The sequence below is a fragment of the Macaca nemestrina genome, chromosome 18 (genome assembly GCF_043159975.1).
Source record: "Macaca nemestrina isolate mMacNem1 chromosome 18, mMacNem.hap1, whole genome shotgun sequence".
Lineage (NCBI taxonomy): Eukaryota > Metazoa > Chordata > Mammalia > Primates > Cercopithecidae > Macaca > Macaca nemestrina.
Window position 1 is genome coordinate 47,577,383 of NC_092142.1, and position 72,089 is coordinate 47,649,471.

A 72,089-nucleotide genomic window follows, 5' to 3' on the forward strand; every position below is an offset into this window, starting at 1 on the left:
ACCATCACATCCCCATTCCCGGGTCTGTCTTAACTGCTAGACTGTGGGGTTCTCTGGGGCAGGGACTGTCTTTTATCTTTCTTTCCAGCACTCAGAAATGAACATACAGCAGGTACTCAATACATTCATTTTGATTTGAAACAAACAAACAAAATAAACAAACACCCCAAATTGCTTTCAAAAATAGTATTCCTTTTATTGCTACTGCAATTCTCTGGGGTAGGCATACTCATTCCCCAACTCTTTAATAAGAGGAAACAGAGGTTTAAGGAAGTATGCCCATGATCACAAACCAGATAAGTGGCAGAGTTCTAGGCTCTGTGCTTTTTGCACTATATAGCACAATGTCCTTTGATTTGATAAAAATGTCAGAGGAGGTGGTCTGGGGTCTGGGGTATTCTGAATCAATATCTTACAGAAACTGTTATTCAAAATCTAGCCCAACTATGCTCAGCAACAATGAGAATTTTATTAAGACCTATCATTTACCTATCAAAATCAATCAGCTATTTTCTGAACAGCTGCTAAATGCCTGTCCTTGACTGGAGACAGGTGATTGATGTATTTCTTTATCCATCTATTCCTCCATTTCTCAGTTCCTCCATCTTCTCCTCCCTCTCTCTCTCCAGCCAATACTTACTGAACATCTATCTACTATGCACCAGGCCCCAGGGGAAGTGCTAGGGCCACAGTGATGGCTAAGACCTAGTCCTGTTCTCAAGATGCTCATAGTCAGGGTGGTGGTGGGGGGAAGCAGGTGTGTCATCCACTAGTGAGAAGGGATCAACTGCAGTACCCATCTCTAGAGGCAGGGAAGGCAGTGAGCATCATCACGCCTGTGATCCCAGCAGGGACTTGGGATACAGTAGGAATGCCTGTGGGCAAAGTGAGAATGACCTCTGGGATTCTCAGGCATGCCACAGGCAGGAGAAAGAGAATGAAGGATGATGTGCTATCCTTTGTCCTTTATTTGAGTCTGAGAAAGGCCACATATCTTTGTCAAAGGCAGCATTGCCCTCTGACAGCCTCATCTTTTTACCATTTTTATTGTCATCATCATGATCATGATCATGATCATCATCATCATCATCAATTATTATATGAATATTTATCACCAGATATTCAGAATCATACGGTTGTAGCAGGATATTTGGAGCTTCCCTTTCTTTCCATTTTTCTTCCCTTCTCAGCTCCTAACCCCAAAGCCACATGGAGACAGTTGCCTAATTACTCTCAATTGAGTTCTCTTTTCGGTCTTTCTTTTTCATGGACAACTCCACCTGCAAAGCCTGCTGGGTGGAAGGTAGCTTTCATCCACATCAGCCTTACAAGAACCTCTGAACCTTCTCACACACTGTTCTATGTGCTTGGCACACTCTTCTTTTTACATGGCTCTTCCTCATCCTTTTATGTCCTAACTCAGATGTCACCTCTTTGGAAAGACTATTCCTCTACCCCTCCCAATCAGCAATAGCTCCTTTCCCATTTGCTTCTCACTGTCTCTTATTGTCTGGTTTATTTAATTGTAGAAGGCCTCCCCCACTAGAATACAAGCTCTATGAGGGCAGTGACCTTGTCTGTCTTCTTCAATGTGCTAAGAACAGTGCCTTGCATGTATGGAGTATTCCATTCAATAGTTATTGAAGGACTGCAAGAATGGTTGAAGCCACATATCCTGTCTCTGCATGGCACAGCACCTCTGACCCCCTGTCCCTGCTAGAACAGTCTTACGACAAGTGACTCATTACTTCCCACTCCTCATTCAGGTGGTTCTGATTCAGGACCCTTCATGGACAGCAGAACTTTGAGTAGAGGTTTCCCAGCCATGCTGAGTCATCCATCCTGAACTCTTTGGCACCTTCCTGTGGGTTGGGTGGTGATGTACCCTTGCTGTCTCCTGCCCACATTCCCAACTAGACTGTGAGCTTCTCAAGGCCTTGACATGCTATTTCATATCTCTGACAGCACTAGGTGTTCAGAAAATACCTGTGGGTGATCCAATTGTGGTTGTTTTAAAACATGTAACTGTCCAGATTTGGATAGAGTCAAGCAGCTCCCTGATCATCCCCTATCTACAAGTGACAAACTCCTAATAGTATAGATCAAATAGGAATTAGATCTTCGGAGTCAGTCAGTTTGTATATAAGTTCCAGCTCTGCTACTGTGACTTCAGAGCAAGTCACTTAACCTATCTGAGACTCAATTTCCTCACCTGTAAAATGAGCATAATAATAGTACCCATTTTCAAGAGCTCATAAATGGAGGACGGTGTCCTGGACATGTCTGGAGAGCCAGACGGGTGGGGAAGAATTTCTTTCAAGCTGTTGCTGCATTACAAACGCTTATTGAATATGGTGGACTCTCAGGAGCAGGAATAATCTTGCTGCTGGTGGGTGGCAGAGAATGGTGACAGGGATAGGAACAATATGAATATGATAAAAATCACAGTAAGGACTGTAGAGGGTTGCTCTGCCTCACAGGGTCATACAGAATTGGGAGTCTCAATCACAGTCTTGGAACTCCAGGGAAAGGGTAAACTGTGCTAAGCTGCCTGCTCTGTTTAAGAGAGCTGATCTCTGTAATAATCTTAGAAACATTTCCACCAAGAATAATTAAAATAAAAACACATATGTAGACTCATAGTCACATAATTTGGCATGTAAACAGTGAAACTTCTAAATCTGGCAGATCATGAAATTTTTGAGGGGCAAGATTGATGAAGGTTCATCATGGGATCCCTGTTGCCTGCAAGGCACCAGACACAGCATAAGCACTTAGGAGATGTGCTTGGTTGAATAAATGAATCTGGAGGCTGGGGGTGGTGACTCACACCTCTAATACCAACACTTTGGGAGACCAAGGCAGGAGGATCGCTTGAGACCAGTCTGGGCAACATAGTGAGACCCAATCTCTGTAAAATAAAAAAATTAGCCAAGCATGGTAGCATGTGCCTATAGTCCTAACTACTTGGGAGACTGAGGCAGAAGGATTGCTTGAGTCCAGGAGTTCAAGGCTGCAGTGAGCTATGATTGTGCCACTGCACACCAGCCTGGAAGACAGTGAAAACTTGTCTGTGAACAAAATAAAATAAATAATATAAAACAAATGTGGAACTTGATATTTGAGAAGTATGTAATTCTTATGTTCCTATCTTCTCATATTTGAGAAGTATGTACTTCCTGTGTAATTCCTATGGTAGCAGTCACTCATGGTGGGAGGATTCAACTTTGTAGAAAGATTGTCTGAGGCATGGGCCAGGTAGGAGATGGGCTGGGTATCAGAGCAGGGTGCATAGCTAGAAGTGTGCTTTTACTCATACACAGAGGCTAGGGGGAAGCAAGGTGGTTGGGAGAAGCTGCTTTAGAAATCTGGAATTGGGAAAGACCTGCAGAAATCAGTGGTACCAGCTCTTCCTCCTAGCACACGGAAATCTGACACTGCTTATTTATTTATTTATTTATTTATTTATTTATGTATTTATTTATTTTTTTGTGACAGAGTCTTGCTCTGTTGCCAGGCTGGAGTGCAGTGGTGCGATCTGGGCTCACTGAACCTCTGTCTCCCTGGTTCAAGTGATTCGCCTGCCTCAGCCTCCCGAGTAGCTGGGACTACAGGCACGTGTCAGCATGCCCAGCTAATTTTTTATTTTTAGTGGAGATGGGGTTTCACCATGTTGGCCAGGATGGTCTCGATCTCTTGACCTCGTGATCTGCCTCCCAAAGTGCTGGGATTACAGGCTTGAGCCACTGCACCCGGCCATTTTTTAAAAAAATATTTTTATTTTTATTATGGATATATATATTAGTAGTATATATTTAAGGGGGTATGTGTGATTCTTGATACAAACATACAATGTATAATAAATCATAACAGTTGGGATATTCATCATCTCAAGCATTTATTTTTTTGTGTTAGGAACATCCCAATTCCACTCTTTTAGTTATTTTGAAATTTACAGTAAGTTATTGTTTACTATAGCCACCCTATTGTGCTACAGAACACTCTTCTAACTGTATTTTTGTTTAAGAGGACACTATAAAATGGAAAGATATCCTATGTTCATGGATTGAAGAATCAGTATTGTTAAAATGTCCATACTACCTAAAGTGATCTATAGATTTCCCAGTTCTTTTCAAAAGTCTCCAAGGATGGGGACCACCATCTTTTCACTGGTGACTCTTATGTCTGACCACTGTCTCTCTTGATGTATTGGAAGCAAACATCTCATTTTTGGGCCCCTAGGAAAATGTAAAGGAGAGCTCAGCATCCTCTAATTCTTCACTGACCTCATTTACTGCAATGTCTTTAAAGCATTTTAACCAGAGCTGACTAAGACACCAATGTACGCCTTACAGATGAAGAAGGTTCAACAGGACAGGCAAATCACAGTATTCTGAAAGCTCCATCACCAACTATTAATGTTCTGACCCAGCTGGGGTTGTCAGCTCTAGGTGGCCAGGATGAAATAATCAAATGTTCCAAGGGTGAGTGGAATGTGGCCACGAGGTGCTCAACACAGCCAGCCACACTGAGTTTGGAAGGTGAGCTTTTATTTTGACGTTTGGGAGGCCACAAGGTAGCTAGGGATTAGGAAAAAGCCTCCAGCACTGGGTATGCAGTATGAATAGTAAGGTCCTCTGGGAAAACTAGGTGAGTGACTGGATTAAACTCAGAATAGTGATTAAAGGAGGGCTCTAATACAAATAGCAATAATTGCAGTCATTAAGTTTTAATGACAAAAATAGCTTTTTGAAAAAAGCACTTGTAATATGCAAGGTATTCTGCTAAGCCCTTTATACATATTATGTCAGTCAATATTCTCACCAAACTATGAGTTGAACATGATTATTATGCCTATTTTAGAGATAAAGAAACTGATTTATATGGCAGTTTAATAACTTGCCAGACCCTGTGTTAAAGACTTACTACCAGTGGTTATTAACTCTCAGTGATTTTGTCTTCCAGGGGAGATTTGACAATATCTGCAGACATTTTTGGTTCTCACATGGTGTGTGGGGGTGTTCTATTGGCATCTAATAGGTGGAGGCCCAGAATTCTGCTAAATATTCTACAGTGGATAGGACAGTCTGTTACCTGTGACCCCAACAAAAAAATCAGCTCAAAATGTCAATAATGCCCAGTTCGAGAAACCTTGCTTTATACAAGCTGTCTAATTTAATTCATTGTTTTAAATTATTATACGTTAAGTTCTAGGGTACATGTGCATAACGTGCAGGTTTCTTACATATGTATACTTGTGCCATGTTGGCATGCTGCACCCATCAACTTGTCAGCACCCATCAACTCGTCATTTACATCAGGTATAACTCCCAATGCAATCCCTCCCCCCTTCCCCCTCCCCATGATAGGCCCCGGTGTGTGATGTTCCCCTTCCCGAGTCCAAGTGATCTCATTGTTCAGTTCCCACCTATGAGTGAGAACATGCGGTGTTTGGTTTTCTGTTCTTGCAATAGTTTGCTCAGAATGATGGTTTCCAGCTGCATCCATGTCCCTACAAAGGACACAAACTCATCCTTTTTTATGGCTGCATAGTATTCCATGGTGTATATGTGCCACATTTTCTTAATCCAGTCTGTCACTGATGGACATTTGGGTTGATTCCAAGTCTTTGCTATTGTGAATAGTGCCGCAATAAACATATGTGTGCATGTGTCTTTATAGCAGCATGATTTATAATCCTTTGGGTATATACCCAGTAATGGGATGGCTGGGTCATATGGTACTTCTAGTTCTAGATCCTTGAGGAATCGCCATACTGTTTTCCATAATGGTTGAACTAGTTTACAATCCTACCAACAGTGTAAAAGTGTTCCTATTTCTCCACATCCTCTCCAGCATCTGTTGTTTCCTGACTTTTTAATGATTGCCATTCTAACTGGTGTGAGATGGTATCTCATTGTGGTTTTGATTTGCATTTCTCTGATGGGCAGTGATGATGAGCATTTTTTCATGTGTCTGTTGGCTATATGGATGTCTTCTTTTGAGAACTGTCTGTTCATATCCTTTGCCCACTTTTTGATGGGGTTGTTTGTTTTTTTCTTGTAAATTTGTTTGAGTTCTTTGTAAGTTCTGGATATTAGCCCTTTGTCAGATGAGTAGATTGCAAAAATTTTCTTCCATTCTGTAGGTTGCCTGTTCACTCTGATGGTAGTTTCTTTTGCTGTGCAGAAGCTCTTTAGTTTAATGAGATCCCATTTGTCTATTTTGGCTTTTGTTGCCGTTGCTTTTGGTGTTTTAGACATGAAGTCCTTGCCCATGCCTATGTCCTGAATGGTATTACCTAGGTTTTCTTCTAGGGTTTTTATGGTTTTAGGTCTAACATTTAAGTCTCTAATCCATCTTGAATTAATTTTTGTATAAGGAGTAAGGAAAGGATCCAGTTTCAGCTTTCTACTTATGGCTAGCCAATTTTCCCAGCACCATTTATTAAATAGGGAATCCTTTCCCCATTGCTTGTTTTTCTCAGGTTTGTCAAAGATCAGGTGGCTGTAGATGTGTGGTATTATTTCTGAGGACTCTGTTCTGTTCCATTGATCTATATCTCTGTTTTGGTACCAGTACCATGCTGTTTTGGTACCAGTACCATGCTGTTTTGGTTACTGTAGCCTTATGGTATAGTTTGAAGTCAGGTAGCGTGATGCCTCCAGCTTTGTTCTTTTGACTTAGGATTGTCTTGGCAATGCAGGCTCTTTTTTGGTTCCATATGAACTTTAAAGCAGTTTTTTCCAATTCTGTGAAGAAACTCATTGGTAGCTTGATGGGGATGGCATTGAATCTATAAATAACCTTGGGCAGTATGGCCATTTTCACAGTATTGATTCTTCCTATCCATGAGCATGGTATGTTCTTCCATTTGTTTGTGTCCTCTTTTATTTCACTGAGCAGTGGTTTGTAGTTCTCCTTGAAGAGGTCCTTTACATCCCTTGTAAGTTGGATTCCTAGGTATTTCATTCTCTTTGAAGCAATTGTGAATGGAAGTTCATTCATGATTTGGCTCTCTGTTTGTCTGTTACTGGTGTATAAGAATGCTTGTGATTTTTGCACATTTATTTTGTATGCTGAGACTTTGCTGAAGTTTCTTATCAGCTTAAGGAGATTTTGGGCTGAGACAATGGGGTTTTCTAAATATACAATCATGTCATCTGCAAACAGGGACAATTTGACTTCTTCTTTTCCTAACTTAATACCCTTTATTTCTTTCTCTTGCCTGATTACGCTAGCCAGAACTTCCAACACTATGTTGAATAGGAGTGGTGAGACAGGGCATCCCTGTCTAGTGCTACTTTTCAAAGGGAATTTTTCCAGTTTTTGCCCATTCAGTATGATATTGGCTGTGGGTTTGTCATAAATAGCTCTTATTATTTTGAGATACGTTCCATCAATACCGAATTTCTTGAGCGTTTTTAGCATGAAGGGCTGTTGAATTTTGTCAAAGGCCTTTTCTGCATCTATTGAGATAATCATGTGGTTTTTGTCTTTGGTTCTGTTTATATGCTGGATTACGTTTATTGATTTGCGTATGTTGAACCAGCCTTGCATCCCAGGGATGAAGCCCACTTGATCATGGTGGATAAGCTTTTTGATGTGCTGCTGGATTCGGATTGCCAGTATTTTATTGAGGATTTTTGCATCAATGTTCATCAGGGATATTGGTCTAAAATTCTCTTTTTTTGTTGTGTCTCTGCCAGGCTTTGGTATCAGGATGATGTTGGCCTCATAAAATGAGTTAGGGAGGATTCCCTCTTTTTCTATTGATTGGAATAGTTTCAGAAGGAATGGCACCAGCTCCTCCTTATACCTCTGGTAGAATTCAGCTGTGAATCCATCTGGTCCTGGAATTTCTTTCATTGGTAGGCTATTAATTATTGCCTCAATTTCAGAGCCTGCTATTGGTCTATTCAGGAATTCAGCTTCTTCCTGGTTTAGTCTTGGGAGAGTGTAAGTGTCCAGGAAATTACCCATTTCTTCTAGATTTTCTAGTTTATTTGCATAGAGGTGTTTATAGTATTCTCTGATGGTAGTTTGTATTTCTGTAGGGTCGGTGGTGATATCCCCTTTAACATTTTTTATTGCGTCTATTTTATTCTTCTCTCTTTTCTTCTTTATTAGTCTCCCTAGCGGTCTATCAGTTTTGTTGATCTTTTCAAAAAACCAACTCCTGGATTCATTGATTTTTTGGAGGGTTTTTTGTGTCTCTATCTCCTTCAGTTCTGCTCTGGTCTTAGTTATTTCTTGCCTTCTGCTAGCTTTTGAATGTGTTTGCTCTTGCTTCTCTAGTTCTTTTAATTGTGATGTTAGAGTGCCAATTTTAGATCTTTCCAACTTTCTCTTGTGGGCGTTTAGTGCCATAAATTTTCCTCTACACACTGCTTTAAATGTGTCCCAGAGATTCTGGTATGTTGTATCTTTGTTCTCATTGGTTTCAATGAACATCTTTATTTCTGCCTTCATTTCGTTATGTATCCAGTAGTCATTCAGGAGCAGGTTGTTCAGTTTCCATGTAGTTGAGCGGTTTTGATTGAGTTTTTTAGTTCTGAGTTCTAGTTTGATCGCACTGTGGTCTGAGAGACAGTTTGTTCTAATTTCTGTTCTTGTACCTTTGCTGAGGAGTGCTTTACTTCCAATTATGTGGTCAATTTTGGAATAAGTGTGATATGGTGCTGAGTAGAATGTATATTCTGTTGATTTGGGGTGGAGAGTTCTGTAGATGTCTATTAGGTCTGCTTGCTGCAGAGATGAGTTAATTCCTGGATATCCTTGTTAATTTTCTGTCTCGTTGATCTGTCTAATGTTGACAGTGGGATGTTGAAGCCTCCCATTATTATTAAATGGGAGTCTAAGTCTCTTTGTAAGTCTCTAAGGACTTGCTTTATGAATCTGGGTGCTCCTGTATTGGATGCATATATATTTAGGATAGTTAGCTCTTCCTGTTGAATTGATCCCTTTACCATTATGTAATGGCCTTCTTTGTCTCTTTTGATCTTTGATGGTTTAAAGTCTGTTTTATCAGAGACTAGGATTGCAACCCCTGCTTTTTTTTGTTCTCCATTTTCTTGGTAGATCTTCCTCCATCCCTTTATTTTGAGTCTATGTATGTCTCTGCATGTGAGATGGGTCTCCTGAATACAGCAAACTGATGGGTCTTGACTCTTTATCCAGTTTGCCAGTCTGTGTCTTTTAATTGGACCATTTAGTCCATTTACATTTAAGGTTAATATTGTTATGTTATGTTAATATGAACTTGATCCTGCCATTATGATATTAACTGGTTATTTTGCTCGTTAGCTGATGCAGTTTCTTCCTAGCATCGATGGTCTTTACATTTTGGCATGTTTTTGCCATGGCTGGTACTGGTTGTTCCTTTCCATGTTTAGTGCTTCCTTCAGGGTCTCTTGTAAGGCAGGCCTGGTGGTGACAAAATCTCTAAGCATTTGCTTATCTGTAAAGGATTTTATTTCTCCTTCACTTATGAAACTTAGTTTGGCTGGATATGAAATTTTGGGTTTAAAATTCTTTTCTTTAAGAATGTTGAATATTGGCCCCCACTCTCTTCTGGCTTGGAGACTTTCTGCTGAGAGATTTGCTGTTAGTCTGATGGGCTTCCCTTTGTGGGTAACCCGACCTTTCTCTCTGGCTGCCCTCAAGATTTTTTCCTTCATTTCAACTTTGATGAATCTGACAATTATGTGTCTTGGAGTTGCTCTTCTCGAGGAGTATCTTTGTGGCATTCTCTGTATTTCCGGAATTTGAATGTTGGCCTGCCCTACTAGGTTGGGGAAGTTCTCCTGGATGATATCCTGAAGAGTGTTTTCCAACTTGTTTCCATTTTCCCCCTCACTTTCAGGCACCCCAATCAGATGTAGATTTGGTCTTTTTACATAATCCCATACTTCTTGCAGGCTTTGTTCATTTCTTTTTCTTCTTTTTTCTTTAGGTTTCTCTTCTTGCTTCATTTCATTCATTTGATCCTCAATCGCTGATACTCTTTCTTCCAGTTGATCGAGTTGGTTACTGAAGCTTGTGCATTTGTCACGTATTTCTCGTGTCATGGTTTTCATCTCTGTCAATTCGTTTATGGCCTTCTCTGCATTAATTATTCTAGTTATCAATTCTTCCACTCTTTTTTCAAGATTTTTAGTTTCTTTGCGCTGGGTACGTAATTCTTCCTTTAGCTCTGAGAAGTTTGATGGACTGGAGGCTTCTTCTCTCATCTTGTCAAAGTCATTCTCCGTCCAGCTTTGATCTGTTGCTGGCGATGAGCTGCGTTCCTTTGCAGGGGGTGATGCGCTCTTATTTTTTGAATTTCCAGCTTTTCTGCCCTGCTTTTTCCCCATCTTTGTGGTTTTATCTGTCTCTGGTCTTTGATGATGGTGACGTACTGATGGGGTTTTGGTGCGGGTATCCTTCCTGTTTGTTAGTTTTCCTTCTAACAGTCAGGAACCTCAGCTGTAGGTCTGTTGGAGGTTGCTTGAAGTCTACTCCAGACCCTGTTTGCCTGGGTATCAGCAGCAGAGGCTGCAGAAGATAGAATATTGCTGAACAGTGAGTGTACCTGTCTGATTCTTGTTTTGGAAGCTTCCTCTCAGGGGTGTACTCCACCGCGTAAGGTGTGGGGTGTCGGTCTGCCCCTAGTGGGGATGTCTCCCAGTTATGCTACTCAGGGGTCAGGGACCCACTTGAGCAGGCAGTCTGTCCGTTCTCAGATCTCAACCTCCGTGTTGGGAGATCTACTGCTCTCTTCAAAGCTGTCAGACAGAGTTGTTTGCATCTCAGAGGTTTCTGCTGCTTTTTGTTGTTGTTGTTGTTGTTGTTGTTTAGCTGTGCCTTGTCCCCAGAGGTGGAGTCTACAGAGACAGGCAGGACTCCTTGAGCTTCTGTGAGCTCCACCCAGTTCGAGCTTCCCAGCCGCTTTGTTTATCTACTTAAGCCTCAGCAATGGCAGGCGCCCCTGCCCCAGCCTCGCTGCTGCCTTGCCACGAGATCGCAGACTGCTGTGCTAGCAATGAGGGAGGCTCTGTGGGTGTGGGACCCTCCCGGCCAGGTGTGGGATATAATCTCTTGGTGTGCCCGTTTGCTAAGATCCTTGATAGAGCACAGTATTGGGTTGGGAGTTACCCAATTTTCCAGGTGTTGTGTGTCTCAGTTCCCCTGGCTAGGTAAAGGGATTCCCTTCCCCCTTGTGCTTCCCAGGTGAGGCGATGCCTCACCCTGCTTCAGCTCTCGCTGCTCAGGCTGCAGCAGCTGACCAGCACCGATTGTCCCGCACTCCCTAGTTAGATGAACCCAGTACCTCAGTTGAAAATGCAGAAATCACCTGTCTTCTGTGTCACTCACGCTGGGAGTTGGAGACTGGAGCTGTTCCTATTTGGCCATCTTGCTCCGCCCTTCCCTAATTCATTTTTAAAAATTAATTTTAATTTTAAGTTTCTGGGTATATGTGCAGGATGTGCAGGTTTGTTACATAGGTAAACGTGTGCCATGGTGGTTTGCTGCACCTATCCACCCATCACCTACGTATTAAGCCCAGCATGCATTAGCAATTTTTCCTAATGTTCTCCCTCCCCTCACTTCACCCCCCAACAAGCCCCAGTGTATGTTATTGCCCTCTCTGTGACCATGTATTCTCATTGTTCAGTTCCCACTTATAAATGAGAACATGTGGTGTTTGGTTTTTTGTTCCTGCATTAGTTTGCTGAGGATGATGGTTTCCAGCTTCATCCATGTCACTGCAAATTACATGATCTCCTCCTTGTTATGGCTGCATAGTATTCCATGGTGTATATGTACCATATTTTCTTTATCCAGTCTATAATTGATGGGCATTTGGGTTGATTCCATGTCTTTGCTATTGTGAATATTGCTGCAATGAATATATGTGTGCATGTATCTTTGTAATAGGATGATTTACATTCATTTGGGTATATACGCAGTAATGGGATAGTTGGGTCAATATATATCATTTAATTCTTAGAACAACCTTGATGAGTACATTGAGATTCACAGGGGTGAAGTCACCTACCCAAGGCCACACAGTTAGTGGCAGGGCTGTGATTTGAAGCTATGTACATCTAATTCCCAAGCCAGTGCTTAGTTTCCATGAGAAAATCATGGGAAATTGGATGCTAAAGCACTGTTATGAAGATGTGGACATTACCGGGGGTAAGCCACAATTTGGGGCATATCATGGGAGAGCAATGGTGAGCTTGGGGAATTGTGTTTTTGCTTGACATCAAGTGGAGGGCATGTCAGCACTAAGCATGTTCTGATGGGAGAAGGACATCACATAATGAACTTGGAATGTATGTTGGCTATACATTTTTTCAATCATTGATTCAGCATTTTTTGGGCACCAACTCTGTGCTTGGTGCTGTGATATAATGGGCAAAGGAGCCAGGCCAACTTCCTGCCCCTATGGAACATGTATTCAAGTGGGAGAGATGGACAATATGCCAACCAACAAATACAGAATAAATATATAGCATGATTATCACCTTGAAGAAAATGAGTAGGGTGTTGTAATATGGGTAATGGGTTGGTGGATATTTTATATAGGGAGTCAGGAAGGTCTTCCTGAGGTGGGACCGTGTAAGCCATATGAAGGCTGGGAGGAAGCTGGGAAAAACGATATCAGGCAGCAGGAACGAGAAGGACAGAGATTTGTGGTAGGAATAGACCCAATGTGTTCTAGCAACAGACAGAAGGATAATATACAGGGCTATTCAAAGTGCCAGTCTATGAGAAGGTAAGGAGCTTGCACCAGAGTGTACATTAATGCACAGTTTCCTTCATTGAGAAAGTTTAATGTCCTAGTCCATTTGTATTGCTATAAAAGCATGTTTACTTGCCCCATAGTTATTCAGGCTGTACAAGAAGCCTGGCACCAACATCTACTTCTGGTGAGAGCTTCAGGCTGCTTCCAATCATGGCAGAAGGGGAAGGGGAGGAGCTGGTGTGTGCAGGTATCATACGGTGAAGGAGGAGGTAAGGTGGGTGGAGGGAGGTGCCAATTTCTTTTAAACAACCAGCTCTTGAGGGAGGTCTCATGGAAACTAGGGCAGCACAAAGTCGTTCATGAGGGATCTGCCCCCATGACCCAAACACTTCCCATTAGGCCCCACCTCCAACACTGGGGATCATATTTCAACATTAGATTTGTAGGGGTCAAACAAACCATATTCAAACTTATAGCACCTGACTGTGAGAAAATGTCAGTGGAACTAAGCAGTGTGCTTAGTGATGTTGTCAATTGACATTCTTGCCCAAGTGCCTCATCTCATCGTAGACTGGTTAATTTTGTGGATGGTAGGTGGTCCAGGGCCACCCACTGAGTAATACTGAAGGGGCAGGGGCTGTTGGTGTTCTACTCATAACTCCCCAGTCTATATGGGTAGTCAGGGTTTACTGTGTCTTTCTGCCTCAGAGTGTTCTGCAGCCCCAGGTGAGTACTCTGCCAGAGCTCTGGGAAGCTGTGTCCCCAAAATGACCCTCAACGATGTGGGCTGGGACAGGGTGGATAAACTCCCCAGCTTCCCCACCTTGTGCTGGCACAGTTTTTAGGCAGGTTCACATAGAGGCTCCCCAGCAGAACTGAGCCCCAGTTGTCTGAAGAGGTAACCCACTTATTAATGCGCCCTGCCCCAGCTTTCCTCTGTTCTCTGTTGCACTTTTCCCACTCCCTCATGATGCTTTCTGGGATCGCCTCCCAAATTATCTACTTGAAACCCAATCCTTGTCTCCAGGTTTGCTTCTGGGCGAACCACACTAGAGAGTATGACTGGAATGTAACGAACAGAGGGCACCTGGTGTTGTGGATGTCAGAGACCTGCGCCGGGCCAGGTCATGCAGACCATACAGACTATGAGAAGAAACTTGGACTCGATTCGACGTGTGTGGGAGCCACTGAAGGGTTTTAAGCAGGATGCAGGGGCAGGGGATACTACATGATCCAATTTATAATTTAAAACACTTCTCTGGTTGCAATTTGTAGAATAGGTTGAACAGGAGCAAAAGTAGAAGCAGGCAATAAGTTGGGAAGTTTTTTGAAGCAGCCCAGGGCAGGGCTGATGGAAGCTAGGGATGGAGAGATGGAGGTGCCTGCAGAGATCTGAGAAATATTCTGGGGGACAAACCAATAGGACTTGCTGGTGGATGGATGGTTGGGGACAGTGAGAGGGAGGGGTCAAAGATGATGCCTTGATTTCTGGACCTCTGGTGGGGATTAAAGGAGCCAGGAGGTATTCTGCCATGAAAGGCATTCACAGAGTGGATAATTAGGGAGAGTGTCTCCGCTTTAATAGCCCCCCAAATTTAACTAAGCCACACTGGCTTATTTATGCAGTGAGTAAGTATGAACTGTATATATCTGAGTAGAATCTCCGAGACAATCTCTGTAAAATCACCACCACAGCCACAAAGAGAAGCTGTTCCCTTTACTTCACCAAGCATAGGGGCATTAACCTTAACAAGCTAAAAAATGAAGTGTAAGACCAGCCCAGTAACCATGACAGCAGCTGACAAGCTCACACAAAGGGGATGCCCTCAAAGTGAAATGAGGGACGCTGAAGACATAGGGTAGAGACCTGGGACCAAGGCCCTGAGCTGCAATAGCCAGGAGCTTCTAAACCACCATCCTCAAACCATAGGAGGAAAGTGTACATTTTCCAAGATCTGGCTGCAAAGCGAGAAAGTGAAGAAGAGACCCTGGGCCATGTTTTATTCAGAGTGTGACTTGTTCTGGACAAGGTGTCTGGAAAAACACAAAAACCAATAATACTGATGTCTTAACAAGCAGACCAAGACCACTTAAACACACCAAATGATGGTTTCTGTAGGAAGCAATCTCCTTGGATGACTTAGAGTTACAGGTTTTCACAGAGAGTTGTCTAAAGTTAGCATGGGCTGCCTTAAATTGCAGTAAGCATCTCACCACTGGATGGGATGAATACTTGGTAGCATTGCAAAGGGGATATTGATGGAAATGGACTGATTCCGATACAGAAATTCAGCTGTTTCAGCACCTCCAGTTGATGATACAGGGCAAGCAGCTCCCATACAAGCTATGGCATTTGGGTTTAACCACGATTCTGATATCTGGATTTATTTATTTAGAGAAGGAGTTTTGCTCTTGTTGCCCAGGCTGGAGTGTAGTGGCATGATCTCTACTCACTGCATCCTCTGCCTCCTGGGTTCAATCGATTCTCCTGCCTCAGCCTTCCGAGTAGCTGAGATTACAGGTGCCTGCCACCATGCCTGACTAATTTTTTTTTTGTAGTTTTAGCTGAGACAGGGTTTCACCATGTTGTCTAGGCTGGTCTCGAATTCCTGACTTCAGGTGATCCACCTGCTTTGGCCTCCCAAAGTGCTGGGATTACAAGCCTGAGCCACTGCACCCAGCCTGATATCTGAATTTATATTGTGCTTTGTTTACCACTCTTTCTCTCTCTGTTTATTCTCACCAAAAACAAATTCTGTTTTAATCAAAAAGCCTGCCAATGAGCACTGTCTAAAGCAGTGCATAGAGGGCGAGCATATGCTTTAGACTTAGATCAATAGGGTTCAAATCTCGGCTCTGCCCCTTACTAGCTGTGTGGTCTTGGGCAAATTAGGTAGGTACTGTGTACCTGAGCTTCTAATCGTAAGTGGCATAATACCTGATAGGACTGCGTAAGGACTGACTGTATCAATGCAGGTAAAGCATCAGGGCAGCACCTGCTTCTTTGTCAAGTCTCCATAAGTGTTGGTGATTGTGAGGTTTGTGTCTGGGGTCTGAAAGTACATCTTGAGGAATGGTCCAATACAGCCTGAGCCAGGGCAACGTCTCCACGTTGAAGGGCCTGCATCCTTAGTCGAGGGAGAAGTCTCATCAGATGAACTGGTAGATGGTGCCTTTGATTGCCTGTGGCCCCACAGCTCAGTGACTACACAGTAATTGCCACCAATACCATGCTGGCCTACCTGCCCAGACACTTCAGGAACCTTGGGAAAAGGGTAAAGAGGGCTTTGAAAGGTACTTTGTTTTTAAATTTTAAAAATTTTTTAGCTTTTATTTTAGAATCGGATGGTACATGTGCAGGTTTGTTACATGGCATATTACATGATGCTGAGGTTTGGGGTATGACTGATCCCATTATCCAGGTACTGAGCATAGTACCTAGCAGTTAGATTTTTCAACACTTGCTCTCCTCCCTCTTCCCCCATCTGATGGTCCCAATGTGTCTGTTGTTCCCAATTTTAAGTCCATGTGTGCTCAGTGTTTAGCTTCCCCTTGTAAGTGAGAATATGTGGTATTCCTGCATTAATTTGCTTAAGATAATGGCCTCCAGCTGCATCCATTTTGCTGCAAAGGACACGATTTTGTTCTTTTTTATGGCTACATAGTATTCCATGGTGTATAGGTACTACATTTTCTTTATCCATTCCACTGTTGATGGGCACCTAGGTTGAGTCCATGTCTTTGCTATTGTGAATAGCGCTGTGATGAACATAGGAAGGCATATGTCTTTCTTGTAGAATGATCTATTTTCCTTTAGGTGTATAGCCAGTAATGGGGTTGCTGGATTGAATGGTAGCTCTGTTTTAAGTTCTTTGAGAAATCTTCAAACTGCTTTCCACAGTGGCTGAACTAATTTACATTCCCACCAACAGTGTATTAGTGTTCCTTTTTCTTTGCAACCTCACCAGCATCTGTTATTTATTGACCTTTTTAATGATAGCCATTCTGACTGGTGTAAGATGGCATCTCACTGCAGTTTGGATTTGCATTTCTGTGATGATTAGTGATCATGAGCACTTTTTCATATGTTTGTTGGCTACTTGTATGTCTTTATTTGAGCAGTGTCTGTTGATGTCTTTTGCCCACTTTTTAACGGTGTTACTTGTTTTTTTACTTGTTAAGTTCCTTATAAATTCTGGATATTAGACCTTTGTTGAATGCAGTTTGTGAATATTTTCTCCCATTCTACAGGTTGTCTTTTACTCTATTGATAGTTTCTTCCACTGTGCAGAAGCTCTTTAGTTTAATTAGGTCCCACTTGTTAATTTCTGTTTTTGTTGCAATTGCTTTTGAGGACTTAGTCATAAATTCTTTTCCAAGGCAGATGCTCAGAATGGTGTTTCCTAGGCTTTCTTCCAGGATTATTATAGTTTGAGCTCTTACATTTAAATATTTAAACCACCTTGAGTTAATTTTTGTATATGGTGAATGGTAGGGGTCCAGTTTCATTCTTCTGCATATAGCTAGCCAGCTATCTCAGCACTATTTATTGAGTAGAGAGTTCTTTCACCATTGATTATTTTTGTCAACTTTGTCAAAGATCAAATGGCTGTAGATGTGTGGCTTTATTTCTGAGTTTTCTATTCTGTTCTATTGGTTTATATGCCTGTATTTGTACCAGTACCATGCTGTTTTGGTTACTGTAGCCTTATAGTATACTTTGAAGTTGAGTTACATGATGTCTCTGGATTTACTTAGGATTTTGCTTTTGCTATTCAGGCTGTTTTTTGGTTCCATATGAATTTTAGAATCATTGTTTCCAATTCTCTGAAAAATGACATTGGTAGTTTGATAGGAATAGTATTGAACCTGTAGATTGTTTAGGGCAGTGTGCACATTTTAGTGATATTGATTCTTCCAATCCATGAGCATGGAATGTTTTCAGTTTGTTTGTGTCATCTCTGATTTCTTTTAGCAGTGTTTTTAGTTCTCCTCAGAGAGATCTTCCACCTCCTTGATTAGCTATAGTCTTAGGTATTTTTTTAGTGTGTGTGTCTGTTGTAAATGGGATTGTGCTCTTTATTTGACTCCCAACTTGAATGTTATTGGTGTATAGAAATGCTACTAATGTTTGTACATTGATTTTGTATCCCAAAACTTTACTGAAGTCTTTTATCTGTTCCAGGAATTTTCTGCAGAGTCTTTAGGGTTTTCTGGGTATAGAATCATATAATCAGTGAAGAGAGAAGTTTGACTTCTTTTCCGATTTGAATGCCTTTTGTTTCTCTCTTTTGCCTTATTGATCTGGCTAGAACTCTCTGAAAGGTACTTTAAATATTGCTCTCTATCACTTTACAAGTAACATTTCTATTTTTTTCTGGTTGTTACAAAAGGAATCTTTTTCTTTCTTTCTTTCTTTCTTTCTTTCTTTCTTTCTTTCTTTCTTTCTTTCTTTCTTTCTTTCTTTTTTTCTTTCTTTCTTTCTTCCTTTCTTTTCTTTCTTTTTTCTCTTTCTTTCCCTCCCTCCTTCCCTCCCTCCCTCTTTCTTTTTCTTTCTTTCTCTCTCTCTTTCTTTCCCTCCCTCCTTCCCTCCCTCTTTCTTTCTTTTTCTTTCTTCTTTCTCTCTCTCTTTCTCTTTCTTTCTTTCCTTCTCTTTCTTTCCCTCTTTCTTTCTTTCTTTCTCTCTCTCTCTCCTTCCTTCTTTCCTTCCTTCCTTCCTTCCTTCCTTCCTTCCTTCCTTCCTTCCTTCCTTCCTTCCTTCCTCCCTCCCTCCCTCCCTCCCTCCCTCCCTCCCTTCCTTCCTTTTGAGACAGTGTCTCACTCTTTCACCCAGGCTGGATTGCATTGGCATGATCGTAGCTCATTGCAGCCTCGAACTCCTGTGCTCAAGCAATCCTCCTGCCTTGGGATTCCAAAGTACTGGGATTACAGGCTTGAAGGAATGTGTTTTCTTTATGGCAAAATTGGAAAATCTAGAAAAGCACAAAAGCAAAATTAAAAACCACCTCTATCCTGTCACCTAGAGATAACCACATGTGCAAGCATGTAATTCCAGCACTGTTTTTATGTGATCATTAATAGCTATATTTATTTAGTGTTAGCTATGTGTTTTATTAACATATGTGTTTCCCACTTTGGTCTCATTTATTCTCATGACTTTGTGAAGTAGGTGTCTTTTTTTTTTTCCATTTTACAGATTAAAAAACAGGTTCAGAGAAATGTGACTTGCTTAAGGTCACTGTTCATTCTCTTATATAAAATACTTTTTCCTTTTAACAATATATTATAAGCTTTTCCTCCACAATTCAACATATTTCTACAACATTATTAAGGCTTTTACAAGTTTAATTTTATAAGTAGGTAATACATTCGTGAGGTTAAAAAGATATGAACAGGTTCGTGGGAATGTAAATTAGTTCAACCATTGTGGAAGACAGTGTGGCGATTCCTCAAAGACCTAGAACCAGAAATACCATTTGACACAGCAATCCCATTAGTATACACCCAAAGGAATATAAATCATTTTATTATAAAGATACATGCACATGTATGTTCACTGCAGTACTATTCACAATAGTAAAGACATGGAATAAACTCAAATGCCCATCAATGATAGACTGGATAAAGAAAATGTGGTACATACACACCATGGAATACTATGTGGCCATAAAAAGGAAGAAGATCATGTCCTTTGCAGGGACATGGATGGAGCTTGAAGCGTTGTTTTTGGTCATTAGTTATCATTAGTTTATAATAAAAGAGAAATATGGAAATTATTTACATGATGAAAGATTTCAGAACTTCAGTGGAATGGGCAGCTTCATGTTGATGCCATTTCAACAGTGACTTATTTCAGTCTATGTACTTTCCAAGAATGTCACTATCTCTAAACAGGAAATAATCCTTGTCATCTAGAACTACTTTGGTGCCTCCATATTCTGGCAGAAGAACTTTATCTCCAACTTTCATGCTAACTGGTTGAATCTCTCCACCCTTTCCTTTAGAACCCGATGCAACAGCGACTACTGTTGCTTGCAATACGTTTTCCTTGAGATTTTTCTGAAAGCATAATGCCTTCTTTGGTTACAGTTCCAGCAGCACTCCTTTCAACCAATACTCGGTCAAAGAAGAAACTTTCTAAACGCTTGTCCTGCCATGACTCCCTCCACCTCAGACTCGTACTCTGCTGTAGCGTAGCGCCACAAGGAGAGACTCGCGGTCCGGCCCTGGCGACACGTCAAAAAAACAGAGCTTGAAGCCTTTATCGTCAGTAAACTAATTCAGGAACAGAAAACCAAACACCGCATGTTCTCACTTATAAGTGGGAGCTGAACGACGAGAACACTAGGACACAGGGAGGGGAAAAACACACCCCGGGGCTTGATGGGCGGTGTGGGGGGAGGGAGAGCATCAGGATAAATAGCTAATGCATGTGGTGCTTAACACCTAAGTGATGGGTTGATAGGTGCAGCGAACCACCATGACACACGTTTACCTATGTAACAAACCTGCACGTCCTGCACATGTATCCCTGAACTTAAAATAAAATTATATATATATGGGTTTATAGTAAAGAGTTTCCTTTCACCTTTGTGCCCCATCTGACCAGTCCTCCTACCAATAACTTGTTCTTTCTTGAGTCTCTTTCCAGAATCTCATGATTATATAAAGAAATATACATATATGTTTATTTTTCTGCAAAATATTGCATGCTGTAAACACTGTTCCTCACCTCGTTTTTTCTCACTTAACAAAGTATCTGGGAGAATTTTCTATATTAAATATATGGAGAACTCTCTCATTTCTTTGTACCACACTGCAGTAGTCTACTATATGAACATAGTACAATTTATTTAACCAATTCAGTATTGACAGACATTTGAATATTTTCCTCCATATTTTGCCCTTTGAATAACGCTGTGATGCATAACATGGCAAATGAGCCATTTTATATTTTTAAAAGGCTCCATGGTACTCCTGTTGAGTTATGTGCTGCAATTTATTTAACCAATCCACTAAGGATGGATATTTAGGTTATTTCTGGGCTTCCCTTATGATAAATAATGCCCCTGTGAACATTTCTGCCCATAAGCCCTTGTGCTCACTTTTGATCTTTCTTTAAGGGAAATGTTATGAGCATCGTTAAGACTTTCAATACATACTGCACACCTGCCTCCAGGAAAAAGCAGTGACAATTGCTGGTGGCTGGGTCTGAGAAGGTTGATGCCTGGTAAAAGTGCCCCAAAAGGACATTCTTGGGAGATGGCAGCTGGGGGTACATGAGAGAAATGAGGAAGGGTAGCTCAAGCCACAGGTCAGGAGCAGCCAGAGCTGGAAAGTCCTTCAGACCTCTTTACCAAGAAAGTAACCATGCTCAGTGAGAGGAAAAGCCTTACCTGAGTTCATATGGGCTGGAGCTGGGACTGAGTCTTGGAACTTCTGAGTCACTGCTTAGGCCATAGCTCAGTGATTAGGGACATGAGCTCTGAACTCGGACTACCTGGTTTTAATTCTCTTAAATCTTTGCTAACTTCATGCTTTGGCACAGGGTACCATACCTCTTTCAGGCTCTCTTTGCTAGCTTCGTGTTTTGGCACATGGTACCATACCTCTTTCAACCTCAGGTTCCTCATCTGTAAAACAGAACACGCTCCATTTAATTGTTGTAGGGAATTAAAGTAGATAATCTGGTATAGAACAGTGGCCAGCACACATTTATTTTTTTTATGTTATTAAATGTATCTGTCATCATTATCATTATCAATTTATTCCTGGTGTCTCTGAGTTAATCCAAATAAAAATGAGCAGCATGGGAGATACTTCCTAGGTGCCAAGTAAGACTCAAGCTGTTGATAGATAGATACACTTTGATGGCTATAGGGATGTCCTAGTATCTCCAAAGGTCAAATCACTTATTCTGCTATAGGCCTCTTCTCCAAGTCTTGAAGTTCTGGAGGCAGAGGTCTTGGGGACAAGCAGGCTGAAAGATAGTTTCCATCCATTTCTTTTTTTATTAATACAAATATTTGTACACATTTATGGGATACATGTGATAGTTTATTATATTTGTTACACAGACTGTGTAATGATCAAGTCAGGGTGTTTGGAGTGTCCATCACCTCAAGCATTTATCATCCCTATGTTATGGAAACATTTCAAGCCCTCTCTTCTAGCTATATTGAAATATATGATATATTGTTGTTAGCTATAGTCACCTTACTCTGCTATCAAACATTAGAACTTATTCCTTCCATTTAACATCTAACTGTATGTTTGCATCCATTTGCCAACCTCTCTTTATCCCTCCCCCTAATGCCTTTCCCAATCTCCCCATTTCTTCTTTGCTTGTGTCCTAGAAGATTGGACCACTCTGACTGACTAGAGGTACTCTTCACTTTGTGAAACCCCCTGTGATCCCCTGATAGTGCAGGGCTTTCTGGCTGCTAGTGTAACCTGGTCCACTAATCATTCATTAATTCAGCAAATATGTATTAAGGGTCCACTATGTGTAAGGTGGTAAGGATTCAATGTGAACAACCACTTGATTCTTGCTTAAACGAAGCTAGTATATAGCGGGGGTGTATCAGTCAGCTATTGCAGTATAACAAACAACTCCAATATTTTAGTAGCATGCAGCAATAAGCATTGGTTTTGCTCATGCCTCTGTGGTTGGCTAGGGTATGACTGATCTAGCTGGGCTCAGTGGGGCATTCTAAGTTGCAGGGTGAGTCTGGGCCTGATCCACACAACTTTTGTCCTCCTTGTGCCAGAGGACTAGCTGGGCATGTGCTTCTCACGGTGATGGCAGAAGCACAAAAGCCCTCTTAAGTTCTAGATTCAGAAATGGCACACCATCACTTCCACCCGCATTCCATCAGCTAAAGCAACTTATATGGCTGAGATCAAAGTTACAGGATGGAGATTGCAAAACCACATGGCAAAAGGTGCAGGCAAAGGGAAGGATAAAGAATTGGGGACAGTTTTTCAGTCTGTCACAGAGGAACACAGACGTTAATCCAATCATCCCACAAAATGTAATTATAAACTGTGACTCATTTTGCGAAGAAAAGTTCCCGAGTATGATAGACAGAACTGACCTGGTTAGAGGCACTAGGGACAAGTTTCCTAAAGAAATGGTGTTTAGGATGAGAGTTCAGGATGACAGGGAAAGACATCCAGCAAAAGGAAACAGCACATGCAAAGTTCCCAGGTCAGGTGGAAGCTCGTGTTCTGAGCAAGGGAGAAGGAGTGAGATGAATTTGGAGAAGTGGGCAGAGACCATATTATCAAAACTCTTATATTAGTCTGTTTTTGCACCGCTATAAAGAAATACCTGAGACTGGATAATTTATAAAGAAAAGAGGTTTAATTCGCTCACAGTTCTGCAGGCTGTACAGGAAGCATGGCCTCAGAAAACTTACAATCAAGGTGGAAGGCAAAGGGGAAGCAGGCATGTCTTACATGGTCAGAGCAGGAGGAAGAGAGAGAATGGGGAGGGGCCACACGCTTTTAAACAACCAGCTCTCGTGAGCAGTCACTCACTATCATGAGAACAGCACGGAGAAATAAATCTGCTCCCATGACCCAATCACCAGGCCTACCTCCAAATGGGGATTACATTTCAACATGAGGTTTGGGCAGGAACACAAATCCAAACCATATCACCCCTGAAAGCTCTGCCAAGGATTTCGATCTTGGTCCTAAGAGCAGCTCATGTCTTGGAAATGCAGAGTACTGACTTCTTGTCTGTTCCTTTGCTAGGAGTATGCCCATCCTTCTCCTTGCACAGTCCTGTTCGTCCCTCAGGGTGCATCAGGAGTATCACCTTCAGAAGCATTTTAGCTTCTCTGATGTTATGGACTGAGTGTTTATGTTCCTCCCCGCCAAATTCACATGTTGAAATCCTAATGCCTGATGTGATGGCATTAGGAGGCAGGGCCTTCGAGAGGCAATTAGATTTTGAAGGTGGAGACCTCATGAATGGGAATAATGTCCTTATAAAAAGGGCTCCAGAGAACTCTCTTGTGTCCTCTTCGCTGTGTGAGGATAAAACAAGAAGTCATCAGTCATCAGCCAAAGAAAGCCCTCATCCCTATCTGACCTTACTGGCACCTTGATCTTGGACTTCCAACCACCAGAATTCTGATAAATAAATTTCTGTTGTTTATAATCCTCCTAGGCTGTCACAGCCATACCTCATTTTATTGCATGTCTCTTTATTGCACTTCACAGATTATTGCACTTCCTACAAATTGAAGATTTGTGGCAACCCTTGTGAGCATCAAGCAAGTCTAACAGCCCCATTTTCCCAACAGCATGTCTTTACTTTTTGTCTCTATGTAAAATTTTGGTAATTCTTGCAATATTTCAAACTTTTTCATTATGTATATATAATATAATATATAATATATATTATACATATAATGACCTATAATAAGTGATCTTTGATAAAACTATTGTAATTGTTTTTGGGCACCATGAACCCCACCCATATAAGAAGGCAAACTTAATCAATAAAAGTTGTATGTGTTCTGACTCCCCTCAACCAGACATTCTCTGGTCTCTCTCCTCCTCCTCAGCTCTTCCTATTTCCTGAGACAAAACAATATTGAAATTAGGCCCATTAATAACCTTACAACAGCCTCTAAGTGTTCAAATAAAAAAAAGCGTTGCATATCTGTCACTTTAAATCAAAAGCTAGAAATGATTAAGCTTAGAAGGCATGTCAAAAGCCAAGACAGGCCAGAAGCTAGGCCTCTTAAGCCAAACAGTTGGTCAAGTTGTGAATGCAAAGGCAAGGTTCTTGAAGGAAATTAAAAGTTCTACTCCACTGAGCACATGAATGATAAGAAAGTGAAACAGCCTTATTGCTGATTTGAAGAAAGTTTTAGTGGTCTGGATAGAATATCAAACAGCCACAACATTCCCTTAAGCCAAAGCCGAATCCAGAGCAAGGCTCTAACTCTCTTCAGCTCTATCAAGACTGAAAGAGATGAGGAAGCTACAGAAGAAAAGTTTGAAGCTAGCAGAAGTTAGTTCTTTAGGATTAAGGAAAGAAGCCATCTCCATAACATAAAAGTATAAGATGAAGCAGCAAGTGCTGATGGAGAAGCTGCAGCAAATTACCCAGATGCTCTAGCTAAGATCATTGATGAAGGTGGCCACACTAAACAACAGGTTTTCAATGTAGTCGAAACAGCCTTCTATTGGAAGAAGATGCCATATAGGACACTCATAGCTAAGGAGGAGAAGTCAATGCCTGGCTTCAAAGCTTCAAAGGACAGGCTGACTTATTTGTTAGGGATTAATGCAGCTGGTAACTTTAAGTTGAAGCCAAAGCTCGTTTATCATTCAAAAAATCCTAGGCCTCTTAAGAATTAATACAAAATCTACTCTGCCTTTGCTGTATACGTGGAACAACAAAACCTGGATGACAACACATCTTTTTACAGCCAGGTTTACTGAATATTTTAAGCCACTGTTGAGACCTGCTGCTAAAAACATTCCTTTTAAAACATTACTGCTCATTGACAGAGCACTTGGTCACCCAAAAGCTCTGGTAGAGATGCACAAAGAGATTAATGTTGTTTTCATGCCTGCTACCATAGCATCTACTTTGCAACCCATGGACCAAAGACTTCCAAGTCTTATTATTTAAGAAATACATTTTACAAGACTATTGTTGTCATAGACAGTGATTCCTCTGATGTGTCTGGGAAAGTCAATTGAAAACCTTCTGGAAAGGATTCACCTTTTTTTTTTTTTTTTTTTTTGAGGCGGAGTCTTGCTCTGTTACCCAGGCTAGGGTGCAATGGCACCATCTCAGCTTACTGCAGCCTCCACCTCCCGAGTTCAAGCAATTCTCCAACCTCAGCCTCCTGAGTAGCTGTAATTACAGGTGTGCACCACCACGCCTGGCTAATTTTTGTATTTTTAGTAGAGACGGGGTTTCACCATGTTGGCCAGGCTGGGCTCGAACTCCCGACCTCAAGTGATCCACCTTCCTTGGCCTCCCAAAGTGCTGGGATTACAGGCATGGGCCACCACGCCCAGCCAGGATTTATCATTCTAAATGTCATTAAGAACACTTGTGATTCATTGGAGAAGGTCAAATATCAACTTTAGGAGGAACTTAGAAAAAGTTAATTTCTTCCCACATGGATAATTTTTGAGGGGGTTCAAGACTTCAGTGGAGGAAGTCACTGCAGATGTGGCGAAAATAGCAAGAGAATTAGAGTTGGAAGTGGAGCCTGAAGTTGTGACTGAATTGCTACACTCTCACAATAAAACTTTAGAGGATGAAAAGTTGCTTCTTATGGATGACCAAAGAAAGTGGTTTCTTAAAATGGAATCCACTCCTGGTGAGGATACTGTCAACGTTGTTGAGATGACAACAAAGCATTTAGAATGTTCCATAAACTTAGTAGATAAAGCAACTGGCAGGATTTGAGAGGACTGACTCAGATTTTGAAAGAAGTTCTACTGTGGGTAAAATGCTGTCAAGCAGCATCACATGCTACAGAGAAATCTTTCATGAAACGAAGAGTCAATTTATGTGACAAACACCATTGTTGTCTTATTTAGAAAAATTGCCACAGTCATCTCAATCTTCAGCAACCACCACCCAGATCAATCAGGAGTCATCAACATTGAGGCAAGACCCTCCACCAGCAAAAGGATTGCTACTCACTGAAGGCTCACATGGTTGTTAGCAATTTTTAGCAATAAAGCATTTTAAAATTAAGGTGTGTACATTTTTTTTAAAGGCATAATGGAATTGCACTCTTAATGGACTATAGTATAATGTAAACATAACTTTTATATGTACTGGGAAACCAAAGAATCTCGTGTGACTTGCTCTATTGCATTATTTGCTTTATTGCAGTGGCCTGGAAATGAACCCACACTATCTCTGAGGTATGCTTGTACTTTGTTGTAGCCCAAACAGTCTAAAATACCTGGGCTGCTAGTCACTCTCTCTCTGGCTCTCCCTGTGCTGGGTAACAATGTCTTCTGTGACCATGCAGGGCTTCCATTTCAGTGGGTTGTCTTCATTGCAGGGCTGTGTGCTTTTGGAAGACTGAGATTATTCTGTATTCTTCTCTGCCCCTCCTGTGCTTGGCAACCGACTTTGGCCCAGATCAGTTGCCCAGGAAATGGTTATTGTTTTGAAAATTAAATAAGATAATGAATGCAAGAGTGCTTTGTAAAATATGAAGCATCACCACGTTATTACCATCCATGTTATCTAAATGTTGCTGTTGCTGTCTTCCCTGGTGGGAGAAGTTCTCTCAGTTATAAGAGGGGATCTGGCATGGTGGGCGACAGAGAGTAGCAAACTCAAACCCTCCCAGGGGCCAGGGAGGTAAAACAAATGAATAAAGCAGGGCTCGTGTAAAACAATAAGGAGTGGTGGGGATTAGGGCAAACTGTAATAGAGCACCTGTATTCAGCTCCAGCCAATTATGTCTAGGAAGAATTGTGGGCTCTAAGCTAACAGATCTGATTATTTTCAAGAGAAGCTAAAAATCCAGATTGTATTTGGTGCAACAGACATTTTTACATATTGGCAATTTAATTAAAAAAAAAAAACAAAAGCCCAACCTACTACGTAGGTCAAAGAAAACAGAGCCAGTGGCCATTTAGGCCTATGGTCTTGCGTTTATGACCTTTAGAGTTAACAGAATGTGCCTTGTAGCCAGATAAAAGCAGGTCTAAATCCCAGCTTCTTTTCTTACCTGCTTTGTTACATCAGGAGGATAATCTGAGCTCTCTGATCTTCAGTTTCCTCTTTTCCAAGATCAAGACAATAATAGAATATACTGCACAGGGTTTTAGTGCAATGTATTTAGTATAGGACCTGATATACCATAAGCACTCCATAATGATCCACAGTAATCACTCAATAATGATGTACAGTAAGCACTCAATAAGCACTCAGAATATCACTGTCGCTGCTGATTATTGTTATTGTTACTTCCCACCAGGCAGCTTGGAACATGGGTTTTTGGGCAGGAACAGTCCTGTGGAGCTGGGGGAGAGAAGTTGGTGGTTGTGGTTGACTTAAAACTCCCTGAAGGTGGGGCGGAGCAAGATGGCCGAATAGGAACAGTTCCAGTCTCCAGCTCCCAGCCCGAGTGACACAGAAGACAGGTGATTTCTGCATTTTCAACTGAGGTACCGGGTTCATCTTACTAGGGAGTGCTGGACAAACAATGCTGGTCAGCTGCTGCAGCCTGACCAGTGAGAGCTGAAGCAGGGTGAGGCATCGCCTCACCTGGGTAGCGCAAGGGGGAAGGGAATCCCTTTTCCTAGCCAGGGGAACTGAGATACACAACACCTGGAAAATCGGGTAACTCCCACCCCAATACTGCACTTTACCAAGGGTCTTAGCAAAGGGCACACCAGGAGATTATATCCCACACCTGGCAGGGAGGGTCCCACGCCCATGGAGCCTCCCCCATTGCTAGCACAGCAGTCTGCCATCTAACTGCAAGGCAGCAGCGAGGCTGGGGCAGGGGCGCCCGCCATTGCTGAGGCTTAAGTGGGTAAACAAAGCCGTTGGGAAGCTCGACCTGGGTGGAGCCCACAGCAGCTCAAGGAGGTCTGCCTGTCTCTGTAGACTCCACCTCTGGGGACAAGGCACAGCTAAACAAAAAGCAGCAGAAACCTCTGCAGATGCAAACGACCCTGTTTGACAGCTTTGAAGAGAGCAGTGGATCTCCCAACACAGAGGTTGAGATCTGAGAACGGACAGATTGCCTGCTCAAGTGGGTCCCTGACCCCTGAGTAGCATAACTGGGAGACATCCCCGACTAGGTGCAGACTGACACCCCACACCTCACACGGCAGGTTACACCCCTGAGACAAAGCTTCCAAAGCAAGAATCAGACAGGTACACTCGCTGTTCAGCAATATTCTATCTTCTGCAGCCTCTGCTGCTGATACCCAGGCAAACAGGGTCTGGAGTGGACCTCAAGCAATCTCCAACAGACCTACAAATGAGGGTCCTGACTGTTAGAAGGAAAACTAACAAACAGGAAGGACACCCACATCAAAACCCCATCAGTACGGTACCATCATCAAAGACCAAAGGCAGATAAAACCGCAAAGATGGGGAAAAAGCAGGGCAGAAAAGCTGGAAATTCAAAAAATAAGAGCGCATCTCTGCCTCCAAAGGAACGCAGCTCATTGCCAGCAACGGATCAAAGCTGGATGGAGAATGACTTTGACAAGATGAGAGAAGAAGCCTCCAGTCCATCAAACTCCTCAGAGGCAAAGGAGGAATTACATACCCAGCACAAAGAAACTAAAAATCTTGAAAAAAGAATGGAAGAATGGATAACTAGAATAATCAATGCAGAGAAGGCCATAAATGACCTGACAGAGATAAAACCATGACACGAGAAATACGTGACAAATGTGCAAGCTTCAGTCACTGACTCGATCAACTGGAAGAAAGAGTATCAGCGATTGAGGATCAAATGAATGAAATGAAGCGAGAAGAGAAGTCTAAAGAAAAAAGAGGAAAAAGAAATAAACAAAGCCTTCAAGAAGTATGGGATTATGTGAAAAGACCAAATCTATGTCTGATTGGGGTGCCTGAAAGTGAGGGGGAAAATGGAACCAAGTTGGAAAACACTCTTCAGAATATCATCCAGGAGAACTTCCCCAACCTAGTAGGGCAGGCCAACATTCAAATTCAGGAAATACAGAGAACGCCACAAAGATACTCCTCGAGAAGAGCAACTCCAAGACACATAATTGTCAGATTCACCAAAGTTGAAATGAAGGAAAAACTGTTAAGGGCAGCCAGAGAGAAAGGTCGGTTTACCCACAAAGGGAAGCCCATCAGACTAACAGCAGATCTCTTGGCAGAGCAAATGCTTAGAGATTTTGTCACCACCAGGCCTGCCCTACAAGAGACCCTGAAGGAAGCACTAAACATGGAAAGGAACAACCAGTACCAGCCATGGCAAAAACATGCCAAAATGTAAAGACCATCGAGGCTAGGAAGAAACTGCATCAACTAACGAGCAAAATAACCAGCTAATATCATAATGGCAGGATCAAGTTCACACATAACAATATTAACCATAAATGTAAATAGACTAAATGCTCCAATTAAAAGACACAGACTGGCAAAGTGGATAAAGAGTCAAGACTCATCAGTTTGCTGTATTCAGGAGACCCATCTCACATGCAGAGACACCAATAGGCTCAAAATAAAGGGATGGAGGAAGATCTACCAAGAAAATGGAGAACAAAAAAAAGCAGGAGTTGCAATCCTAGTCTCTGATAAAACAGACTTTAAACCATCAAAGATCAAAAGAGACAAAGAAGGCCATTACATAATGGTAAAGGGATCAATTCAACAGGAAGAGCTAACTATCCTAAATTTATATGCACCCAATACAGGAGCACCCAGATTCATAAAGCAAGTCCTTAGAGACTTACAAAGAGACTTAGACTCCCATATAATAATAATGGGAGAATTTAACACCCCACTGTCAATATTAGACAGATCAACGAGACAGAAAGTTAACAAGGATATCCAGGAATTGAACTCAACTCTGCAGCAAGCGGACCTAATAGACATCTATAGCACTCTCCTCCCCAAATCAACAGAATATACATTCTTCTCAGCACCACATCACACTTATTCCAAAATTGACCACATAATTGGAAGTAAAGCACTCCTCAGCAAATGTACAAGAACAGAAATTAGAACAAACTGTCTCTCAGACCACAGTGCAATCAAACTAGAACTCAGGACTAAGAAACTCAATCAAAACCACTCAACTACATGGAAACTGAACAACCTTCTCCTGAATGACTACTGGGTACATAACGAAATGAAGGCAGAAATAAAGATGTTCTTTGAAACCAATGAGAACAAAGATACAACATACCAGAATCTCTGGGACACATTTAAAGCAGTGTGTAGAGGGAAATTTATGGCACTAAATGCCCACAAGAGAAAGCAGGAAAGATCTAAAATTGGCACTCTAACATCACAATTAAAAGAACTAGAGAAGCAAGAGCAAACACATTCAAAAGCTAGCAGAAGGCAAGAAATAACTAAGATCAGAGCAGAACTGAAGGAGACAGAGACGCAAAAAACCCTCCAAAAAATCAATGAATCCAGGAGTCGGTTTTTTGAAAAGATCAACAAAATTGATAGACCGCTAACAAGACTAATAAAGAAGAAAAGAGAGAAGAATCAAATAGACGCAATAAAAAATGATAAAGGGGATATCACCACCAACCCCACAGAAATACAAACTACCATCAGAGAATATTATAAACACCTCTACACAAATAAACTAAAAAATCTAGAAGAAATGGATAATTTCCTGGACACTTACACTCTCCCAAGACTAAACCAGGAAGAAGTTGAATCCCTGAATAGACCAATAGCAGGCTCTGAAATTGAGGCAATAATTAATAGCCTACCAACCAAAAAAAGTCCAGGACCAGATGGATTCACAGCTGAATTCTACCAGAGGTACATGGAGGAGTTGGTACCATTCCTTCTGAAACTATTCCAATCAATAGAAAAAGAGGGAATCCTCCCTAACTCATTTTATGAGGCCAACATCATCCTGATACCAAAGCCTGGCAGAGACACAACAAAAAAAGAGAATTTTAGACCAATATCCCTGATGAACATCGATGCAAAAATCCTCAATAAAATACTGGCAATCCGAATCCAGCAGCACATCAAAAAGCTTATCCACCATGATCAAGTGGGCTTCATCCCTGGGATGCAAGGCTGGTTCAACATATACAAATCAATAAATGTAATCCAGCATATAAATAGAACCAAAGACGAAAACCACATGATTATCTCAACAGATGCAGAAAAGGCCTTTGACAAAGTTCAACAGCCCTTCATGCTAAAAATGCTCAATAAACTAGGTATTGATGGAACGTATCTCAAAATAATAAGAGCTATTTATGACAAACCCACAGCCAATATCATACTGAATGTGCAAAAACTGGAAGCGTTCCCTTTGTAAACTGGCACAAGACAGGGATGCCCTCTCTCACCACTCCTATTCAATGTAGTGTTGGAAGTTCTGGCTAGGGGAATCAGGCAAGAGAAAGAAATAAGGGGTATTCAGTTAGGAAAACAAGAAGTCAAATTGTCCCTGTTTGCAGATGATATGATTGTATATTTAGAAAACCCCATCATCTCAGCCCAAAATCTCCTTAAGCTGATAAGCAATTTCAGCATAGTCTCAGCATACAAAATTAATGTGCAAAAATCACAAGCATTCTTATACACCAGTAACAGACAAACAGAGAGCCAAATCATGAATGAACTTCCATTCACAATTACTTCGAAGAGAATAAAATACTTAGGAATCCAACTTACAAGGGATGTAAAGGACCTCTTCAAGGAGAACTACAAAACACTACTCAGTGAAATAAAAGACGATGCAAACAAATGGAAGAACATACCATGCTCATGGATAGGAAGAATCAATACTGTGAAAATGGCCATACTGCCCAAGGTAATTCATAGATTCAATGCCATCCCCATCAAGCTACCAATGAGTTTCTTCACAGAATTGGAAAAAACTGCTTTAAAGTTCATATGGAACCAAAAAAGAGCCTGCATTGCCAAGACAATCCTAAGTCAAAAGAACAAAGCTGGAGGCATCATGCTACCTGGCTTCAAACTATACTACAAGGCTACAGTAACCAAAACAGCATGGTACTGGTACCAAAACCGAGATATAGACCAATGGAGCAGAACAGAGTCCTCAGAAATAATACCCCACATCTACAGCCATCTGATCTTTGACAAACCTGAGAGAAACAAGAAATGGGGAAAGGATTCCCTATTTAATAAATGGTGCTGGGAAAATTGGCTAGCCATAAGTAGAAAGCTGAAATTGGATCCTTTCCTTACTCCTTATACGCAAATTGATTCAAGATGGATTAGAGACTTAAATGTTAGACCTAATACCATAAAAACCCTAGATGAAAACCTAGGTAATACCATTCAGGACATAGGCATGGGCAAGGACTTCATGTCTAAAACACCAAAAGCAAAGGCAACAAAAGCCGAAATTGACAAATGGGATCTAATTAAACTAAAGAGCTTCTGCACAGCGAAAGAAGCTACCATCAGAGTGAACAGGCAACCTACAGAATGGGAGAAAATTTTTGCAATCTACTCATCTGACAAAAGGCTAATATCCAGAACCTACAAAGAACTCAATCAAATTTACAAGAAAAAAACAACCCCATCAAAAAGTGGGCAAAGGATATGAACAAGATACCACCTCACACCAGTTAGAATGGGAATCATTAAAAAGTCAGGAAACAACAGGTGCTGGAGAGGATGTGGAGAAATAGGAACACTTTTACACTGTTGGTGGGAGTGTAAACTAGTTCAACCATTATGGAAAACAGTATGGCGATTCTTCAAGGATCTAGAACTAGAAGTACCATATGACCCAGCCATCCCATTACTGGGTATATAACCAAAGGATTATAAATCATGCTGCTATAAAGACACATGCACACGTATGTTCATTGTGGCACTATTCACAATAGCAAAGACTTGGAATCAACCCAAATGTCCATCAGTGACAGACTGGATTAAGAAAATGTGGCACACATACACCATGGAATACTATGCAGCCATCAAAAAGGATGAGTTTGTGTCCTTTGTAGGGACATGGATGCAGCTGGAAACCATCATTCTCAGGAAACTATTGCAAGAACAGAAAACCAAACACCGCATGTTTTCACTCATAGGTGGGAACTGAACAATGAGATCACTTGGACTCAGGAAGGGGAACATCACACACCAGGGCCTATTTTGGGGAAGGGGAAGGGGGGAGGGATTGCACTGGGAGTTATACCTGATGTAAATGACGAGTTGATGGGTGCTGATGAGTTGATGGGTGCAGCACACCAACATGGCACAAGCATACATATGTAACAAACCTGCACGTTGTGCACATGTACCCTAGAACTTAAAGTATTAAAAAAAAAACAAAAAACAAAACAAAACAAAAAAACAACTTCTTGAAGGTTTTGGTGCTGAGAAGGAATGCCACTGGAAATGCCCATCTTTGAGGCTCAGGGAGAATAACATGAGAAGGGATCCCTGGGCAGGTGTATGAATGACCTGCCCTATCTGGAAGATCCAGGTAGCTGCTGAACAAGTGCACAGGTAATTAATTAATTAATTAATTCGCTCATTCATTATTTCCTGATTCCCTGATGGATGCTACCTTGTAAATAAAGTGCTAGGGTGCCAACAGGAGCAATAATAGTTCCTTCCCTAAAGAGCTGTCATCTAGGCAAAGAGTGAGGTGAGAGAATGACAGGAAAGCAGTATGGTCACCATATGCCTGTGCCATTCACCAGCTGTGTGATGTTGGGCAAGCTACTTGACCTTTCTTTGGATCATGTTTTCTTATCTGCAGAATGGAGATCATTGAAGCACTGGCCCATGGGTTTGTCATGAAGAATTACTAGGTTAAAACAGGTAAAAGTGCTTAGAGGGCCAGGGACAGTGTCCTAGAGGGACCGACAATTGAGCCGATGTCTTGACCATGTTCCCCAGAAGCAGACTCTGAGATGAGGATTTGAGTCCAAGTGAATTATCAAGGAAGTGCTCCTAGAGGAACTGGTAAGGGAAGGGGAGGTAGGTCCAGCGAGGAAAGGCTGCCAAGCAAGAGTGCAATTTTAGACAAAGTGCTGTGGAAGGTGGCTCCTGGTTGATCCTGAAGGGGATGTCTGGAGTGTAAATTACACCTCAAAGTTGTCTTGAAAACAGGGTATTAAGTTTGGCCTAAAGCTTCCTCCTTACAGATTCTAAGTTCAGTCCAAAGATTTCTCCATACACAGTGAAATTAACCTAACTGAATGGGTAAACAGACTGTAACCTATTCTTGTGCCAGTCTTCGAGTTTTGGCCAATCAAAGGGGTCCAACTGTTCAAACTGTGTTCAAGTGAGGCAATCACTGGGCTACAACCAATCCAGCTGTTTCTGTACCTCACTTCCGTTTTCTGAGCACCACTTTCCTTTTTCTGTCCATAAATTTTCTTCTGTCACATGGCTACACTGGGACCTCTCTGAACCTGTTCTGGTTTGGGGGATGCTTGACTCATGACTCCTTCTTTGTTTAATTAAACTCAATTAAATTTAATTTGTCTAAGTTTTTTTTTTTTTTTGGTGGGGGGGAAATAAGCTCCCAGGAAGTCACAACTCTCTGCCTGAGCACAGAAAAAAGCCCCAGTAGCCCAAGGGCGGTCCTTGAAAGAAGAGGTGCAGGCACAGGCCATTGTAGTCAGAAGAACATCTAATCTGGGGGTGCAGACCTGAAAAAATGGATCTGTAGGAATTTGGATGGAGCTCTAATAGTGTCAGCTTCAGCCGAAAGGAAGCAAGCATGGTTCTGAGCAGTAAAAGGTATTTGCTGGAAGTTGGTGCAATGATTCTGAAGGTGTGGAAAGACCACTGAAATGTCAGATTTAAGATATCAGTTTGATTCCAGCATAGCCATGTACTCTTTGAGCAATACTGATAATAATCATAGCAGCCAGAGTTTATTGAGTACATACTGCTATGAACTGAATTCCATCCCCCTTAAATTAATATGTTGAAGCCCTAAACCCCAATGTGACTATATCTGGAGATGGGGTCTTTAGGAGGTAATGAAGTTTAAATGAGGTCATAAGGTTGGGGCCCTGATCTGATAGGATTTGTGTTATTACAGTATGAGACACTGGAGAGCTCATTCTCTCTCTCCACCATGTTAGGACACAGTGAGAAGCTGCTATGTGCAAGCCGGAAAGAGAGACCTCACAGAAACTGAACTTTGCTGTAACCTTGATCTTGGAGTTTCCAACCTCTGGAACTATGAGAAAATAAATTTCTGTCGTTTAAGGCACCCAGTCTATAATATTTTGTTATGGCAGCCCGAGCTGACTAAGACACATACTATGCCAGGTACTGTTTAAATCACTACACACATCATCTCACTTAACCCTTACAATCAGCCTAGGAGGCAAATTCTTTAAAGTCCCCGTTTACAGGTTGAGGCTATAATAATATTAGCTACTATTTACTGAACATTTGCAATGTGGCAGGCACCATGCTAAACACTTTACATTTCCTTCCTCCCTCCCTCCCTTTTCCTTTCTTTCTCTTTCTTTCTTTCTTTCTCTCTTTCTTTCTTTCTTTCTTTCTTTCTTTCTTTCTTTCTTTCTTTCTTTCTTTCTTTCTTTCTTTCTTTCTTTCTTTCTCTTTCTTTCTTTCTCTCTCTCTCTCTTTCTCTCTCTTCCTTCCTTTCTTTCTCTTTCCTTCCTTCTTTCTTTCTTCTTTCTCTCTCTCCCTTCCTTCCTTCCTTCCTTCCTTCCTTCCTTCCTTCCTTCCTTCCTTCCTTCCTTCCTTCCTTCCTAGACAGATTCTTACTATGTTGCCGGGGCTGACCTTGAATTCTTAAGCTCAGGACTACAGGTGTGTACCTCTGCACATAGCTTATACTTGTTTTCAAATTGAATTCTCTGAACACACCTGGAAGGAGAAGAGGGCACTAAAGTTAATAAAATTAAGTAATTTGTTCAAGAACACAGGGCTGTAACACAGTGGTAGAGCCGGAATTAAAACCTATGGTATTCTAAATCTCTGCTCCATAAATTTGTAAGACAGGTTGCACAGCTAGTAAGGGGTGTGGCCACTTGGATTTCAGAGCCATGGAAGTCGTCTGCTTCTTGAAGTCTTCTCCTTACCTATAAAGGGGATGGTGCCTCCTTCCATCCTTTCTTCTCAAGGGAATCAGAAGAGTGCCTCGTTATTGAGAAAGGTTATGTTTGGTGATTCAGGACTGCCTTTCCAAGCCACACAGCAGACCTCTGTAAAGCATCCATGGAAGAGCATCATTACATCTGTCCTTCGTGCTTGTAGAATCTCAAGGAGAAAACCTGTTTCCTCATACGCTCTTTCTTGCTGTCTCTCACTGTTTCAGAAGAAAATAATTTCCTCCCCAATGTTCAAACTAGATGAGCGTGTGAAGCCCTGAATAGAAGATTATTAAAGGAGCCCACAGTCCGCCTTCCAGTCTGCAATCTAATTAGCTGAAAGAGGCCCCTTAGAGTCAGCCCCAGAGAAATCTTCTATGGCCTAGAAAGCCGTCTAATGAGAGAAGACAGCCCATCGAAGAAGAGGGAAAAGCCTATGTTTGTGTTTCTGCAGGAGGGAGGAGAGACTCCAGCTCCTGTGTGTACCTCCATAATCACTTCCACAGGTACCTCCAGCCAGAAAACTAAAAAATGTAATCACAGAGCTCTCAGTAAACACAGCCTGGGTGGTTGTCGCCCTGTAGCCTGGCACAGAGGACACCTCCTAGGGTTTTTCAGAGAGAGGAAGATTGGTTTTATTTAGAGCTACTGCAAGCCCCAGGTAGCCAGCCTCTTCTCACCACTACAACAGACCAGAGAGGAAAAAACAGACTAAAAATAGCCTGCGATTGTGTTAGGGAGGCCTCTCTCATTTGGAGAGTCACAAGTGGCTGGTTAGAGGGGATGGGAGGTGGCAGGTGACGCCAGTCAAATATCCAGGGAGTCACTGCTTCAAGAACAGCAGGAAACGGCCTGCCTTTGGGAACTTAACAACTCTGCCATTCATATTCAGTCATCCACCCATTCATGTATTCAGCAAACATGGATTGAGCGCCTACTATGAGGCGGGCATTGTACTAGGTGCTGGGATACGGGAGTGAAAATGCCAAATGATTTCCTACTCCCATGAAGCTTCTATTGTGGGGCCAGAGACAGACAGCATACATGAAAAAAACTAACAGGATAATTATAGAAAGTGAGAAGTGCGCTATGAAGTGAAATAAAAGAGGGGCAGCTCTACAGGGCCCCATCCAACTCCAAGTTCCCAGTGGGATCAGTGGAGGCCTTCATTGTCATACATCTCAGCTTAACTCCTCCCTCTGCTTGGTTCTGCTTCCTTCACTCCCCTATAGGTGCTAATCCCAAAGGCAGTCCCTAGAGGCTTCCTGCGAACAGCTGTCTAACTCAGAGTATGGGTTCCAGAGAATCCAACCTAAGGCAGTGAGTGATGGAAGGAGAACCACTTCATACAGTGTTGATAGTGAAGGCCTGTCAGAAAGAGTGATGTTGGGACCTGAATAATGGGGAGGACCAAGCTTTGGGAATGTACTTGGGGAAAGTGTCTCAGGAACAGGGGATGACTGTGAGATGGGAACAAGCTTGGTATATTAAAGGTATAGAAAAATGGCCCATGTAGTTCAAGCACAGTGATTCTTGAGGAAAGAGGAGTGAAAGGAGAGAGGACAGCAGGGCCAGGTCTTGCAGGGACCCACAGGTAGCAGTGAGGAGTTTGCATTTTATTCTAAGGGGGTGAGAAGTCACTGGAGAGGGTCAAGCACAGGAATGAAAGGATCCAATTTACATTTTAAAAAGATCACTCTGGCTACTGTGAATTCAATTTCACCAGGAAGACAAGACTAACTGACTTGGAAAATTAGAGAATAACCCCAAAGCTATATAATTCTGTACCTATAGAGGGTACTGAATAAGGCTCTTTGGCATGGGTATATCTCATATTCATTGAATATATACTTAGCGAATGTGATAGTTGAACACCTGTTATATGCCAGACAGTGTGCTAGGCTCTGGGATACAGCAAATAAATGGGATAAATAATACCCTGAACCCTCATGGAGCTTGCATTCATAGTGGGAAGACTGTGATAATAAAGTGTTCAATCGGGTTGCATAGACTTAAAGCAGATCATTGGAAATGAAATACATTTTCTGAAGCAGATGGGACTTGGAACAGGTGGGGAAATATGTAGGGAGCAGCCATTGTAGATAGAAAAAACTCCAAGAACAATACCGGGGTGGCAGTGGTGAGCATGATCAAACAGTGTCAATAATTACCATCTATTGAGTACCTGCTATGTGCCAGATACTGTGCTAAGAATTTTGCATCTTTTATATTGTGTAATCTTCAGAGATATCAAATAAGGCAAGCATTATTTTTCTCTCATTTTATAGATGATGAAACCGAGGCTCACATAAATATCTTATTCAAGATCACATATCTAGAAAGAGGGGGATCTGGATTTCCTCCCATGCCTGTCTGACTCAGAAACCAAATCCTATGCCCTGAATCCCTGCACTACAGTGACATTCCAGTAGGTGGGGTGCACCATGGAGAGCACCTTGATTGGCCAGAAGTGGCCCCGAGCTGTCTAACCAAGTCTCCTACCCTTTTCCAGGTACAAGTTCTGTGCCAAGACTTGCATGTCTGCTGTTGTGTGGACACAGCTCTTGGTTCTTCACTTTTTTGCCTATGGCTTTCTTCACCGTATCTTTCCTATGTCTCATTTGGCAAAGATTGCTAAATGGTCGCCAGTATCAGGTTCTGTTTTTTATGACACATGGTTTAATATATTTCTTAACATCCTTTACATTTATATGTGGCAGATGACTGAATTCTGGCCAATGGAGCATGAGTGGAAGTTGGTTACGGCACTTCCAGGTCTGGTTCTTAAAAATCTCCTACTTATGCTTGTTTCCCCTGATGTCCATCTTGGGAGACATTCATTGAAGATGTCAGAGCCACTCTTAACCTGTGTCTTTGAGTAACTGTGTGGGGAAGAGACCACTCACCAACCTGGGCCTACCTTGGGCTATTGTGTGAGAAAGAGATAAAATCTACTGTTTTGAACCATTACATGTTTGGGTCTGTTTGTTACTGCAGCCCAGCCTACACTAACTCATACACTTACTTCCTGTCATGACTCCCAAGGACCCAACTCTCCTTTAAAATATCATTCCAGTCTTTGTTTAGGATTTCTGGAAGAGAAAGTGGCAATTTGGACCATTCCAAAAAATTTAGCTAAACCAAGGAGTCTATAGAAAAAAATCAAAGAGTGAGTGAATGAAAACTTCATGTTTTCTGTAGTTATAGCAATAATGTGATGAGTGACAGAATTTTTTTAAAAGGGAGAAATAGAGAGAAAGAGTCATTCCACCTACTCTGGAAGGCGCTGGGGTGTGCGGCAGCAATGGCAGAGGTGAAGGGATCTTGTGGTAGCTCCTCATGGGTTTCTGTCTTGAAGGTTTCCTGCTCTGCCTCAACTTTGTGTTCAATCAGGAGAAAAAGCAGAGATAGTGGGGGTAAGTAAGAGAAGACGAGAGGGCATCGCCCTGTGCAATGTCAAATTCGGGCAAGTGTGAGGAGAACAGCTCTGTTGCAATTAGCTCAGGAGTATGAGCCTTCCTGAGGACTGTATGAGTTCTGGACACTTCAGGAGTCCTCAGCTGGTGACATGGTTGATATGGCTCAACTCATAAACAACTTGGAGGTGCAACTTAATTCAGAAGGTGGCTCAATGCAGGTATTCAGGTCCATCACTGGCCCTGTTCAGAGCAGAGATCCCCCTGAGATAGAAGCATAAATAATATGACTTCTCCACCACTTCTGGATGCCAACCCCATGGAGAACCCAGCACTGTTTAATGACATCAGGTTTGAGACCCCAGAAGAACTTTTGGCGAGTGATTTCAGCCTGTCCCCAGTGGAACCAGTTGACTTCTCCTCTCACAAGCCCAAGGCTCCTCTCCAGCCTGTTAGCATGCTGCAAGCTCCAGAACATCCTCCCAAGCCACAGTCTGCTCCCCAGACCCTTGTGGTGTTCACTTCAACATCAGCAAACATTCCTACTATTCTGACCACAGGCTCTGTCCTGACTCCCTCTCAGGGCACTGGTGGCTAGCAGATCTTACATGTTGTTCACAGCATCCCCTCAGTCTGTCTTCCAAGTAAGATGGGTGACCTGAATGCCATCCCAGTGGTGGTGCAGTCTCTGCCCATGGTGTATACTACTTTGCCTGCAAATGAGGGCCCTGCAACCATTACAGTCCCACTCATTGGAGGAGATGGTACAAATGCTGGATCAGTGAATGTTGACCCCACTCCATGTCTCCACTGGAGATTCCAAGTGACAATGAGGAGAGTGTAATTAAAAGTGGATCCTCAGCCTCACAGAGTCTGCAGGGACCACAGCAAGAACCAGCAGCAATGGTCTAAATGCAGGGAGGAGTCGCTTGACTTAAGGAGAAGACGGATGCACCAGTGTAACTTTGCAGGACACAGCAAAGTGTACTCCAAAAGCTCTCACCTGAAAGCTCACCACAGAATTCATATAGGAGAGAAGACTTATAAAAGGACCTGGGATGGCTGCTTCTGGAAATTCACTCATTCATTCGAGCTCACCAGCCATTTCTGCGAGCGCAGGCATCAAGCCTTTCCAGTGCACGCACTGCAACCGCAGCTTTTCTGGTTCTGACCACCTGTCCCTGCACCACTGTCGCCATGACGCCATGTGAGCTGCACAGGTCACACTAGAGAAGCTGCACTGGTATCTTTCCTGTTTGTATGTTGAGGTCAGGACCATTTTTTCCTCTTTGACTTCAACTTGCATCTGGAATGGAGTTGAAGCAGCCTGCTGAGCCAAGTTGAGGAGACTGGAGGAAAACATAGCTGGTCTCCCGTGGGGCTCTTCATATTCCACCTTCACCTCTCCACTGTCTAGACCTGTTTTTTTCAACCTCCACATGGTTTGAATTCCAGTGTGACACCCATGGCTGCCCTCCCATCCCCCTGCTCTGAAATAGGACATTTTTCCTGCAGTAACAAAACAGGAATCAAATTCAAGGCTGTGGACAAACATACACTGCTTTTCTATTTCCTATTTTTCTCTTGTTTTCTAGAACACTTGTCCATATGTTTTAAAAATAAGTACCTAGCGGTGGTTTGATAGTGTCCTAAATTACTTTTTTCAAGTTCCAAGATAGAAGGAGTGTAACAATGTAATTGATTGGTAAGATTTATGGGGATTCGGTTCCTGAATATGAGGCACATTCCCAGTGAATAAGCTGAGTCCCATACCAAACTCAAAGGTTTAAATAAATCGAATCCTATTTCTTCTTAAAGTTTGGTTTTCAATAGAAGAGGGAGAAATAGGGACCGAGAAAGAAGAGAGCTGAGAGAAAGAAAGAGAAGAGGAACTAGAAATATGAGAGAACAGAAGGGACAGAAGGGAAAATAAAGGAAAGAGAGGAAACAAGATAGAAGATACAGAGAAGAAAAAGCATATGTAAAAAAGGACTGAAGGAGCAAAATTAAAATCGAGTCACTCCACAGTTCTGAGAAGATAAGGCTCTCCTAGCAAGATCTCCCAGGAACTCATCACACCCAGCCTCTGAGGTAAAAAGATGTTTCTTTCCTGGTCTGGGACCAGGTGTATTAGGCCCATTGCCCTGCTATCTTGCACACCTGCAAAGCATCTGAATACCGCATTGTGATCAGCGGCCTGGGATTAGGTCCCAATCAAACTCAAGAAAATTGTTCTTCCTCCTAGCAGGTAAAAGAGAAGAGGGATAAAGGTTACATCAACAGGGGACAACCTCAGTTTCAGTAACTTTATATTTAGATTGCAGTGACTGGGAGTTAATTAGGCTTGGTCTTTTTTTCACTCTCCACTCCCCATCTTTTTCTTGACAAATTAGTTGGAAAATGGGTTCTAAAGAAAAGCAGAATGATCCTCGGGATTGGTAATGGGGTGGTGGTAATGGGGTAGTTAGGAAGAAAGACCCCTCGAAGCGTTTTGGCTCTCACAGGCCTTTTAAGTCAGTATGTTTGTCAGGACTACGGACAGTTCCAGGCTTGCCTGTGGGAGGGCCATTGAGGAAGCCGAGAAGGTGGCTTTAATAAAGGAACCCTGGAAACTCCTGGATAGTGGGTGCCGGCCACCTTATTTAATTATGCAATGATCAGCAACCTTTACATTTTAATTCGGAGTCACAGTAATGAAGCCATCCTGCTTCTACTTGGGGCAGACCTGCTCATTCTTCCGTTGCTCCGGAAGGGTCTTCAGCACTAATTGGCTGTTTGGTAGCTGGATCTTGACAGTGTGAGGTAGGTAGCGATCCCCTTGCTTTCATTCTAATGCATTCTCTGGTCTCTCTGCCCTCCTCCTCTTTGATTTGCCTAATTAGTGCTAATAATTTAAAAGCTGCATGGCCCTCTTTTGATCCTGCTGTCGACGGCAGACAGAGCCATTCCATTAGCAGATATTAAATAGTGCTAATATGTGGTGACACACGGTTGGAACTGGCTCGCACACACTTCCAGCCTGGGACCGCAGGGCTGCCTTACACACACACACACACACACACACACACACACACACACACACACACTTCATTCACTTTACTCCTAGAGAAAAGTCATTGTCGGCAGTAGCAGTTTTAAAGCACTGTGTCTTAATAACTGTTTGAGGCCCCCTATATCGTGGGCTGGCATTGAAAAACCACATGATTTATTTCACATTTCAGGATTTTAATGATTAATTCATGAATGTATCTGCAAGAATGCCAAGGTCTCCAAAATAATGAAAGCCTTTTTTTCCCCTAAAGTTGTTTGTTTTCATTTCAAATCAAAGCAATCTGTCTTGAACATTCATTTCTCTCTCCCTTCACTCCCTTCACCCTGAAAGGGGGGAAAAACACTACTGCTCATTTCACTGGGGTCTTGATAACATTTTGACAAGTAATATAATTCATTTACATTTATCAAAATAAATAGATAAGTCTTCTATCTTCTCTCTGTTTAGCTGACATGGACAGGCCTTTCACCTCCAGCAGGCATAAATAAGCTCGAGGTCATGTGCAGTGATTCAGCCTGTGTGTTCCCGAATATTCTGAAACTTCTGTTGAAATGTAAAGGGGTGCTTTCACCCTTTACATTTCACCCTTTACATTTGGATGTGCTTTCAGCGGGACTTTTCCCAGATCCTGGGAAAGCAGACATTGTAGCTGTCAGTCTGACCTGGGCTCAAAAGTCATAAACCATATCTTACTTACTTAAAGACAGTAGGATGCCATGGTTAATAATGTTGGTTCTATAATGCGATTAGCTAAGTATTAATCATAGCTTTATCATTTTCCCATCAAGTGTGTGACTTTAGGCAACTCACTCGTAATAGTCACAGCTACATTATAGAGTTGTTACCAGGATTTAAAAAGGTAATACATGTAAAAAGCTCAGCACTGCAACTGATCATAGTGAGTACTCAAAAAAGGTCAGGAATAATGATGATGATGGTGATTGAATAGCCTTGGTCACTGCACAATGGGCAAGAGCAAACAAACCCCTCGGACTCGGGCCTCTGCAAAATGATCTGAATGAGAGGGTTGGTGACTGTGAGAAATGACATTTAGAATCTGTGGGCTTACCAATAACTTTCTCTTTGTGCTCCTATTTGCTTTATGTTTTTTAAAATTTCATTCATTTATTGGTAACTAACAGCCACACTGCATAAAGTTCAAATGGCACAAAAGGGGATGCAGTGAAAATTCAGTGTCTTTAGCATTTTTGTTCTCTCTGGGAGATGGTCCTTATTATATTGATCTTGTGTAACTTCCCAGCGATATTAAATACAGATGCAAGACACAAGGATCATATTCTGCTTACAGTTTTTTCTTTAAAATCTTGTGGTGTGTCCACCGATCCCACAGAAATACAAACTACCATCAGAGAATACTATAAACACCTCTACACAAATAAACTAGAAAATCTAGAAGAAATGGATAAATTTCTGGACAAATACACTCTCCCAAAACTAAACCAGGAAGAAGTTGAATCTCTGAATAGACCAATAACAGGCTCTGAAATTAAGGCAATAATTAATAGCCTACCAACCAAAAAAGTCCAGGATCAGATGGATTCACAGCCTAATTCTATCAGAGGTACAAAGAGGAGCTGGTACCTTTTCTTCTGAAACTATTCCAATCAATAGAAAAAGAGGGAATCCTCCCTAACTCATTTTATGAGGCCAGCATCATCCTGATACCAAAGCCTGGCAGAGACACAACAAAAAAAGAGAATTTTAGACCAATATCCCTGACGAACATCGATGCAAAAATCCTCAATAAAATACTGACAAGCCGGATCAGCAGCACATCAAAAAGCTTATCCACTATGATCGAGTTGACTTCCTCCCTGGGATTCAAGGCTGGTTCAACATACGCAAATCAATAAACATAATCCAGAAACAAAGACAAAAACCACATGATTATCTCAATAGATGCAGAAAAGGCCTTCGACAAAATTCAACAGCCCTTCATGCCAAAAACTCTCAATAAACTAGGTATTGATGGAACATATCTCAAAATAATAAGAGCTATTTATGACAAACACACAGCCAATATCATACTGAATGGGCAAAAACTGGAAGCTTTCCCTTTGAAAACAGGCACAAGACAGGGATGCCCCCTCTCACCACTCCTATTCAACATAGTGTTGGAAGTTCTGGCCAGGGCAATCAGGCAAGAGAAAGAAATAAAGGGTATTCGATTAGGAAAAGAGGAAGTCAAATTGTCCCTGTTTGCAGATGACGTGATTGTATATTTAGAAAACCCCATCGTCTCAGCCTCAAATCTGCTTAAGCTGAGAAGCAACTTCAGCAAAGTCTCAGGATACAAAATCAAAGTGCAAAAATCACAGGCATTCCTATACACTATTAACAGACAAACAGAGAGCCAAATCATGAGTGAACTCCCATTCACAATTACTACAAAGAGAATAAAATACCTAGGAATCCAACTTACAAGGGATGAGAAGGACCTCTTCATGGAGACCTACAAACCACTGCTCAATGAAATAAAAGAGGACACAAACAAATGGAAGAACATTCCATGCTCATGGATAGGAAAAATCAATATCGTGAAAATGGCCATACTGCCCAAGGTAATTTATAGATTCAATGCCATCCCCATCAAGCTACCAATGACTTTCTTCACAAAATTAGAAAAATCTACTTTAAAGTTCATATCAAACCAAAAAAGAGCCCACATAGCCAAGACAATCCTAAGCAAAAAGAACAAAGCTGGAGGCATCACGCTACCTGACTTCAAACTATACTACAAGGCTACAGTAACCAAAAGAGCATGGTACTGGTACCAAAACAGATATATAGACCAATGAAACAGAACAGAGGCTTCAGAAATAACACCACACATCTACAACCATCTGATCTTTGACAAACCTGACAAAAACAAGAAATGGGGAAAGGGTTCCCAATCTAATAAATGGTGTTGGGAAAACTGGCTAGCCATATGTAGAAAACTGAAACTGGATTCCTTCCTTACACCTTGTACAAAAATTAATTCAAGATGGATTAGAGACTTAAATGTTAGACCTAAAACCATAAAAACCCTAGAAGAAAACCTAGGCAATACCATTCAGGACATAGGCATGGGCAAGGACTTCATGACTAAAACACCAAAAGCAATGGCAACAAAACCCAAAATAGACAAATGGGATCTAATTAAACTAAAGAGCTTCTGCACGGCAAAATAAACTATCATCAGAGTGAACAGGCAATCAGAGTGAACCTACAAAATGGGAGACAATTTTTGCAATCTACCCATCTGACGAAGGGCTGATATCCAGAATCTACAAAGAACTCAAACAAATTTACGAGAAAAAAACATACAACCCCACTGAAAAGTGGGCAAAGTACATGAACGGACACTTCTCAAGAAAATAGACACATAAAAAAATGCTCATCATCACTGGTCATCAGAGGAATGCAAATCAAAACCACAATGAGATGCCATCTCACGCCAGTTAGAATGGCAATCATTAAAAAGTCAGGAAACAACAGATGCTGGAGAGGCTGTGGAGAAATAGGAATGCTTTTACACTGTTGGTGGGAGTGTAAATTAGTTCAACCATTGTGGAAGACAGTGTGGTAATTCCTCAAGGATCTAGAACTAGAAATACCACTTCACCCAGCAATCCCATTACTGGGTATATACCCAAAGGATTATAAATCATGCTACTATAAGACACATGCACATGTATGTTTATTGTGGCACTATTCACAATAGCAAAGACTTGAAACCAACCCAAATGTCCATCAATGACAGACTGGATGAAGAAAATGTGGCACATATACACCATGGAATACTATGTAGCAGTTAAAAAGATGAGTTCATGTCCTTTGCAGGGACATGGATGAAGCTGGAAACCATCATTCTCAGCAAACTATCACAAGGACGGAAAACCAAGCACCCATGTTCTCACTCATAGGTGGGAATTGAACAATGAGATCACCTGAACACAGGATGGGGAACATCACACACCAGGGCCTGTCAGAGGGGTGGGGATCTGGGGGAGGGATAGCATTAGGAGAAATAGTTAATGTAAATGATGAGTTAACGGATGCAGCAAACCAACATGGCACAAGTGTACCTATGCATCAAACCTGCACATTGTGCATATTTACCTTAGAACTTAAAGTATAATAAAAAAAATTGTGGTGTGTTCTTTTCTTTGATCCTTGCATGAAACAATAAAGCCTAAGACCATGGCACATCACTCCATTTAGTTTTAGTCATTCCCCATTGATGGACCTTTAGGTTGTTTCTAGTCTTTTCCCAACATAACAGAGTCTTGAAATAGGCTAAGGAATAGAGATTTGTTGGTTTCTTTTGCAGGAGAGAGAATGAAAGGAATGTGTATCATATCTTTGCTTTTTTCCTCTCTACAACATTAATTCCCTATACTTTTAAAAACAGAATCCTGTTTTTCCTTTGGAGAACTACCCTTTACTCACTTTCTGGCTGACCCTACTCCTGTTTCAAGGATAAGATGTGACTAAAGCCCAACCAATCAGAAGCACTATTTTTACATTTATCAAAATAAATAGATAAGTTTTCTATCTTCTCTCTGTTTAGCTGACATGGACAGGCCTTTCACCTGTCCAGTGATTGGTTCAGGGAAGATCATGTGACCAAGCTCAGGGAAAGACAGTCAGACCTGAGACTTCTGCAGAAACTGCTGGGTCCAGGGCTCCATCTTCCCAATGAAAATGTGGAGCTGGTGGGCAGGTTGGAAGGGAAGAGGTACTAGAAACAGGAGGACCAGGTACGACAGGAATGTACTGCAATGGTGGCTGCAATGTGGCTATACTGCAAAGGTGGCTGTACTGCAATGGTGGCTGCAGTACTGTGGAAGAGGAGTTAAGAATAAATTTATTTTAGAGAAAAAGTCAGAGCAGCTGGCAAAACTCTGCAGAGAGGGCCAGAAGAAATAGGAGGAAGGGATTCAGCATGACTGAAGGTTTTGGGTTTGGAGAACTGAGGAATGAAGCTACCTGAATGAATGTGGGTATTGAGAGATGAAGCTTGCTGGATGGGTACACTGGCTGTTTGCCTGTCCTTCTCCCATCTGATCTGTGTTACAGGGAGCTATATTTCCCAGCATCGTTTGACATTTAGTTCAGGAAAGCATTTTTGGAAGATTGAAGACTGAGGGAGAGGAGAAACTGGAGAATATTCCTCCTCTTCTCTCTGTGTCTAGTAGGATGGCTTGAGGTGTCTACCTCTCATCCCTGATGCCATTTGTAGCCAGACTCTCTTTTCTTGGTCTTAGTTCCAACAGGCAGCTCCTGCCATGATTTTAGGGTCTGCTGGACAGCTGCAGCTTTCAGGCTCTGGTAATTCCAACCTTTTCTGCTGTCCCTCCATCCTTAGGGTTGGTGTCATCTTCCTTCTGTGGTTGATCTCTGGGTTGCCTCAATGTCTTCTGCTTGACTTCTTGATCTTCCATCACTGGAGTAGTCAATTGCTTGTATTAAGTTCTCTCCATTTGGAACACCTAGTAGGGTTTCTGTTTTTGCTAGATGAATCCTAATTGATAGACTGAAGAAGAGGAAGGATGGAGAAGACATGGGTGGAATGTGGGTTGGTGCACAGATAAAAAGGAAAGGTATGAAAAAACACAGGTCTGGGACTTAGTTGTAAGATGGGAGATGCTCAAGGAGAATGAGTTTAGAGGGGGAGGAAGGCAAGAATAGGACCTAGGGATAGTCCCAGATAACTCATGAATGATGATGAGGCATTAGCCAGAGTGGCTTGGAAGTGATAGCTTTCAGAGATGTAAGAGAACCAAATGTAGTCTTACTGTAACTAGGGAAGAATTTTAAGGAAGATCATGAGAGAGGAGGAGGGTGAGAGTTACAGTCAGAAAGGTCACTTGATTGATATGTGGGGGTCAAAAAGAATGAGGGCGTTAAACATACTATACTGTCTGGTTCTAGACTAAGTTAACTTAACCATAGTTCTATACCATTTAAAGCAAGAAACTAGAAAGGGAAAAATGTAGAGAAATGGGAAATTCAAGGTTGATATTGGGGAGAGGATTAATACTTTTGTTACGGGATAGCTACATTATGAAAACTTTTTATTGTAAACTATGTGGAAGAATGTGACTTGGCTCATGGTGCTGCCAAATTCACTTAGTCATGGACTCTGGCTTTGAAAAAATATGAAGAAGTCTTTGTGACCTCTGGTTCGTTGTCTGCTACAGAAGCTTAACTGTAGAGATTGACACCTGTCTTAGTCTGTTCAGGCTGCTGTAACAAAATACCTTAGGATGGCTGTTTTATAAAGAATGAACATTTGTTTCTCACAGTTCTGGAGGCTGGAAAGTTCAAGATTAAGATGCAGTGGATTCAGAGTCTGTTAAGGGGTCACTCTCTGCTTCCAAGACAGTACCTTGTTGCTGTGCCTTTGCATAGTGGGAGATGAATGCTGTTTCCTCACATGCAAGGAGGGCTAAAAGGGGCATACTTGGTCCCTCAAGGCACTTAATAAAGGCAATAATCTGATGGGACCTTCATGGTCTAATAACCTCCTAAAGACCCCACTTCTTAATACTATTGCATTGAGGATTCAGTTTCAACAAGAATTTTGGAGAAACACAAACATTCAAACCATAGCAATACAAAAGGAAAGCTACTATAAGTCATAGGATCATGAACTCTCAGAGATGGAAAGGGTTATTTTACAAAGGGCCAAACGGAGGCCCAGAGAGACTCATGCATTTAGACCACATGGGCTGCACTGAAGAAAGTCATTTTTAACACAATCTAACGTCATGGAACCAGAAGAGCTGTCTCTCTCTCTTGTGTACATAATCTTGACTTCTTCAGAACTGGGATTGATCTTTCTAATGCAGGACAGTAGGAAGCCCAATACAAGACTCAATAAATGTTGGGTGATTTAATACACAAATGGTGAGGAAGAGGTGATGAGTCTGACAGCCTGGGCGGCACAGATAGACCCTGTCTCATGTGTATATACATATATATATATATATACACACACACACACACACACACACACATATTTACATATATATACACATATATATATTTATGTATGTTTTTAATATATTTATATACAAATATATATTTTTAAATAGCTAGGAGTGGTTGTGCATGCCCATAGTCCCAGCTACTTGGGAGGCTGAAGTGGGAGGATCACTTGAGCCTTGGAGGTTGAGGCTGCAGTGAGCTGAGATGGCACAACTGCATTCCAGCCTTGGTGAAAAAGTGAGACCCTGTCTCAAAAATAAATAAATAGGCTTTTCTGGGGTAGCCACAGCATGCATAGTGGGAGCAAATGGTGCTGATGGATAGTGAGGATCGGTGATGAATCAGTTGGAAAGATTTTGAGCTCAAGAAACAGAAAACTCAACTTTCTTTGGTTGAAGCAATAAGGATGTTTATTGACTTGCAGAACCAGAAATTTAGGTGCAAGGTAAGCTTTATAGTTGACCAAATTTTGTAGCTCTGTGTGCATTTCTCAGCAGTTCTCTTGGCTCTGTTTCCTGTGTGGAGCGGTTTCACACTCAGGTGAGTATGGAGAGGCTGTAGTTCTCCTCACATCTCACATCTACTCATAATGACACCAAAGGACAAGAGAGAGGACTTTTGGAAGCTCTCCCAGAAGATGGAGGATAAATCCTTTCAGCTCTTGTCCTTGCTTTCTCTTGGTCTGTTTACTAAACAGCAACCAAAGGGAGCCTGTTGAAACATAAGCCAAATCATGACACTGTTCTGCTCAAAACCCTCCAGCAGCCTCTGTATAAAAGCTGGAGTCCTTTCCAGACCTACAGTGCCCAGCAAGATCGGCCTCAGTGTCACCTCTTTGACTTCTTCTTCTGCTCTTGTCCCTCTTGCCCACTCTACTCCAGCACACTGACCTCCCTGCTGCTCCTCAAACATGCTAAGCCCATCCTGCTCCAGGACCCTTTTCTTGAAATGATCTCACTACAGACTTCATTATGACAAATCCCTCACCTTCCTCGAATAGACTTCCCTGAGGACTCTATTTAAAAATGCAGCCCTTGGACTTTCATGCTTTCCATCTCTGCTTTACTTCACCTTGTTTCACTGATCATCGTCAAATACTATACATATTTTATGACTTATTTTGTTTATTGTCTGTGTCTCTTCACAGAGTCATGACTTCTTTCTTTTCCCTGCCGCATAATTTCTATATTCCCAGCATTTAATAGCAGTGCCTGGAACATAGTAGGTGCACAATAAATATTTGCCAAATAAATAAACAAAGGTCTCTCCCAAGCTTCTCCTTTTCTTTCTCTGGTTCAATTTGGTCACCTTTCCTGAGTCAATCGTTGCAAGGGTTTTTGGGATTACTTCCAAAGCAATCAGGCTCATCCCCAGAGCTGGGGGTGGGGTTGGTTTCCTGTGAAACACATGGCTTCATGCAGACCTGGACAAAATCTGGATTCTTTTAGGAAGAAGAAGAGGAGGAAATGTGTTGGTTAGGCCACCCACAGTGTCAACTGCAGATGGTGCTATCTCTTTCTGAAGGCCTCACTGTGGCCTCCTGTGCATGTCCCACCTCCCCCTCAGAGTGCTTTTCACTGTCTGAGTGAAAAGATGAGCACAATGGTGAGGACCTTCCCTCTGCGATGTACTGTTAGGAACAGATGGGGAGATGACAAGGGGAAAAGAAGAAAAGTTGCAATGAAAAAACACCTTTGAGAAGCAGCAGTAAAGTCTGCAAAATGAAAAAATCACACGCAAACCCCAGATTGCAACTTCCGAGGTGCTAATGGCAATCCCAAGGAAGCAATTTTCTTGAATGACAGTCTAATTTTACCATTATTGCAGAGAGACCCACTTAAACATAGGAGCTCCTCTGCATAGGCTTCTGCATGGTAACGTCTGTGAGTGATAAAGATCTCAGATGTCCACTTCTGCCTGGAAGCATAGCATGGTACCCTGTCAGGAGCTCTGGTGTGTAGGACCCTGAGCCTGCCTTAGGAACCACCATCAAAGCTGGGGCTCATCCTAACAGCTCAAGCACCATTAGCAGCTAGTGTTTGTGACGACATTCACTTTTGCTCAGTAATGGCCATAGAGAGAGAGGATCTAAAAGAAGCTAAACTCATATCACGAATGGCTCCATTCAGTACCAGAGAAGGTTCAGCATGTTCATTCTTTGATTTCATAGTAGATTATTCAATACCTGCTATGCAGTAGACATGATTCTAGGCATTGAGGATACACTCTTGCCCCTCTACAAAAGCAGCCAGGATGCTTGTGTAAAAATGAAAACCCAAATCCTGTCCCCTGCTTAGAAGTCTCCTTATAAGGATTCTATGTCTCCTTATCAGACTGAGAAGAATCCCCAAATCCCATAGGCGGCTCCTGCCCACCTTGTCTCCTTGTCTCCTGCCCACCTGGCTGGCCTTGGAGGTTCCTGTGCTCCAGTGTTACCCTGGCCGCCCTCTTTCTGCTGCTCTCTTACTCCGTGCTAGTTCCTGCCACAGGTCTTTTGCACCTTTTGGTTCTGTCTCTTGGAACATGCCTCCCTTGCATGTACTCATGGCCAACCTCTCCTTATGCAGCTCCTGCTCAGTGCTATGCTCTCAAAGATGCCTTGCTTGACTAATGCTATACCATACACCAGGGGTGGCATGAAACATTTCTGACAACAGGGTTGGTACACTCACTAGGTAATCCAAACAGATGCTAGCCATTTACAACTGGGACAGCATATGTGTATACCAGCTGAATGCCACCCAATCACACACAACTTCCCAGTCAGTAAATCAGCCAGTGACATTCATTTCTGTCATGCTACCTGCCAGTCTCTGACATTGTCTTGGTGGGGTTGTTTTACTCTCCCTTTTCTCCCCACTTTCTATTTCTTTTTTTTTTCTTTTCTGTTTTTTCTTTGAGATGGAGTCTTGCTCTGTCATCCAGGCTGGAGTGCAGTGGCGCGATCTCGGCTCACTGCAAGCTCCGCCTCCCAGGTTCATGCCATTCTCCTGCCTCAGCCTCCCACTTTCTATTTCTTAATTGCATACACCAATTAAAGGAAGAGTTTGTCTGTTTTGTTCCTTGTGCATTACAGCACTGGCAGTGGCTAGTTCTGAGCTGGGCACAAAGTGGGCTCGCCATAAACATTTGTTGAATGAAAGACCAAAGCATCCCAGCTCTCAGGCAGTTTACACTCTGTGAGATAGGATTAGTGGTGGCAGTTTCAGAGGTGCGCACCTGGAAAACTGAATGGACTTAGAATTCTGAATTCTGAAATCAGAAAGTAACTCTGAATTGGAGTGAATAATCACGACCCTGTGAGTGCCTGGGAGAAGGCAGATCTGCATAGCTTCTGGAATGATAAATCTGGGGCAATGTCTTCAGGATCGATGATCTACAGAAAAGGCTATAGTTCTTGAGGACTCTTGCCACATTAGTCTGACCCTGAACTTCAACAGCACTCACTGTCTTCCTGCAGTGTTGGTCTTTTTGTAGAGTCTGAAATGAATACAGCTCTTGATAGCTTAAACACCATCTTTAATAATCCTATCTAGAATGTATTATTTAATTCTTTTTTAAAAAAATATGAAATGTTTCACAAATTTGCGTGTCATCCTTGTATAGGGGCCATGCTCGTCTTCTCGGTATCGTTCCAATTTTAGTATATATGCTGCCGAATGATGCCCTTGTGAGACAGGTAGGTGAAATTAGCTTCATTTTGCGGACTAAGAAACTGAGAGCTGAGCACAGTGGTGTGCACCTGTAGTCCCAGTTATTCAGGAGGCTGAGGAAGGAGCATCACTTGAGCTTCCGAGTTCAAGGCCAGCCTGGGCAACATAGTGAGACCCCCATCTTAAAAAAAAAAAAACCAAGAAACTGAAACCCAATGAGATTAGATGACTAGCCCAAGGACATAGAATGAGGAAGAGGCAGAGGCAGAGGCAAAGCCCAAGCATTGTAGCATTGTATTTCCACTGCACCCAAATGTGAGCTTTTTTTCTGAGATGGAGTTTCACTCTCGTTGTCCAGGCTGGAGTGCAATGGCGCGATCTCAGCTCACTGCAACCTCTGCCTCCTGGGTTCAAGCGATTCTCCTGCCTCAGCCTCTGGAGTAGCTGGGATTATAGGCATGTGCCACCATGCTGGGCTAATTTTTGTATTTTTAGTAGAGATGGGTTTCACCATGTTGGTCAGGCTGGTCTAAAATTCCAGACCTCAGGTGACCCACCCGCCTTGGCCTCCCTGCTGGGATTGCAGGTGTGAGTCACCGAGCCTAGCCACGTTAGGGCTTTTAGGGTGTTCATCACCTAACTGATCCATTTCTGGTCTTCTCTAGGGAGATGTTTATTTTGTTTTCAAGTGAGGCTCGAGTGAGAGTGGTTTGTGAGCCAACCACAGCACTGTCTTGACTGGATATACCATTTGATGCCATTTTGAAAATCCTCCCATAGTTTTAAAATTGACTTTATATTGGGATAATTGTAGATCCACATGCATTTGTAAGAAATAATAGAGTGATCTCATATGCCCTTTATCCAGTTTCTCCCAATGATAGCATTTTGCAAAACTATAGCACAATAGGATATTGACTCTCTCACATTTTTAAGAGAATTTTAAAAAATGCACTCAGGGAGTTCAGGGGGCAGGGCACACACCTCTGTCCTTAGGCTGTGCCAGCACTGCCCTGTGGGCCCAGAGTCAGGGGCTTGGGAGGCAATCTGACCTGCCTCTGCCCCTGCTCCTTGTGCCAGCTCCCTGGGGCTCAGTTTCCCCACCAGTGTGGCCAATGTGAGCTTCTTGATGGCAGGGGCCATGTGTCTCTTGCCTTGTCTCTGGTGCCTTGTATGGGGTAGACTCAAGGGGACTTCCTGCTTCCACAGACTCATTAAGGAAAGTGGACAGAGCCACGGAGCCTCCACATGGTGGGTGTATGTCAAGGAAGCAGTGCCGCCAGGTTCTGGGTGACCTTGGGTGGATTGCATCCCTTCACAAACCTTAGCTTTCTTAGCTATAAAATGAAGGGCTGGATAATGTCCATAAGAATCTTTCCAGTTTTGATGTAGGATTCTGTGATGTCAAAAATAAGAGCGATTGTATTATTGCGAATTGAAAAATAATTATCTTTTATGTGCCACATGTAACTTTCTATTTCTCAAGCTACCTGTTATATAGCGTCAACATTGCCTCATATATCAGACACTACTGTAATAAGTATGCAATTTGTAGCTGCAATTTCCATTTTATGGCAATATCTGATTTACACGAGGTGTTTTTAAAGCGTGTCACTTATAACGTACACACCTGCCAAGAGCCTGCTCTTTCATAATGACTTTTCAGCGAGGTCAGAGAAAGCGCCCAAATTCAAGTAAACAAACAGCAGGCAAGCTTTCAACATGAAAGCTTCTTTTCCACCATGGGGAAGGATGCTGTCTCTCAATAGAGGATGGTGACAAATCTCCCATATTCAGACCTGCTTAGGTGAATCAGGACTGAACCCCTTTCTAACAGGTGCTCTCAAACTCCAATTGAAGAAGAGGAGAGCGATTCACAAGCCTGTGTATGCACCAGGTGAGGGGCTGTTTGTGGAAAATTAGTTAGCTAAGAATCAATTCACTGAACGACCAGTTCATTAAGTGTTCAATCCATTGATCATTTTGATAGAAATTTGAAAATGAATATTCAAGAGGTGGAGGCAGAAGCAGGGTAATAGGTAGGGGCATCTAGAACACAAAGTATGAGTTTAGTAAATTTTTAAACTGTTTATTGACCTTTTGGAAAATTGGTTATTTTGCATGTTCGCTGTTGATGGATTGATTTTTGGTAAATTTGTTTCTGGAGGATCAGTTCAGCCTGTTGGAGATCTGAAAACTTTACCTTTTAGTGTTAGTGATGCAGATTTTAGGCCCACTTTGTCCATCCCTCTGCGGCCAAGCAGAACATCCCTGAGCCAGCTTGATCCCAGGAAGAGAAAGAGGCATAGTAACACAGGTTGTGCATGATGGACCTAATCTTTGTCTAATCCTGGCACACCTTGAGTGAAAAGGATTTTGAGAAATCTCTCTCCTTAATTCTTGCAGGAATTTGTGGCCTTTGAAGCAGAGCCAAGCAGACACAAGCTTCATGTAAACTTGATCCTCTTGCAAGCCTCTGAAGCCTTTTCAGCCAGCCCTTAAACACCACTGCTCATATAGTTATACTACCAGGATTTTTTTCCAGCTTCTCACGCTACTGCAATAATGGTGAAAGCACTCAGGGACCAGGAAAAATAAGGGCAGTAAGGATGTCTTCAGATAAAGCATTTGCTGACCCAGCCTCTCTTGGACGCCGTGAGGTCCAGTTAAACAACTTGACACGATTGGCTGCCCACCAGGACAAAGACTGGCTGAGAAGAGGATGGATTTCTGCTCCAGTGATTTGGCCACTAGTTCAAAATCTTCCTAAAGGTCAGTCATCTGGCTAGGATTTCTTCTTGAGCCTTGGCCGGCTTGTGCAGCTTCTATTTGAGGCAGACTGGCCTTTGAAGCTTGTAGCGCAGGCCTGCAATGCCCTACTAGTCATGGCCCCAGGGCCAGCACAGAGCTAGACTTGGTAAATAGGCTTAATAAAGATTTGTAGAATGAATGCTAGCCTTGAACAGCATGTGGCCAGCCAAGTTTCTGCCTTTCTCCTGTCACTCCTGGCGACTTTATTGTAGTGGAGGACTTTGTTGGCCCAGTTACATGGTGTAAGAAATTACAAAGGATTTCTCATTCCTGTGATGTGGCCCATTTCCTGGTGGTGTGACACTGCCCATCATGCTCTTGAATATGCCACCTTCTGAGCTAGGAATTCCCTCTCCTTATCTATTAGCTTGTCTGAACTTCTCCGTCTTTGATACCCAGCTCAAATGTTATCCTGGGTGTAACACCTTCCCAGTTCCTCCAGCTCAGATTTATTTTGAATTGTAATTGTTTCTGCATGTCAGTCACCTACTATATTGTAAAACCTTCAGGGACAGACTCTTATCTTTATTCTCATTTATTCATTTACTTGTTTAGAAACAGTGTAACACAATGTTAGTTAAGGGCACAAACTATGGATTTATAGTTTAGGTTGATTGTGCAACTTACTGATTATGTAATTTACAGTGAATGGCAAACTCTTTAAACTATCTTTTTTCCTTCCTTCCTTCCTTCCTTCCTTCCTTCCTTCCTTCCTTCCTTCCTTCCTTCCTTCCTTCCTTCCTTCCTTCCTTCCTTCCTTCCTTCCTTCTCTCTCTTTCTTCTTTCTTTCTTTCTTTCTTTCTTTCTTTCTTTCTTTCTTTCTTTCTTTCTTTCTTTCTTTCTTCCTTTCTTTCTTTCTCTTTCTTTCCTCTTTCTCTCCTTCTTTTACTTTTCTTTTTTTTTTGAGACAGAATCTCTCTTTGTTGCCCAGGCTGGAGTGCAGTGGCAACTTCTTGGCTCACTGCAACCTCCATCTCCCTGGTTCAAGAGATTCTCCTGCCTCAGTCCCTTGAGTAGCTGGGATTACAGGCACACACCACTACGCCTGGCTAATTTTTGTATTTTTAGTAGAGATGGGATTTCACCGTGTTAGTCAGGCTGGTCTTGAACTTCTGACCTCAAGTGATCCACCCACCTCAGCCTCCCAAAGTGCTGGGATTACAGGCATGAGCCACCATGACAGGCCTCTATTTTTCTTATATGTAAGGATGAATATTGTGGTAGTATTTTGTTTTAGGGCCTTTGGAAGAATTAGACAGAGCATTTATTGGGCACTTACTATATGCCAAGCATTATGCTGATAATAGTAATTAATATGATTATTGATGTAGCCAACTTTTTTTTTTTTGGCACAAATACTGGGGCCTGATATTGTTCTAGGTGCTGCCTCTAGGATCTAGCAAGATGTTTTGTATAGCGTTGGGCCTTGGCAAATGTTCACTGAATGAGTAAAGCTAGAACAAGTTGTGGACTTAGTTTGTAAATCTTTGTATCAGTCAAATAAGCTGGATTATGCTGTGTAACAAATATCTCATCCCCAACATCTCATGGCTTATTTTAACTTTAACAAAAATGTATTTATTGCTCCTCTTATATGGTTAGTGTGGGATAGCTGCAATGCTCTTGTCTTCAGATGTCAGGTGGTTTCATCTCAACAGATGCTTTCATGATCTCTGTGGCAGAGGAAAAGGAATGGTGTGCACTGGGTCTTAAAGTGACACATATCATCTCTGCTTACATCTTTTTGGCTAGAAAAAGTTACATGGCCTTGTCTAACTTTAAGGGGAGAGAGAATTGCAACTGTAATCCTACTCTGTACCCAGAAGGAGAAAAACCACGATATTTGCAAATATCCTTCATGGCTACCACAGGATGGAAGCTGATGATATAATCTTCTAACACACAAGCCAGTTTTGGCCTACAAAGACCCCCCTGTTCAAAGTCAGTGTCAGCAGCTACCCTCAGGGTTCTGGTTTGGAATTAAGTTTTCAGACTAGGTATTTTTTTTTCTTCTCACTTCCCTACTCAATTATATTTTAAGCAGATGGGTGATCCTGTCAACCTTAAGAAAATAGCAGGAAGAAACAAATTAATGTAAAACACCCTACATTCTAATTAAATTTTTCTGCCACCCCAAGGTTTGAGCTTGGATACTGATTTGCACTTAAAGAAAATCAAAATACAAGCCCAAATTCAAGAAAGCTTGCAAAATGCTTTCATGTTGTTCTCCTCAGCTGACATGTAAATGAAAAGAACGCTTTTATTTTCCCCCACAGCAAACACCTTTGTTTTTGTTGCTTGATGGCTTGGAACGGGATTCTGTTTAAAGACAATTAAAAGCAGCTTCTAAATGCAGAAATCCAGTGAAGCAGGCCAAGCAGAAGATGTAGATGGAAGGTTAAGTGGGGCAAATCTTAATCAGGTTAGAGAAATGTGGCCAGGACTGCAACTTGAGGCTCAACCCAATACTCCAAAAGATCTACCATCACAACCCTCCACTCTGTCCCATTTCCACTAAATAAAGTGAAGCTATATTAGTTGTCTGTTTCAGTATAGCAAGTAACTCCAAAGCTCAGCTGCTGCAAACAACAAATAGTTATTATTTCCCACAGTTTCTGAGGGTCAGGAATTCAGGAGTGGCTTTGGTCAAGCTATTAGCAAGAGCTGCAGTTATCTGAAAGCTTGACTGGGGTTGGAGGATCCTTCCAAAGCCCATGGTTGTGATTGTTGGAGGGTGTCAGTCAGTTCCTTGCAGGGTTTCAGCCAGAGGCCTCAGTTCCATGCCATATGGTCCTCTCCATAGAGTCATTCACAACATGGCTGCAAGCATCCCCAAGTGATCAAAAGATAATTCGAAAGAACAATCAAGACAAAGCCACAGTCTTTTATAACCTGATCGTGGAAATAAAATACTTCACTTCTGCTGTGTTCTGTGGGTAACACAGACTCTAGTACAGGTTGGAACGGGAATATACAAGGATGTGAACATCGGGGGTAGGGATTATTGGGGGTCATCTTGGAGAAAGGTTACTGTATGCAGGATATATCTATGTATACACACACACACACACTTTTTTTTTTTTTTTTTTTTTAATCAGGAAACAAGAAAACAAACAACATAGTACCTACTATGGCCAAGAACTGGGCTAGATGATCTGTATAGGTTCTCTCAGTCTTTACAATAACTCTGCAAAGTAAATGCTATTATAATGCCCATTTCACAGATGAAGAAACTGCATTTCAGAGTGATTAAGTAGGTAAATGCTATCTGGGTGGGAAGTGGTAGAGCCAGGGCATTGCCACTGGGAAATCTGTCTCATGCAATACACTTTCTGGAGCTATTTGATTGCCAGGTAAGGGTAAGGATAGCATGATGTAATCCTGAGAGTGGCCTTGGAAGTTAGCCCAATCGGGCCTCAACTCTAGATGCAGCCACTCACCCGCTGTGTGGACTTTGGTAAGTTACCTGATGTCTCCCAGCTTCTCTGTCCTCATCTGTAAGATGGGGATGAAATTAAAAGTGCTCACTGCACAGGGCTGTTGTGAAGATTAAATCAGGTGATGATGTTGACTGCCTAGCTTGGTGCCTGGCATGGGGTGAGGGCTCAGTAAATGCTGGGTGCTACAGTCGTGAGCCCTAGGCACTGCTACAGGCTAAAACAAATCCATCCTCCCTGCTGTACCTCAGTTTTCCTATCCGAGAAATGAAGAAGTTAGATAATATGCCCAAGGTCACTTCTAATTCATAGTCCATGAAACTTTTGTTTTAAACATACTTTTTATCTGAGTCTTGGAGCTGTGCTAAGTAGTGGGAAACCAAAGTATCCTCTAATTATGTCATGCTGACAGGTTGAGGTTTTTTCACTTTAGCTAGAATTTGAGGGAAGTGGGTTTTAGCTTTCTCTCTAATATTCTATGTTTGAAATGTCAAAAGGAGGCCTTGAGGAATAGGGGAAAGCGTCTTGGGAAAAGGACTCTGGAGTCTAATCTTGACGTGGGCTCTGGCTGGCTGTGTGATCTCAGGGAAAGTTCTTGTCCTCTCTGTTCTTGTGCTTGCTCATTTTTTCAGATGACGGCAAAAACTTTTGCTCTGGTTCTTTAGAGGGATGCCTTATGGCCAAATGAACTTGGGACACACGATGCAAATGGAGCAAATCCTTAGAGATGGAAATATCTAAGGAGGCACTGGGGCCAGGAGGCTCTGGAGGGTGGTTCCTCAAGCCCTTCCCTTCATATGGATATTCTGGGTCTTTTGAGCACACAGAGGCAAAAGGGTTGTGGCAATTAACTTCTAGAGAAAAATCGCCATTTGAAAATGCCAAGGACCTTTTAACACACCTTTTTCTAATGGATCTCTCAGAGGAAGAGGCAGTGAGAAAACAATCTTACATTGTCTTTAACCAAATGCTGGCTGTCTGGGATGAATTTTGTTGACTTGGCGAAGAGCAGAAACCAGGGCTCAGGACATAGTGGAGAAGGAGAGGGAAGGAAAGTGGATTGTGAGCGTGTGCATTTTCTCTTCTCTGTGTTCATTTCTCTAGGTTGGACAGTTCAGAACCAGCTGCTTTGAACTCTTGTCCTGCCTGGTTATCGCATATCCTGTTTTGAAGGGATTGCTGCAGGTTGCCTTTGTTTTTGCAGCTACTCTGTTTGCATTTTATTATCTGTACCAGCCCTTACAATTGTAGAATTGTGACCTACCACGGAGGAGTGGGTCTGATGCAGCCCCCGTTTCATGTTGTGAGCTGGTTTGAAACCCTTTTGTTTTTATGTGGTGATTGCATTCCTGGACACCTCTGTCACCTTCCATACCCAGAATCAGAGTACAATAGACCCATGGCTCTAAAAACATCTTCATCCTATCACTTATAGCTGCTTCTGAAACACTTTTTTAAAAAAAATTATTCATTTTTTTTTGTACAAATGCATGGCATACATGTGCAATTTTGTTACATGCATAGATTGCATAGTGATCATATTAGGACATTTATTTATTTATTTATTTAGAGACAGACTCTCACTCTGTCACCCAGGCTGGAGCGCAGTGGCGCAATTTCGGCTTACTGCAACCTCTGCCTCCTGGGTTCAAGCTATTCTCCTGCCTCAGCCTCCTGAGTAATTGGGATTACAGGCACATGCCACCATGCCCAGCTAATTATTATCTTTTAAAAATTTTTAGTAGGTATGGAGTTTCACCATGTTGACGAGGCTGGTCTTGAACTCATGACCTTAAGCAATCCACCTGCCTCAGCCTCCCAGAGTGCTGGGATTACAGGTGTGAGTCACCATGCTGCACCACATTAGGGTTTTTAGGGTGTCCATCATCCAACCGGTTCACTTCTGATCTTCTCTAGTGAGATGTGTATCTTGTTTTCAAGTGAGGCTCGAGTGAGAGGGGTTTGTGAGTCAATCACAGTACTGTCTTGACTGGATATACCCATCTATGTCATTTTGAAAATCCTTTCATAGTTTTAAAATTGACATTATATTGAGATAATTGTAGATCCACATGCATTTGTAAGAAATAATAGAGTGATCTCATATGCCCTTTATCCAGTTTCTCCCAATGACAGTGTTTTGCAAAACTATAGCACGATAGGATATTGACTCTTACATTTTTAAGAGAATTTTAAAAAATGCACTCAGGGAGTTCAGGGGGCAGGGCACACACCTCTGCCCTCGGGCTGTGCCAGCACTGGCCTGTGGGCCTGGAGTCAGGGGCCTGGCTGGCAATCTGACCCGGCTCTGTCACTACTCACTGTGGAGGCTCCCTGGGGATCAGCTTCCCCACCAGTAAGATTACTGAGGTTTCTTTTAGCTCTGCCATTTTATGATTTTACACATCATTCATGACAGCCCCTGGGGTCAGCCTGCCCTGGTCTTGTTATTAGATAAATTGTTCCTTACTTTGAGCCTACACAACCAGAGTCGGACGAGTCTGAATTGGACATCTGTTTCTGGGATCTTCCCAGCATCCACACTGCATTTCCTTAAGGGACTCACCTCCCACCCTCTTAGGCTCTTGTGATTTAGCTGGGGCAGACCCTGCTTCCTGGGCTCTAGGATTGACTCTACGATTGGCTTATTGTTCTAATTAGATATTTTCGTTCTATTTGTGGATAGGTGCAGGTTAGGAGGCATGACCTAAGCCAGTCCATGAGAAGCTATCTAAGGACTTTTATGAAAATAGTCGGCAAGGGAGAAGGGTTTTCCCCCTATGGGGATGTTTCAGGAGTAGGGGTTAGGATGGAGACCTGGTACTTCAGGCAGTGATTTACCACCTCAATGAAAGAGCTTGCTCAGAACTAGATCAAAGCAGAGGAATGTGGGGCTGACAGATGAAGAGAGAGACATGGACAAACAGTCCCAGAAATATCAATGCATCTGCTGGAGGTCGCATAGCTATTCCTAGTGGCCCTTGAAGTAAAGGAAGCCTCACTCTACCCATTAACTCAGGTAAGTAATGGTTATTTCCAGGCGAGAAGAGAGATCTGCTGACTTCATGCGTTTGGTTCTGGAGGTGGCTCTGGAAGGAAGGCTAGATGGGAGGGGGAAAGTTTGCATGCACCTGCAGGCTTGGGATTCACAGTGAACTGCAGGGCTTTTCACTTGCTTTGAAGAACTCAAACGCAATTACCGACATGATCTCATTTGTTTTCAACTGCAACTGAGTGAAGTCACCTTGATGCAGAAGTGTTGTCTCTTCTCATTCCTGTTAGGAAACCAAGTTACAGCTGAAGCCGGGGCCTTCTCCTACTTGACTCCCATGGCCCATTAAAACCTACATGAGCTCATCTGAAACCTTCAAGCCCTGTTTGGTGGCCCCATCTCCTCTTCAGGCATTGTACAGAGTGACTCACAGATACCACTTGTCAGGGAGACAGTGATTTATTGAGATAGAAGCAGTAATGTGCTAATTCTAGCAGCTGGTCCAGGCCTCATTAGCATCTGAGTTTCTTGGAGTTCAGCTTTAATCACACATGGGAAGAATTTACCACCAAGGGGTTCTCGTACCTCCTGTTCCTTCCTCATGAGTCTTCCGGAGAGCCTTGGCACTTGTTGAAGTGGTGATGGTAACATCAGGGCAGAGGGTTTCAACTGGGGGTGTGAATTATGTTCACCTGGAGAAGCTTAAATCTGTCTGCTCATCTGTCTATCCATCCACCTATCCATTCGTTCATCATCTCATTATTTACTTAAATAGATAAGACAAGCCTAAGGTAAAAATGAAAACAAAGCTTTCTAATCTGTAAAATAAGCATAATGATAACATCTACCACATAGAATGGTTATAATAATGAAATAAATTATTGTATATAAAGTGCCTAGAATAGGGCTTGGTTCATAGTAAGTTGTAATAGCCATGGTAGCTATCACATAATAAGCTATTATTATTAATGTGAATCTTACATCCCATCCCTCAATCACCTAGTTCCCTTCCCATTACAGATTCTAGAGATTATCTACATACATAAATATGTGTACACACACACACACACACACACACACACACACACACTCCACCTCTGAACAGACTGACTCTAAAAGCTACAGAAAATTTCGAATGCCATCCAGGGTTGGGCATCTCAGGATTGGAAGCTGAGCGAGACTCTGGGGAATGTCAGGAATTAGAGTGTAGAGCCACTAAGGTAAGAAGGAAGTGACCATGTTTCTACAAGGGCAAAAGCTAGGAGGACTGCCTGGAAGGGGAGCACCTTAACTAAATATGTTCAGTATGGCTATGAAAGAAACAATAACAATCATCACAACAGCTAGAGTTGTGAGACATTATCCTGTTATCTCAGAACTCTAGCTAAAGCTTCACACTCAGGAAAATAGGCACTAAGAACTTCCACAGCCTAAAGACAGCAGCAAGGGAGCCACCAGACTTATTCCCCAGGATCAACTAAGAGGTGACAGAAATGCTTCTGCTGCTGTCACCACCCTGCCCGCCTTCTCCATGCGAAGAAATCTGTAGGAGCCATGAGTCATCAGTCTAGTTGGGGTGATGTGTCGTTCTGATAGTGGGCTTCCCCTCTTGGTACTTGCAAGAGGGCATAGGAAAACTCTGTATAAAAAAAGGGAGGCAGGCATCTCACTCCTTGGCAGGACACTTGCTGATTTGATAAAACCTGTGGTCCCTTCTGGAGTTGCCAATGAAAGAATCCTTGGATCGCCCAGCCAGTATTCTCAGGAGCTTGGGAATATACAGCAATGGAGAGACTGTAGCCAGCTTCTGTCTAGAGAACTCTGGAGGTGGGAAGCCAGTGGGAGCAGTTGGCTCTAGCAGGGAGGTAGAGAAGGTGGTCATGGTATAGGCACTTTGCTCCGTTCGGTGTGACAAGCATATGCTTCCTATGGGCCCAGAGATGCTGCAGAATGTAGGTGGGCTTGGGTCTTGACAGCAGGACTTAGCCAAGGAGACCACCTGTCAGGTAAGGGGCCTTGCCAGCCGGAGACTGTAGAGTGGGAGCTCAGGGGTAGGAATCTGAGAGCGGGTTTAGAGAGGTCAGCTGGAGGGCATTATCCATGTTAGAGACCAGTGCAGTGGCTTCCTGACTTCTCCCCATGAAACCCTAAAGAATGACAATATTCAGATGCCTATGGAGAGGTTTGAGGTGGAAAGGAGGACTTATAGCAGCTTCAGTTAGGAGAAAAGACTCTGCATCTCTTCCCCTATTTGTCTACAAGAGAAGCTAGAGCCCAGAAGAGGAATGTGGGGAGAAAGGAGACAGACATGATGTCTAGATCTCTAGCAGTCATCCTAGACCATGAGATAACTTTGAGAAGGAACACCTTGTACAAAGGACTGTGCAGAAGAGGGTTGACAGGAGCCTGGATCTCTGATGACTTCACCCTTGACTGTCCACCTCACCAGGCTGTACAAGCCACTGTTACTGGCAGATGAATACAAGTTCTAAAACATACAACCACTGACCTACTGAATTTTCCAAGGAGCACATTTCCACTGGAGACATTTGGTGCCTGCAGAAAATTCTTACTGAGGAATCTCTATGGGACTAGCCCGAAGTAGAAACCACTGAAGAGAGGCCCTGAAGCAGCTTTTCTTCCTTATCCCAGAGACCAACATGGTTACCCCAGCCCAGAGTCATCCTCCTTCCTCTAGGCTGTCAAAACTCTGAATACCTTTTACAATGATTCTGACAACGAATCCCACCCTGCTGGTGATGTCTATTGCTTTACTGTTAAACTTTTTACGGATTAACATTCTTTTTTATTTTTCTTTTTAAATTGATTAATAATAGTTGTAGCAATTTGGAGGGTACCTGTAATATTTTGATACCTACATACAATGTGTGATGATCAAATTGGGGTAATTGGGCTAGCCATCACCTCAAACATTTATCTAGGGCTGAAATCCCTGAAGGACAGGATTGTGTCTTACAAATTGTGTTCTAATCTGCATTTACACTTCAGAAATTCTGGACTAGGTAGGCAAACCAACAGAAACCCTTGCTATGAAGATCTGGAGGTTTCCCGGAGGAAGTGGTGAATAGGGCTTTGGGACTGATGTTAAAAGCCCTGGGACACAATAGGGAGACTCCTGAACTAGTAAGAGGTCAAAAGCTCTGGTAGCAGCCCCCACAAATTAAGAAACCTACTGAGTAAAAGAAACAAGCCATGGTGGGTGGCCAGGGAGAAAGGAATATTTCTGAGTAACCCCAGATGGTGGCAATCATTTAATGCCCTCCATCCCTCTCAGTGTATATTAGGTTATGTTTATTTTTAGAAAATGGAGGGAGCATTTTACTGTGTTGCCCAGGCCAGTCTCAAACTCCTGGGCTCAAGTGATTCACCAGCATTGGCCTCCTAAGTTGCTAGGATTACAGGCATGAGCCACTGTGCCTGGCCCAAGAAGTCTGAGCCAGATGTTGCTATATAGGTCAGAACTCTGTGGGCTATGAATGTAAGATATTCACAAGTCACATCTATTCCATTCATTGGCAAACACTTACCTGAAACCATACAGCAAAAGAGATTCTGGAAAATGTACCTTCCAGCCTTAGAAGAAAGTGATGGTGGTGCCCAGTTGACCCCAGGCAAGCCAGCCGAGGAATGCAGACGTTTTGGATGCTCATCTTTTACTACTTTGTGTGGCCTTTCACAGAAGAATTGCACAAGAACTTGACTCTCGATTCCAAAGATTCTGGGAGAATGCCAACCAAACTGAAGTCTACAAGCCTAACTGTATTTTGAAAAGGCCGGATGTGACATGGTGAATCCTCCTTAGATGTGTTAGCTAGAGTTCGGGTACCAGTGACATGCAAGGAGTTGGTTCTTTGATTAAGTAGAGGAGGCGTGAGTGAAAGCAGCACACCTCCACCCTGCTCGATGGCCATGATCACCTAGCCAGGATGTGAGCCTCCATGGAGTGAGTAGCTGAGAACCCACAACCCACAATATATCTTCTCTCTGGCCCTGTTAACATGGACCTGCCTCTATGAGGTGATGGTTGATATCCAGCTAAGTATGGCCCTCTTAATAGTAATGTGGGTGGCTTTATTCACATTGGCTTCATGATAAATGGTATCACTGAGCTGACTTCTCTGTGTCTTAGATAAAACAAAAATAAAAGACAAAAATATATAAAAAGCAGAATGACACAGGCAGTCTTGCTGCCAGACACATCTGCAATCAGTAAGCTTGGAAAATTATGCTTGGAAATGGCTTGAAAAAACCTTTAAACTTTTTCTGAAGAGCAAGTACAGGTTTGTCTCTGGGGTCAGTTCTAATTCTTTGACCAGCTAATTTTAAGTGACTGTATCTTGAAAAAAGTGACAGTGACATTTTGGTACTCCAGCTGAACTTTTAGATTAGTCACTGATACAACTGCAACTTTTGACCTATTAGAAGGATTTTAAGGGCAGAATAAAATAACAAAAACCCAACAGTCTTAGCCTGAGTTTCCCAGAAATCAGAGCCTTAGACAAAGGCTTGCCTTTTAAGATGATCTGGGACTGTGATCTTAGGAAGCAAGAGTACAGGGTAGGGGAATGATCAGGGAAGGAAGGAAAGCTAATGCAACGTGGATTGTTAAGTTGTGTACTACTATGGACAATTGTTCATGTGGACTACACTGTGGACTACCATATGGACTACCACTGTCACTATGGACAACAAGTCCTGCTTGGACTTTTTGGGGAGCTTTATGGAAAGTACCAGAGAACTGTTTGTCCAAAGGACCAAAGAGGGAAGCATTTATGCATTGGCTCCATTTATCCATTGGTCAAGGATGACTAGGTTGCATTTCTAAGTAGTGTATGCTGAGCACAGAGCAGATTCAAGTGGTTGCCCCCAAGCTGCAGATACCTCTGGGCAGGAAATGAGAGGTACTCAGTGCAGACCTAGAGTGAGACCCATGATCTGATTGCACCAGGATAGAGATGGTCAAAACCTAGGTGGAAGCAGTTTCTTCAGTTGTGACTGGAGATAGAGGTGGGATTGAGAGCATTTTAAAGTGGGGCCCAGGAGGTATCTAAAGCATCAAGCAATAAGTATACATTGACTATGTTCTGAGTATTGGGTATAGGCATGGGAGGTAGAGCAGTGACATGATAAAGCCTTTACTCTTCCCAAAATATATATACTTTCTCTAACATAAAAACATCTTAAGCATATGAAAAATATCATATTTATTATAAGCTGTAAACTGTGATGACCTCTGAGAGAGTTATATGTTGAAATTTAAATTCACATTGAGATATAAATGTTAGATACAGGTATTTTCCCCCCAAATAAGGCTTTACTAGGGGAAGGAGGAAGTGCACAAGAATTCTGGGAGTCTGATGTAGTTGTGAATCAAAATTTCCAATCCTTATATATATTTTTATTATCTGCCTTACTTTGCCTAGTGCCTATAATCTTGTGAGAACTTGTCCTGTAGGCCCCCAAGAGAAGCCCTTTTCCCTAGTCATCCTTCCTTGGCTTTTGCCATGAGGAGCCTGATGTGAGGAGAGAACTCAGCAAATATTTAAGTAAATATTTATGGAATGACATGAATGAATACAAAGTTATAAATAGAACATTATCTTATTCTACTCTTGGACTAGATGTACGACCAAACAAACTAGAATAGATTTTGCATAGATTAAATTTCACCTTTCTGACCTCCCCAAGCAAGTGCTTCTCTGTTTTTTTCCAGACCACCATGTATATTCAGTAGCTATAGCCCTCATTTTCTGTTTTAGTTATTCAAAGCTTGCTGGAGTATGAGCTCCTCAAGGGCAGGGGCCATTTCTTATTAATCTTTCTGTTGTCAGTACTGAGCAAAGTCTATGGTGCCTAGAAATGTTTAATTAATGAGAATCTGAATCCAGGCTATAAACCATGACAACCTCAATAAGGCAATTAAAATGAAGAATCTGTGGAATAAAATGACTAAAAAGCATACCTTGGGAATACACCTCCCAGCTGAGAGACTATAGGCGAGTCACTGAATTTCTGTGTCTCAGTTTCTCCAAGTGAAAAATGAGAGACCAATCAGGCTTAGAGGACATATGATGTGCATGCTGTCACTCTGCTTTCTGTGTCTTGGTTGACATTTCTAATATATCATGACTTTTTTTTTCACACTGATTTCAGACATAAGCTTAGTAGTCTCAATTCACTTCAGTCAGCCTCTCTGAATTCATCAGAAATATTTTTAAAAGCATAAATCAAATCATGTCTTTCCCCTGCTTAAAACCCTCTAAGGCCATTTTCATGATATTGATTCTTCCTATCCATGACAGACACTTCTCAAAAGAAGACATTTATGCAGCCAACAGACACATGAAAAAATGCTCATCATCACTGGCCATCAGAGAAATGCAAATCAAAACCACAATGAGATACCATCTCACACCAGTTAGAATGGTGATCATTAAAAAGTCAGGAAACAACAGGTGCTGGAGAGGATGTGGAGAAATAGGAACACTTTTACACTGTTGGTGGGACTGTAAACTAGTTCAACCATTGTGGAAAACAGTGTGGCAATTCCTCAAGGATCTAGAACTAGATGTACCATATGACCCAGCCATCCCATTACTGGGTATATACCCAAAGGATTATAAATCATGCTGCTATAAAGACACATGCACATGCATGTTTATTGCGGCACTATTCACAACAGCAAAGACTTGGAATCAACCCAAATGTCCATCAGTGACAGACTGGATTAAGAAAATGTGGCACATATACACCATGGAATACTATGCAGCCATAAAAAAGGATGAGTTCGTGTCCTTTGTAGGGATATGGATGCAGCTGGAAACCATCATTCTCAGCAAACTATCGCAAGAACACAAAACCAAACACCTCATGTTCTCACTCATAGATAGGAATTGAACAATGAGATCACTTGGACACAGGAAGGGGAACATCACACACTGGGGCCTATTGTGGGGAGGGGGAAAGGGGAGGGATAGCATTAGGAGATATACCTAATGTAAATGACAAGTTAATGGGTGCAGCACACCAACATGGCACATGTATACATATGTAACAAACCTGCACGTTGTGCACATGTACCCTAGAACTTAAAGTATATATATATACTTATAGAGGGTATATATATATATATATACCCTCTAAGGACTTGTAATTCCATCCTGATGGCAAACTAGGGTCATCTAAAAAATCTCCAGCTATATATCCTTAGAAATGCTACCCAAACTATAGCAACAAAGTCAAAATGCATGGTTGATCCTTTAGTAAAGAAAGGAAAATCACCAGGTGCCAGAAAAAGGAATAAAACTGAAGAATACAGGGAAAAACATACGAGCTCATGCTGTGGCTACCCTGGAAGAAGTGTGGAATGAGTGGTTTAGTGTATTATTATACCTGGTAATTAAGTTTTTGGACAAATTACAGGATAAGAGATGCAGTCTTGGGTTTAAATGAAGCAGGGAGTTGGAACTGAAAACTCTACATGAGCCAGGATGCTTGAAGGGCTGACCTATAGAGAGGGTGCTAGAGAAAAAAATTACAACTGTTAACATGAAGAAAAAAGGAAGTGTTTCTTTGCTTTGGCTCTGGGCAAATAATACTAATTATTATTCTTGAGAATTACAACTTTATTCTGTGCTTTATGGAATATTAGAATTCAAATATATTCTTTCCCTGTTCTCCATGAAACCAAAACTGCAGGATTAATATACAAATTATTCTTAAGTGAATGTTACTCCTTGGATTCCTGGCAAAAGAAAACACGCAATTCTTGTGCAAGAACATTTCCATTACTCCCCTACCACAGGAGCTCCATAGATAAAGCACAACTGAAGATGAACCCACAACCGAAAATTACAAAACACAAAAAACAAAACAACATTAGAGAGCCAACAGACAGAATAATATTAAATAATTAATATTTGTAAGTACCTGGAACATAGTAAGTGCTATATAATGTTTGACTGATAAATAAATATTAAAAAATTAAAATACTGGGAATGTAGGTTAACAGAGAAATTCATAATAAACTTTAGAGTAGGAGGAATTAAAATGATTAAAGATATAAAAGCAGGAATAATTTACATAAAAAAGACACTATGATAAGATAATAGGCAGGCTTGAAGATCCATATAGAACTTCTAGAAAAAAATATTATTTGAAATAAAAAGCTCAATAAAGAGTGATTTGAATACAGCTGAGAAAATTGAGTGCATCACAGAGAGGTTAAGATGTAGTAATATGAAAAAAAGTTAAGAGATGTGAACAATAGAATTAGGAAGTGTAATGGGAATTTCAGAAGAAGAGAATAGGTAATGAGAAAGAGGCAATATTCAAGAATAATGGTCCAATTTTCAGAATTAATCAAAGACATAATTGAAGAAGTACATACAGTCATGAGTAGGGAAACTATAATAAATACACATTGTAATGAAATTATAGAACTTAAGAACAAAAAATAGTTTGGTAAATTCCCCCATTTAAAAGATATAGACCTGCTGAATGGATAAAAAGGAAAGGATCTAATTATATGCTGCCTACAAGAAACTCATCTCACCTGTAAACACACACATGTAGATAAAAGTGAAGGTATAGAAAAAGATATTTTATACAAAACAGTATCCAAAAGTGAGGAGAAGTAGCTATACTTATAATATCAGAAAAAACAGACTTCATGTTCTGTAAAAAAACAAATGACATTATAAAATAATAGAGATCAATTTAGCAAGAGAATATAACAATTAGAAATATATACGTACCCAATACTGGAGCACTCAGGTGAATAAAGCAAATGCCATTAGATCTAAAGGGAGAGATAGGCCACAATACATATAGTAGTTGGGGATGTCAATATGACTCTATCAGCACTGGACAGAGCATCTAGACTGAAAATCAACAAAGAAACATCAGATTTAAACTGCACCATAGACCAAATGGACATAATAGACATTTATAGAACATTTCACACAACAGCTGTAGAGTATATATATTTTTCATCAGCACATTGAACATTCTCCAAGACTGACCATATGTTAAGGCACAAAACAAGTCTCAAAAAATTTTAAAAATTAAAATCATATCAAGTATTTTATCTAACTACAATGGAATAAAACAAGACATCAGTAATAAGAGAAACACACAAAACTATACAAATAAATGGAAATTAAACAACATGCTCTGGAATGACCAATGTGAGAAGGAAAAAA

General features: G+C 41.9%; 1 non-coding gene and 2 pseudogenes across 1 annotated transcript; 1 reads left to right on the forward strand and 2 right to left on the reverse strand.

Annotated features, from left to right (window-relative positions):
- Nucleotides 1-19,479: 19,479 nt before the first annotated feature.
- On the reverse strand, nt 19,480-19,946 carry LOC105492233 (10 kDa heat shock protein, mitochondrial pseudogene; annotated as a pseudogene).
- A 20,127-nt stretch (nt 19,947-40,073) lies between these two features.
- Nucleotides 40,074-42,197, forward strand: LOC105492231 (Krueppel-like factor 8 pseudogene; annotated as a pseudogene).
- Nucleotides 42,198-53,533: 11,336 nt separating this feature from the next.
- On the reverse strand, nt 53,534-53,638 carry LOC112428557 (U6 spliceosomal RNA). Its single transcript, XR_003020561.2, has one exon. It is a non-coding gene; the product is annotated as a U6 spliceosomal RNA (small nuclear RNA).
- Nucleotides 53,639-72,089: the final 18,451 nt, after the last annotated feature.